The sequence below is a fragment of the Rattus rattus genome, chromosome 4, assembly GCF_011064425.1.
Source record: "Rattus rattus isolate New Zealand chromosome 4, Rrattus_CSIRO_v1, whole genome shotgun sequence".
Lineage (NCBI taxonomy): Eukaryota > Metazoa > Chordata > Mammalia > Rodentia > Muridae > Rattus > Rattus rattus.
Window position 1 is genome coordinate 55,077,260 of NC_046157.1, and position 72,089 is coordinate 55,149,348.

The window sequence follows — 72,089 nt, forward strand, 5'->3', positions numbered from 1 at the left end:
AATTAATTAATAATGAAATAAAAGCAAACAAAATCAAATATAGAATGTCAGCATCTTCAACAAGCAGTGCTTGGAATCTTGATTTCAACATTCAGAAAATTAAAATAGACTCTGTATCTCACCCCTGTGCAAAATTCAACTCTAAATGGGTCACAAAATTCAACGTAAGGCCTTTTACTGTGAAACTGCTGGAGGATAAAGTAGAGAGTGTGTTTTAATTTACATGCAGAAGTCTGGACTTTCAGAATAACCTCCCATTGTACTGGAAATCAGTTCAACAATCAACACACAGAACCTCATTGCATTTAAAAATTATGTACAGCAAAGAACATCATCAACTGAGGGGAGAGGTAGCTTACAAAATGGAGGGAGCATATTTGGCCACTGTACGTCTGATAGAAATTTAACATCTAGAATGTATTAGGAACTTAAAAAGAACTATACATCAAGAAAACAGCCAACCAATTCAAAATAGGCTATAGAAAACAATAATTCCCGAAGAAGAAAATGGACGCCTAGTTTAACCCTAAAAAAATTCTCAGTGTACTCAACAATCCTTGGGGACACAGATTAAAATCCTTTAAAATCACCCCTACCAGAATTGGTGAGATCAAAACTACAAATGTTTCAATGAATGCTTGCCCCATGGGTGTGTTGAAGGAAACAGTTATATAATTTCTCACAACTGATACTGATACAGCCCATAGAATGGGTATGGAGTTTTTCAAAACTGAAACAGAAGAATGTAGCACCTATTATGCCATCTGTGAGCATTTTAGGTAAATTCAAAATATAATAACCTACTAGAGTTGCTCCCGTCTACCCATTCCTCTTGACTCCACTCACAATTGGGAGGAATAACGAGTCACTAGACATTAAATAAAAAATTAGTTGAGAATATGGTGCCTAGACATTAAGGCCTTGCCCAGCTGTAGATGGAATAGAATCATCAAGTAAGTGGAGGAACTGGGGAAGAAATCACAATGGGAGAGGTCACTCTGCCACAGAAGTGCTATCACCATGCTTGTCTCTGACAGACACTTTGGCTTTTGAAACAGTTTCCTTTTTTTTTCTATATTTAGCTGAGAGCACATGTGGAAGCTGAGATCCTAGAACAGTGCCACTCAGGATGAGTACCTGCAGTTGGAGTGGTTAACATAGGTAGAGCAAGGGTAGAAAGTTCAAAAATAGAGCAGTGTGGGGGATGGGTAACTACGACTTCAGAATGCTTAACCAAAATGAAAGGTGTAAGAGAAAGTTATGCAAAACCCTAGGATCATCCAATCAGAGAAAATATCTCAATTTGAGGGGATAGGCAAACACATAGCCTGTGTGTTCTTCAGAAGACTAAACATAGGATAGCTCCTATAAAAGATGGCCAGGAACATTAGTAAGAAGTAAGGATATAAGGAGCAGGACTCTGGCAAACATTTACTCTTTCCAGTTATTTTTGCTCATCAATAACATGTCTTTACTTATATCCTTAGACAAAAAAAACAAAAATAAAATAAAATCACAGAATACTGAAGACTGAATCACACCAAGTATGAAATCCCAGGCCATTAGCAAAAAGAGAAATACCGACGATAAAATGCAGTCAGCTTCCTGCAAGGGTTGCCAAGTGTTTCAAAGACGTATTTATTTCTAGCAATTGATTTCACAATCTAATCCAAAGAAATCCTTATAAAGCTCTCCAACACTTTTTACTAGCATTGTCTGGTGACAATAAAAGCTACAGTCCTGATGATGTCACGATAAATAAAATTAATTGTGAATCCTGTGATCAAATGCACTTTTGTCAAGATAGCCATGCTAGACCAGGTGCTGCTGTTTCAATCAAGCTGAAATATTCTAGCAAAACGGAAAGCAGAAATGTAAAAATATGTAAAAACATACATGTCCAAATAATATTGTTAGTTTGGTTTCCCCAAGACATTTAATTATTGATTTCACCCCTGTCTATGGTATCATTACACTTAGTCGTTTTATTTAACTTACGTTATTATACTTGTTTTTATAAAGGGAAAACATTTTTCAAGAAGCCTTTGTTGATGAACTTGCACGTTTTTGGTGACACCTCTCAGTCTTTTTTCTTTCTGAAACTTGTGACATTACTGAACTCAGGGCCCTAACATGACCTTTCATTCGGGCTATTCACTCTCCTGCAGCCTTCAACTGAACAACTAAATAACTGACCAGTTAAAACTAGGATATTACTTGCAGTATTGAAGATAGGTCACAGAAGTTTGACAAATTAACTGTACTTGCTGATTTTGGTTCAGTATTGTTGGAAAAAGAACAAAAGCTAATATTGATCCACTGATGTTTAAACTGAATTATAAAATATTAATTTTGTAATTATAAAGTAATTTAAATGAATGACACTTTTCAGAATAGTGAAAGTTTTGAATCAATTAATTTCCTATTGATTTACCATATTAACATGGTTAAAAAGTATCTGTGAAGCAAAATTGTTTGGCTGCCTTTAAAAGCTTTATCCCTAAAACCCAATTTTTTAGAGTTATTTTGCAAATAGATTTTGATCATATTCTTTCCTCTCCCAAATCCTCCAAGATCATACTCACTTTCATCCTCACCCAACTTCATATTCATTCTCGTATCTCTCTCAAAAAAATCAAAACATAATAAATAGAAATTAGAACAAACAACGCCAATAAAGCCAATGAGATAGATGTAATAAATTAAAGTTATGAGAAGTGATTTCCAGAAGAGCAGAAGCACCAAAGACTTTTGGCACTAGGAACTGTGTGTGTGTGTGTGTGTGTGTGTGTGTGTGTGTGTGTGTGTGTGTGTGTGTGTGTGTGTTATTTGAGCAGGTCAAGAAGAACAAGGAACTTATGTTTGTTTTGTATTAAAATTTTACCAAAGATTTGATCTAAGACCTGGCAAACTTCAAACCCATATTGTATTTTTTCCTCCTGTCTGAAAGGGGAAAAAGAATCTTCTTTTCTAATCCTTTAATAGTTAAGTGAGAATTCATTGTCTGGTACTATCTTGATCTATGCAGCATGTAATAACAGGTTATCATATACAGAGCCACACCATGTTCTGGGGGATTTACACAGCTTCTATGATAAATATCTCACCTGCAATATTCTCAATAAATCTTTGTGACTACCTGTTTTATCTCAAATTTTACGGAACGTTTGTTGTCATTTTCTCCCTTTAATGCTTATGAGAATGAAGTTAATTATGAACTTTAATCAAAGATAGGTGAGGGAAAATGACTTTCCCTGTTCAGACACAGGAATACACCTTCAAGAGTCTTGGAACTCTCTGGAACATGGGATTCTAGTAGTTCATTATAAAAACTCAAAAATGCATCTTTTTGATTTGCTTATCTTTTTCCTCCCTTTAGTGCACCTAGTACTTGTAATCTTAAGCCTACTTTCGATATTTCAAATGTCACATAAATTGCATCAAAACGTTTAAGTTCAACTCTCATTTTGGGTTGCAGAGGAAAACTAGTGAGTAAAACCTCTAGTAGAAACCGCCTTCCCCTGTTGAGTGAAGTGGAGTCGGGTTACTGTGGAGGTAGTTTCAGCACCTCTGAAACATGATCCTAGCCTTTCTCCTTATAGATGTGAATAGGGTGCGAAAATCATTACCAACCTCAAAGAGGCAGGAAGACCCTAGCTTTTAAGCTAACAAATAAATGTCTGTCCTGAGAGGGGTGTTCAAGGTCCTCTCCTGGCTGAAAACGCACATTCAAATAATACTAGATTTAAGCTTTGCCTATCGCATTTCACCCTGTCAGTTACATCTTCTTCTGGGTGCTTGCATTTCTGGTTCCTGGCATCCTAATTGCTTTGTTTTCTGCCCTCATCAGAAATTCATAAATTTTATCCTTCAGGCAATTCTCACCTAGCTGAGAGCCCCGTTGTCTCCTAACAGATGCTGATCTCTAGAACAGACAACCAAGAAAGAAAATCAAACTAATGCAAAACTGTGTCCTTTCAGATCCGGGTTGGATAATCATCCCGAACCTATGTAAGTCTCCAAACCAGAGTATGCCCAAAAATCATTGAAAGAGAATAGTAAATGTGGAACAAGAAGGAGATATCAGATTGCACACGTTTATTAGATAGAATTTTCATTTTTCAAATGACCTTGGATAGAAAGCAAATAGACTGTGTATACATCAACAGTGCAGAGAGTAAAGCATAATTTCTGGATAAACCATTAATCTCATAATCTGCCGGGTTTTGGAGAAGAAAAAAGCCATTGATGGAAAAGACAGTGGACTATCTGTAGAGAGATTAATAAAAAAACCCATAGCTTGAGAGCATAGACTGACATGGGAGCGTTAAAAGCAACAGCTGATTCCATAGAGGCCTGACCCACAGATTGGTGCGGTAACAAGGTTGGCAGGAACGAAAGTAAAGTAGATTGATAGCAATCTGGACCCATAACTCAGGGAAGGGAAGCCATAGACTCCACAATTCAGGGATCTGAAGCCACTGCTTCCACAGCTCGCTGGGTAGCAGATTCCAGATCTGTAGCCCAGGGAACTGCAGCTTCTGGACCCAAAGCTCAGCGAGCCAGCATATGTCCCCTGGCAGGGACTGCAGGGTGTGTAGCTCCTGGGGTAGTAGCAGGGCTTCTGGCAGGGGCTGGACACCACACAGGACCTCTGGCAGCTGATGGGCTCGACGCAGGTCTCCTGGCAGCCACTGTTCAGAGAGGATCCAAGCTGACAGGTGCTGGGAGAGCAGCTGGTAGTGGTGTAGACCAGGTTGCTGGGGTAGGAAGAGGCAAGGCAGGATCCTGAGGAGGGAAGGCAGCTCCTGAGGGAGCGGGAGGAGAAGTTTCCAGAGCGGCAGCTGTAGGCCATGTTGAGAGGAGATGAGAGCTCAGCTGGATCTAAGAGGGAGATTGTGAGTTTGAATGTCACCCAGTGAAGAACTGGGTTTATATAGTCGCAGAAGCAGGTGTACCCAACAGTCTCATACTTGATGCATTTGTGTGCTTCCTGGTTTACAAATGTGTAACTCGGTAATCTCTGTAATTGTAGTTGCATTTGAATAGTTTTCTACACAGTATATTTATTGGTGGTGTCATTTTGTTATAGTTAAGACAATGACCTGCTGCTATGTCAGAGATGTCGTGACTGTTTTGCACTGGCACTTATTCCATTGTTGTCTAACAAAATCCCTAATTTTCTTCTTAACTTAGTTGTATGTGTTTTTTGCCAGGGGATCTTATATAAAAATATTTTTTATTTCTATGGTATTGCATGATAGTAATGTGCCTCTTCTTTTGTTAATGATCTGACAGAATTATTTTGAGTATCCTGTGGAACCTATTAAAGATTAACAATTGAAAATTATTCGTTTTCCAAAATTATGCCAAATGGATTACCCGTGTTCCCTGTGAGTTTCCAGGTAAATAGCAGCATGTTATCAAAGAAGCTAAGAAAAGCTGAGTCACGGGTGGACCGAGGAAGATAGAGTAAGATAAAGGAGTGTCATTATCTCACAGAGCAGAAATGTAAGAGTCAAAAGTCTAAACCCTTGTGGTAAGATATCAAGAAAAAACGCCATGAGAGGAGAAGAAAGAATAAATTTTACACTCGGTGTTTGTGATTTGAGGCCTGAGGTCATACTGGCTCCTTATCCATGTGACTGAGTGACAGGTTTGATTCTCACCTCTTTAAGCCACAGGGGGGATTTACTCACTATGGTTCTTCCTACTGTGTCCTGAAATTAGGCCAGATTTCTAATGACCCTGTTTGTCATGGTCTGTTCTCAAGTCCGGTGAAGGTCTAAGAATTTCTAGTGGCTCTTGATGGCCAACCTTGACATAGGTTCTCTAAGTCCCTTGATCAATGACCCTGATCTTGCATCAGTCAAGGGGAGGTTTTTCTCTCCCTTTGAGTCCTCATTTTTGAGAGAATATGGTGAAGAAAAACAATACAAGAAGTCTAAATACAGAACATTCTGTTTATAATGTTTTCTAAAGAACCTACTATTAGCAGTTAGTACAAAATCCAGGAGGGTACTGTCTCTTTGCCAAATGGGGCTGGCAAAACAAGTTTCTGTGCTGATTTATTAAAAATATACAGAACTGGATGTTTTGTCTCTCTATGGAAATCATGTCTACTGAGCTTGTCTCTAACCTCTTTATACTGACTAGAAATATTACAGTTCCTTCCTTTTAACTGTTTCATTGCTGGTGCCTTTAACCAATACTCAAACACACTCAATAGAATTCTCAAATATTATCGATACCTCATTCATCCTTGTATTTCTTAGATCCACTTATAACAAAGAGATACATTCTCAGTTCCATGGCCCTCATACTTGTTTCTTTCTTTTCAATCATTTGCCATGACCTTTAGTTTGGAAATATCCTTGTTTATCATAATTCAGTTCACTGTGGGAGTAGCCATCATTAGGATCCTGATGAAATACAAACCATTTAAATTAGTTACTTTTTATTTTCAAGTTTTAGTTAGACTCAATTCCATTATTTTTATTTCCCCACCAAATTTCCCAGTTGCATCTTTTGTTCCCTGCTATAATTATTTCTTAAGCATCAAATGTTCCTGTTTCGTAGAGTTAAATTCTTCGCATAGTTAGATTTCTGTGTCATGCTGAATGATGGGTGTGGGTTGGGGAGAATGCACTGCTAGCAAGTTTCATCATTTTAATGTTAGGATATATTTAAACAAACATGGCTGCTTTTTCACTATGTGACATAATCCTATAGAGTCCCCATTGTTTATGCAATGTGCTGCTGACTGAGCAATCTTATGTGACATGTGATTGCTTTTTAATGTCTCGTTCTGCCTTACATGTACCCTGACTAACATTCTAACTTCTGCCACTCTCGTGTCCTGGGCTTTGTACATTCCTTCCATGCTCTGGGGAATAAAAGACATTTCACCTGGTCAAAGGCTTCTCAGTTCTGCCCAGGTTGCTAGAATAAGGACCCTCATACCATAGATCCTTTCAACCCAACCGAGAACTGATCGATTTAAACTTGGTTTCTGTGCTCCGCTTGCATCCTAATAAGAATGTGGGAATTACACTTGTGCCCTTCCAGGTAGCAAATGAATATCCTAGTAAGATCACCAGTGGAAGGGGAAACCCTGGGTCCCTACTAAGACTGAACCCCAGTGAACGTGATTGTTGTTGGGGAGAGGGCGGCAATGGGGGGGAGGATGGGGAGGGAACACCCACAAAAAAAGGGAGGAGGGATTAAGGGGGATGTTGGCGGAAACCGGAAAGGAATAACTTTTCGAAATGTAAATAAGAAATACTCAAATTAATTAAAAAAAAAAGAGAAGAACCTAACTCATTTATCAGAATTGGCTGTCTACAGTCTCCAGGACTTTCAGAAAGTCCAGAACCAAACTCATCCCATAGTCTGGAATCTGAAAGTTTTTGTTTTTTTCGTTTTAACGAGATTAAATCAGATAACTCAGCCCAGATTGAGTTTGCCTCATTTCAAGTGGAAGGCCCGACTTGGATATTCGTTTTCTTTTGTTTTCCTGGAAGAATTAATCAATATTTAAACAGTCTTCGACTGATATCTTTATCAAATTCTTGGGTATCTATATTCAGATGGCATAGGAATGATTCTAATGGCGTGCCGTCTCAGAGTTCATTACATTAACGTGGTGATGCTGCTAAGATTGTACGTTCAGATGCTATGGCTATTATCTGACTTCTCTAACTCTGAATGCCTTTCCTATGTCACACATTTCTACTTTCCACAGAGACACAGGAGTTCTAACTTCCTATGTTCCCATATTCTGTTGTCTTGTCATTCCGTTCATCCTTCTAAACCATTTAATTTCTTCCCGTTTTCCTGGTAGCTGTAAATTTCCAGAGCATCTGGCTCACACCCACCGCATCTGTTAGCATCTTGCTAATGCCCCCGTCTCCGGTTAATACTGAGTACAAAAATGTCAATAAAATTCTTCTTCCAAACATTTTCATTCATGCTGTGTGTCGCTATAAAAGCATTTATTGGTTTGAGCCTGAGTGCTGACAGTTGCCCCCCTCCCTCTATTTCTTAGCATATTTCTCTGTTTGAGAATTGCCTCTTATTTTTTTTCTTTTTTATAGTGCACACTTTTTTTTTAAGTTTTTCAGAATTCATTTTACAGGCCTTTTAGACCGTAAGAATTCTTACATAGTTGAGTAAACAGAAATGTGAATAAGGCCAGGTTTGTTTTGCAGTGGTAGAGTTTGCTTAATCCCTGTTTATTCTTTTGCTTGCTTCTTTGTTGAAACATTACATTTCTTTTTTATGTTTTGTTTTTTGTTGTTTTTTATTGGATATTTTTATTTATATTTCAAATGCTATTCTCTTTCCCAGTTTCCCATCCATAAGCCCCCTATCCCTTCCCCTCCCCCCTTCTTCTATAATGGTATTCCCCCCAACTTCCTCCCTTCCCACCCCTGACATTCCCCCACACTGGGGGGTCCAGCCTAGGGCAGGACCAAGGGCTTCTCCTCTCACTGGTGTACCCCAACGCTCTTCACTGCTACATATGCAGCAGGAGCCATGGGTCTGTTCATGTGTAGTCTTTGGGTGGTGGTTTAGTCCCCGGGAGCTCTGGTTGGTTGGCATTGAACCATATGGGGTTGCAAGCCCCTTAAGCTCCTTCAATCCTATCTCTGATTCCTCCACTAGGGACCCTGTTCTCAGTTCAATGGTTGGCTGCAAGTATTCACCTCTGTATTTGTCAGGCTCTGGCTAAGCCTCTTAAGAGACAGCTATATCAAGTTCCTGTCAGCATGCACTGCTTGGCTTCATCCATATTGCCTAGTTTGGTGGCTGTATACATATGGGCTGGATCTGCAGGTGGGGCAGGCTCTGAATGGCCATTCCTTCAGTCTCTGCATAAGCAGTATGTATTAAACTCCATATTTTTAAAATAATTTTACTTTTATCTATCTGTGTAAGTATTTTGCCTAAATATATATATATATGCTCTGTGTATTTTCACATCATCCCTCTTTGAGTTTCATAGTCTCTATTATAGTATTTTCCCTACAACTATATAATTAAGCTTTATTGGTATTGAAAATGGCTTAAATTTTATTATAAAAATGAGAAAAAATTTTAGTAGACTGTAGCAGTAAATTCCAGTTCTACCTGAATATAATTTATATAATTGATTATATAAATTGAATATAATATATCAATTGAATATAATTGATAAGTATACCAAACACATTTTCAGGCTTAAAACTGATACTTTGCTATGAAAAAAATAACAAATCAAATGAAAGAAAGGAAAGAAGAAAAATAAAAGACAAAGTAAATGTAAAGGCAAAAAGAGGTAGAAGGTATGGAGGAAAGAATGGATGGAAGGAGAGAAAAGGAGAGGAAAAGAGTAGGAGGAAGAAGAGGAGAACAGAAAGAGAACAGGAAGAAAATGGGGGGAAGAGGAGCTTACACCACATACTCCCTAACAGAAAAGAATGCTAGGAAAGGATTAGGAAATCATACTTTTAGAAGGAGGTGGTAGGGGTACCAGGACATATCACTAACAGGAAGTCACTAGATACCCAAAACATGAGAAGGAGAAGTATGCTGTAATGGTTAGAAAACATCAAATATTATAAAATGCAGATGATGGAAAAAGATAAGAAGAAATTTTAAGCATTGTTAAATTTTAGAAAATTGATTATACAGGCATTGGAATAAGACAAGAAGAGTGGAAAAGGCTGACACCTTCAGTCTGAAATATTTAGGAAGATCAGGCAGATAATCACCACTCCAATACAGCTACAAGACATTGCAAGTTCTTGTTTTAAAATTTATAAACCCAACAACAAGGAAACAGTCATTATCCCTTCACTTATATTATAATACTTACTTTCTCCTTTCATTCAAGTGAAACTGTTTCTGTTGAGATCCTTTTCAATGACTGGGTTCAGTCTCTTGATTCTTCTCTTATTCCCTTAGCTTCATCTATTTTGAGTTGGTCTTATTAGACTTGGATACACAATGTGTAAGTGGTAGCCTATGTATAATTGTGTTCTCTTATCACCGCATGAAATTGCAATAAGGGATTTGGCAGAATGGCAATGGAGGTTGACAAGATGGATCATTCCTATGAATATTTCCCATCCAGCAACCAGATAATTAACACTATTCTTCTCAAAGTTTTAGAGAGCTCTTCACCAGGCAGAGGAAGTGTTCAATCGCCCATGCAAGCAGTATAGAGAGGGTGAAAGGGCTTCCACAACCAGGAGGGGCAGGCGTTACAAATAGGCTATAGCATTTCAGATAGATAGCTCTTTGGCCTTTTGTTACAACTTTTCATAAATATACTGTGTGAAAAAACTATTTTAAATGCAAATCTCATAATTACAGAGATTACCGGAAGTTACATTTGTAAACCAGGAAGCACACAAATGCATCAAGTATGAGACTGTTGGGTACACCTGCTTCTGGACTATATAAAACCCAGTTCTTCACTGGGTGACATTCAAACCACAATCCTCCCTCATGATCCAGCTGAGGCTCTCATCTCCTCTCAACATGGCCTGCTGGCTGCCGGCCTGGAAATTCTCCCGCCCCTCACAGAGCTGCCTTCCCCCCCAGGATCCTGCCTTGCCTCTTCCTACCCCAGCGACCTGGTCTACACCACTACCAGCTGCTCTCCCAGCACCTGTCAGCTTGGATCCTCTCTGAACAGTGGCTGCCAGGAGACCTGCGTCGAGCCCATCAGCTGCCAGAGGTCCTGTGTGGTGTCCAGCCCCTGCCAGAAGCCCTGCTACTACCCCAGGAGCTCCACACCCTGCAGTCCCTGCCAGGGGACATATGCTGGCTCGCTGAGCTTTGGTTCCAGAAGCTGCAGTTCCCTGGGTTATGGATCTAGAATCTGCTACCCAGTTGGCTGTGGATCTAGTGGGTTCGGATCCCTGAACTGTGGAGTCTATAGCTTTCCTACCAGATATTACAGATCTGCTGTCTGTACTCCACTTTCATTCCCTTGTAGGGATTTCTATCCTCGTTACCATTATTCTATACATCTGGCTTCTGTTGACTAATCTGTTGAGTCTCCCTTTGCCCCAAGATGCAGATTCTGCGTAAAATTGTCTTCCATTTTATCCTTCAGAACGCGAACTTTTTCTTTCATTATCTTTTTCCTTTCCAACACTTAATTTTGAAATTCTGTCAAACTGCAAGACTAATGAAAAATTCATTCACATTGTTCTATAAAACTGATAAATTTCACTTCTCCCAAAGTTACAGAAAATCAATTTGATTTATCTTAATAAACTTGTTTCTGTTGCAAACCATATGTTTAATGTTTTCATTTACAAACAATGGATTGTGGCTTGAATAAAAAAAAAAGGAACAACAGGGCTCTCTTTCATTTGTAAGGTCCCAAGCTGAAGGTATGATTTCGAAGTTTTGTGGAACCTTTACAGGATGGGATTGAACAGGAAGAAGGGGCGGAGAGGGAGAGAGCCTTTGCGGTTTACAGCTCATCCAGCCTGTTCTGTTTATTTGCCTGGACCATCGAGATGTGAGCATCAGCGTCACAAGCCTACTGCTGTGACAAAGCCGCCTCTGCCTCAATGCCTTCCCAACTGTGGTGAGATAGATCCTCAAATCCTGAGCCTTAATCTCTCGTGAGCGTAAATCTCTCCTCTGTTGTGTCGTTTTTTGTTTGTTTGTTTGTTTGTCAGCTATTTGGTTTATGAATACGAAAAATATGGAATGCCTTAATTAGCATTGCTCATGATAACTATGAGGCTTGACCTACAGAGGGCTGAGAGTGTCGCATTGATTTCACCAGGTTTCAAGGCATTCTTTTCTTCTTGGTGCAGCTATTCCTGAGTACTTGAGTTTGTGCATGAAGTCTCTTAGCTAAAGACACAGAGAACTGATTACTCTTTTGTTAAAATTGTGACACCACCATGCATTTCAAAGGGTAGAATGTGTCAGAAACTTGAAGAATGTAAGAAGAATATGGCTTACATTCCCATGAAGGATATTAAAACATGAAGGATTTTAACAGAGAAGAGTAATCTCTGTCTCTCTGTCTCTGTCTCTGTCTCTGTCTCTGTCTCTGTCTCTGTCTCTGTCTCTGTCTCTCTCTCTCTCTCTCTCTCTCTCTCTCTCTCTCTCTGTGTGTGTGTGTGTGTTAATTCTCAGTTGCTGAAGTTACTGTGCAGAAATGTTACTTTTTAAAAAATTCTTCAGTCCCCATAGCTCAATTAATATTTTGAGGGTGTTAAAATCATTTTCATTTGTGTAAGTAGGAAGACAGCAAACATAAGAATAGCTACATTCAGCAGGTATAAAGTTGCATCTGTATTGTTTGCCAATATGTGAATTAAATCCGAGGGATTACGTGAAATCCTTTATTGTTATCAAAACTGACTCAATGACCTCTTGAACTGAGCATGAATAATCTGGTTACATCATCTTTCTTAGAAGAAATAGTTTTAAAATCACACACACACACACACACACACACACACACACACACACACCCAAGACCTATAGGAAACAACAATAACTTGATAATATAAGGAGTCAGTGTTCATATCAAATTAATAATAGCATGTTTTATGTGAACCATTCTCTGAAATTAGGAGTGGAGTGCAGTGTATTGGACTCCTGTCAAAATGCTGATCATACACTCACACCTGTTCATGTCATCATGCTTACTTCCTCCTCCTCCAGGGCAGTAACTAAGTGTCACCTATGAAAGCAGTGGCAGGCAGAGTTCATTGTGTTGTATGCACTTTTTATGAGGAGGTAGAAACTGAAACAGAAGAATTGGGTGGGTTTTCAAAGGTTACAACTTGGTTACTGTATCCTATGCCTGCAATCACACTCTGTTACTCTGTATTCCCAACTTCCTGGGCAGATGTTTTTCCTTCACAGCTGACACTTTCCTTCCTCTGGGATCTCTGCCTTTCCTTCCTTCATCACTGATTTTGGCAAATAATTATGATGCTTATAGAGTTTTCGGGGGGGAAGTAACAATGAAGTGAGATTTGGGGTGGAAATTACCTAGCAATATCATAAATGTTGCTATGGAAAATAGTGAATTCAGTCTTTTGTATAGCATTTTTAGGTTTTCATGATCTCTGTCATCCTTATGTTTGTAACCAACACCCAAGATAAATTATCAAGTTTCCTAAATCAGAGAGCACAGGCAGTAGCTAAGTTTGGAAAGACTCTTTAGGTTCCTGACCAGCCAGAGGTTAGTGTGTTACTGTCCCAAGATTTCAGACTCATGAATGCCTTTCTGCAAAAGGATAGTACATGGGGTCCATATGTACAGTCTTTGAATTATAATTACTCTATTAGGAAGATATAAAGAGGATATATTCAGTAAAAATTCCACTTTGAATTTTAAAAATGCTATCAGAATATATTCATTGTACAAAATGAGGGTTTTTATTATGAGATAATCAAACATGCATATTGAATTTAAAATCTTGCTCTCCTCATGGGCCGATGACATATGGTACAATGCTCCCTTTGTGTTGTAGCACTGAACTTCAGCACCAAACTAGCTGGGTTATTTCAGAGGTCCACAATGTAGGTAGGGTGGGAATGCTGCATGTAGTCTCGTCCTGTGGGATTTTTGTTTGTTTGTTTGTGTTAAGTTTACATTGAGTGCATAAGACAATTACATCAGGCAGGACACAATACACTGTTCTAGTGTTTAATAACCACCACCACCACAAATTACACCAAAGTAAGTGTCACCAGCAATGTAATTAGCCTTCAATTCTGTAGAGCTAAACTTCCCAGCATACAGTTCTTAGTCTTTCTCTATTCCAGCAATTAAACACATGACAGCAAATTGTGGTCCGCTGACTTGTAAGTAAATTTTACCTTCTGTAATTAACAGGAGGCCAACCAGCAGTTTTCAGGATTACAGCTATCACCTCGACTCTTCCAGCAACTCTCCAAGCACACGGAGACACACATACTAAGCCAAGATTTTTGAACACAGAGGCTCAAACATGAGGCATTTGCAGCTCACAATTATAATCCCAAGGCTAATAAATCCATCTGTTAACCAACTGGTTTTTTCTGTGCAGGTTCCAAGAACCATGGGACTAGTTTCAGGAATTTTCTCAGGAGTCATTTCCAGGCATTGCTTCAACTGCTTTGGCTGGTCAAGGCTTAGCTCACCAGTGATTGCCAAGGCTGCTGAGTCTTCCCCCACCCTCACCCTAAGTTGCTCCATACTTGTTCTTAGGTTTTCCTTCAAGCTATTGTTGTTGTTGTTGTTGTTATTACTATACAAGTTAGCATCACTACTCTAATAATTTCACTTCTGAAAACTTTCAATGTCACCATCTTGTACTTGAAGTTGTAGTCAGTGCACAAATGACATAAAAATGTTTTATAAACATTATCTTCAGGCTGTACATAAAAGGTATTTAGGAGGAACATAATTGAATTTCAAGTTTAAGCTGGTGATTTTCTGAGGTTTTCTTATTTTGTACATGTGAGTACTCCCAAATCTGAGATGTTTTGAAGCCTTAAATCATCTAATTTCAGGAATGTTCAGGAAGGAACAATCAAGATATGCCAACAATTTCTTATCATCATGGATTATGTAGACAAACAAGCAGCAAAACATATTTTGTTATATTAGTTCATGCCTGTAGGAAAAGAATAATAGTATTGGGAAAATGTATAATCCATATCATCATCAGATACGCAACTAGAAAAGTCATATATTAAACAAATAGCTATGTATGACAAATATCCATGGGTATAAAGTTACTGATGTTAAAAGAGAGACATAAAAATTTCTAGTCTTAAAAGTTCATGTTCAGAAAAAAAATCCCACAGAAGTGACATTTAGAATTGACTTAAAATAAGTAGAGGGTATGTAGTTGGGCCAGGAGAAGAGCTTCTAAGAGCAACATCTTGAGATGTCCTGTTGCAAAGCTAAAGCCACTTCATGAGTTATTGAGAGTAAAAAAAAATCATGATGAACTTTAGTTTTAGAGTATTATGGTGGCATGCTCTGTAAAAGTCTGCAGGGATACGATTGATCATTGTCTCCTTACTCATTAAAGCAGTAAGAAACTACTTAATGATTTAGGACAGTATATGAGACTGCCTTATCACATAGCTTTCCAAATAACAGAACATTCAATTCTTATGTTTTCATAAACAAGTGAACTGGTTTTAAAGAGTAAGGTTGACAACGTTGAAAATTGTAAGCATTTGTCTAACAAGACATAGAACCTCACCTCAGTCCTTCCGTCCTTCGTTGTGCAATCACAGAGATATCTGCATACAGGTAACTAGTGTACACTGTCTCTTGGTGTGCATGGGAGGCATCTAGAAGGAATGTCCATGTGGTGTGTTCCTGGGCATAGATAGGTGCATCTGAAGGACAGAGCTCAATACTAGATGCCTTCCCTGTATCTCTCTCCACCTTATTTTTAAAACAAACTTATCTGCTGTACTTGAAGATCTCTATTTCATCTAGATAGACTGGCCAGGGAGCCAGAGGGATCCTCCTGTCTCTTCCCAGAACTTGGGTTACAGACGCCTACAACCATACTCAATTCTGTCTCTGTGTCTCTGTATCTCTCTGTCTCTCTGTCTCTCTCCGTGTGTGTGTGTGTGTGTGTGTGTGTGTGTGTGTGTGTGTGTGTGTGTGTGTGTGTGTGTTGGGCACTTAGTCCTCACAGTGAGACAGACAACAAGACACTTAGCCATGTAACCATCTATCTAGTTACAAATATAATAATTTTAATTACCACATAGTATTCTGATTGTTTTAGGTCTTCACAGTAAACCAACCATTTTTGTGTCTTCAGCTTCTTTTATTTGATGTGTTATTGAGTATTGGTTGGTATATATTTTATTTATTGTTGTGTTTATTTGCTCTCACCAACTTATCACAATATGTTTATCCTAGCATCTTTGATGGTCAATGAATAGACTGAAGATTTTTTTCAGCTTGATAAACCAACAATGGGAATTGACTCTTCTAGGGTTTTTGCAGACCAGATTTTTCAGATTACCTTGGAGGAAGAAGTTCTATTTGATAGGGTAATCTTCAGGTGGGTACTGTTTGATCATGAAAATCTGACTAGACAAGAAAAGAGATAGAGAGGAATATAAAAGAGGGCAAAGTAAAATGAATGAAGCAGAAAGAGTGTATTATGCTTAGAGAGAATCGTAATTCGGTTTATACAGAATTTTCAGACAGAACTAGTAATAAATGGTCAATGAGTTTGGAGGTCATGAAACTGTATGTCATGAATCACAGATCCATCCTTTTATTCTGGTCATAACAAAACACAGACTTGCATATCCTTGGTAGACTTTATGACCTTTATTGAATCTACTGTTTGTTTACTGTCTTTGAAGAAAAACAGTATCTCATGAGGTTAAGATTTTTTGTTTGTTTCTTTATTTTGAGATAATGTCCCACCAGCAACTCATGCTGGCTTTAAATTCATTCAGTAGAAGACAGCTTGGAACTCATAAGTTTCCTGTCTCAGCTTCTGTCTGTCACCGTGACAGGTATGTACCACCAAGGCCAATTGAAATGTTTTCTATATGCTGAGAATAGTTCATCGCAGGCTGGATATTCTAGTAAGTTAATAATTATTTGCCTAATTTCTATTAAGCCACTAAGTGGTAGGTTCAGAAAAATTGAAAGCAGGCTCATTTTAAAATATTTTAATTTTTATCATTCTAGAGTCACATGAAGGAACATATTCTCTTGGAAAATAATAAAGCATTTGCTCATAGGCATTCTCTACAGAATCATTAGATGAATGTTATTTTGAATACTGACTGGCACCGATAAGAATTTGACAACATGGTACTGAAGCATGACTAATGGAAAATATGGAAGTTCAGGGGAAGTAAAGCTGTTATCTGTAATCTCCAACGTGACAAGAATCCACAATGGAAATTGTGAAATCCCTTGAATAGAAACGACTCAAGCCTTTTCCAGGAAATCACAATCCATGCATTGTTCCGGAGAAATCACTACAGGTTGGCTGGGAACAGAAGGATTAGCCATTCCTAGAAATACTGTTGCCTGAATAGTAGCAGATAAAGATTTAAACCACTAGGTTTGAGATTCACAGAACTGATAAGTATGGCTAATGGTTGAGAAGACAGGAGAAAGGTGGACTGGGAGATATGGGACCCTATCAGAGGTGTAGTTATCTGTTTCAAGCAGGGCTGTATCTGTCCAAATCTGAGCATCCAGAGCATAAAGAGAAACATGACTTCATCCCGGTGAACTGAAAATTATGTTAATGCTTGGGGGCTGTGATGGTTTGTACATGCTTGGCTTAGGGAGTGGCACTATTAGGAGGTGTGGCCTTGTTGGAGTAGGTGTGTCACTGTGGGCGTGGGCTATAAGACCCTCACCCTAGCTGCCTAGAAGACAGTCTTCCATTAGCAGCCTTCAGATGAAAAGGTGGAACTCTCAGCTCCTCCTGCACCATGCCCGCCTGGATGTTGCCATGCTCCTGACTTGATGATTATGGACTGAACCTCTAAACCTGCAAGTCAGCCCCAAATAAATGTTTCCTTTAATAAGGCTTGCCTGGGTCATGGGGCCACTTCACATCAGTAAAACTCTAAGACAGGGACTAAAAGCTAAAGGTATGTCTCAGTAGCACAGAGGTTTCTGATGCAACACCCTGAATTCCATCCTCAGTACCACCAACTGTAGGACAAAAATATAACATATTGCATATTAAAGAGTTGGAACAAACCTAGGGTTAGCTGTTGCTCAAGAGATATTTGTGCGAAAATAGAATGTTACGTAGAATGATAAGATCAAATTCATATCTTAATTGCAACTTGTAGGAGATAGTATGGTATTTAACAGCAATGCCAATTGAGATATTACATATTTATTGTCTACAGTACTACAATCACCAGTTGTGTGTGACGGTGTCATTATCTTACTATATAATTACTACTGCATCTACTTCTCCAAAGGAATTTTGCTTTTCTGACTGGAATTTTTCCAGAGGCCTTGAAACACTCTAATATCTGTGGTAACATTAGCCAGTACTGATGACTCCAGTTTAGACAAAGTATATTCCTTAACATTAATGTCGTGTTTTCAGGATGTCTGTTAAGTTTTGACTGCAGATTATGGAACCACACACACACAGAGATAACTTAGACCTTTTTATAATCCATGCAAATTAAGAACAAAATAAATTGCAGGCTACAGGGAGGAACTTGGCGCTACTTTTTCAGTCTCTCTTGACAAAAGTTGAATAGAATGTTTGTAGATTTTTAATAAAACCCTAGAAACTGTTCCTGTGGGGTTCTTTTGGAGTGGGGATGCTGACTGGGAAGAGAGTAAGGAAGAGATCTGGGGAAAGAGCTCTGGTTGAGCCAATGACCAAAGCCTGTCAAAATGGAACTCAGGAACCAGCAGGTCTGCTCCTAGCTTTCTTCTTCCAAACAGGGGATCTTCTCCGTCTCAAGGGCCTCATGTATGCTGCAAGGTTAATTTTGTGATTTGTAAAGTCACCCATGTGTGTTATATCTAGTAAATCATTCTTGCATGTTTGCAATATGTACATCATTTTTCTTTAGTTCCTTTTTCTTTTATTTATGAAATAATTGCATTACTTCTCCATATCCTTTCTTCCCTCCAAACCTTCCCATATACCTCTTCTTGTTCCCTTTCAAATTCATATCTTATTTCATCACTTCCTGTCACACACATATATGTATATCCCTTCACATATGTGTGCCTAAATTTAATCTCAGTCTGTATAAGTTACTTATATGTATGTTTTCAGGGATCGCTGCTTCGTAGTAGATAACCAATTGGTGTTCAGGGCTTCTTTAGATCACACTGTGCTGCTGTTTGGTCTTATCTTGCCTTTTGGTGCATGGATGATGCTTGATCAATTACTGAGGATAATTAGAGACTTGTGGGTTATATATCTACAGAGGAGTGCACTTGTGATTTAGTGAACTAGGGTAAGGTTAGTCGCGGTCATATTCTCAAGGGTGATGCAGCTCAAGTTTGTTACAATTCCTATGAAACAGTCTGTATATGATTACTCTTGTTTTCAACTTTTTTGTTGAAATAAGCATTTATGGCTCTTGTGCATGCTTTCAGGTGAGTGGAAAGAGTAGAATTAACTTATCATTAACTTTCGACCACAATTCTAATTTTTAAAAAAGCATCTACTGGCTTCCTTCTTATACATTATATAAATAATTCACAGGTAAATTGTTTAATGGCATTAAGAAGTTAATTATTTTTGTCAGTCAGCATCAAACAGACTAAGTAAATAGAGCTTAAGGTGAATTATATGGTTTTTTCCTAAAAATGCACTACGATGGCATGAATTTTTATTCAGTCTTTGAAAAAGAAAGACAGAACTTTTGTTTGACTTGATTAATTATTTCTCTAGTCTGAGTTTGAAAGCCTCTGGCTCTACAGCCCAGTGAGTAGCAGCTACTAGGTCTAAGGCCAGGCAATGCCATCAACATTCACCAGAGCCCAGAGGTCGTCAAGCAATCTGGTAGAGACTACAAGGCATCAAGATCCCTGGTAAGGAGAAGGATGCCAGGCAGTGGCTACATAGCACGTAGGATGCCTGGTAGCAGGTGGATTCATGGGAAAAAAATCTCCTTCTAGCCATTGTGGGACATGAGCCCAGTTAACAGATATCAAGATATCAGCTATTAATCCTGTAGATCAGGTTTTGGAGAAGGAAGACCCACAAGCACAGGAGTCCCGGAGGATTCAGGCTTTACAGATATCCCCAGAGGACTGTAAGAATACAACCTCAGAGCAGTTGTTTAGGAACACCTTGACAGAGGGTGTGAGTATTTCTGAGCTGTACTTAGAAAACTGTCAGTTTGACTGTGGCATTTAGATCACCATGACTTTTGTTTTTATGTACTCTTTTTTTTTTTTGTTTTTGTTTTTTTTTTTTTTTTTTTTTTTTTGACCGCAGGCATTGAAATCTATAAGGTGGTCATCCCTCCATTTTAACTGTCCCATTTGAATACTAGTAAATCTACAGACATGTTTTTGTAATCTCAGTCTTTTATTACACATGGTATTTATGGGCACATAATGTTTTCATTATTATGCAAACCAATTAACTATCCTGTATGAGAAATATCATGTCTATTTGCATCAATCAACTTGTCAATCTGACCAGAAATGTCCCTCCTCTTCCTTCTGGTATGTCTGGTATGCTCCTGTTTTCTGGGTCAGGACTTTCTACGAATACATTGAAATGACATTTCTTTCTCTTTTTTTTCTCATGTTATAGGAACAATTTTTATATTGCTTAAAAGGGTTTGGAGAATTGAAGAGATGGCTCAGAAAGTTGAGAGGAGGGGTGCTTTTTTGAGAAGATAGAAGTTCAAATTCCAGCACCCACACAGTGGTTCAAGCTATCTATAACTGGCACCAGATATGGGTGTAGTACACAGCCACTCATGATCAATACACAAATAATTGTGAAGGCTTTGTAAAGGTTAACCCACTCATTCTCCTTCTTCTGTGGAAACATTTCCCAAGTATTAAAAAGTCTGTGCGTGGGGGTCTCTTTGTGATGTGGAAGTTCAGCTGACGTCATGAACTGAAAGAAACAAATAAGCACGGAGCAGGGGGAGCCTGTACTGTTGGTGCTTTTAGAAGCCATGAGTGTCATGGCCTAGGGAAAGTTACTAATAACAGAGAGCAATCTGAGTTCAAGAAGAGGCCAAACAGCATTGGCTTCTCTGGGGGGGAAGCTAAGGCAAAGAAACAGTAGGGATGAGTATATAATCGTAAGCTACTCTGGAACAGGTAAAACAAGGACTATATGACATTAAGGTTGAAAAATTTGAAAAGTAGAAATTTTATTGCTAACTTTGAAAGTTCCAAAAAGGAGCATAATAAAATTATAACCTGGCAGATACATGTACAAAGGAATAATGAAGTAAAGCCATAACGATCAAATTATAGGTGTGTCTGTAAATGCCAATATATGCAGATACATATATGTGTGTGTGAATGAATTTATGCTGTAATATTTATATCATGACACATAGAAAAGTCATGGACGTTCACAGTTTGTTTTCTGAGTTTTGCCTTGTGGTGACCACACAGCCTCTGGACATGGCCAGTGAGAAAATCATCTCAAGAAGTGGGTCTATACCTTGTCCATATACCACAATGATAATCTAAAAATAAACCTTTCATTATTGCCTACTCAGTCTGTAGCATCATGCTAGTAGAGCAAAATATAAACTGTCATTGTCATTGTGAGGGAGAGGGTTATCCTTGACATCTAGTGACCGCCATTGCAGGTAAGGGGGAGTGGCACCTCTTTTCTCTCTCTCTAATCTCCCATAACAACAAATTTTCTGACCAACTCATTTGATGTGGCAACATTGCTGCTGTGAAGAAATCTTTATGTATCTTATACTTGAGTTATAGGATAGATTTTCTTCTCCAGTACCTAATTCTTAGTATAATTTCTGTTTTTTTTTATTGTACTTATCATTTTTAAATTCCTTTAAAAAATTAGTGTTTGGAAATATGTTTTATCTCCTAAAGAATTCCAGTTTTATTCCTGAAAGTCTTAAGTATGCTAACCACAGCACTTTAACTCTGAGTGTCCATCCACAAGTCTCCACATCATAGATCCTTTCATCTGAAAAGCCTAGAGAAAAATCAATAAATTCTGTTAAAATGAGAAATCAATAAATTCTGGGTTAGGAAAAAAATATGTTAGGTAACTTAATTCTAGAATAAGCTGAAGTGTAGCTGACTGGTAGTTTAGTATGAGTCGTAAATAAATGTGTGTGTGTGTGTCTGTCTGTGTGTGTGTGTGTGTGTGTGTGTGTGTGTGTGTGTACTGTTTCTCTGTGTATGTCTCTGTATGTATGTGGGTGTTGTATGTGTGTGTATGTGTGTGTGTGTGTGTAGTGTCTCTGTGTGTCTTTTGTGTATGTGTCTATGTGTGGGTGTCTGTGTGTCTGTGTGATGTTTTAACATAAACATATATAAAACACGCAGCAAACAAGTTATGCATTGATCAAGCAAATGCTAACTACAGGTTTTGCAGGAACATAGCCATCATATTGTCTTAGGAGAAAATGATCAGAATTGTCCCTATTTACAGTTCAGAGCATCTTTGTAGGATGCAATTGATACTATAAGAAGCCAACTCTGTCTGTTGGGCTCATTTGTTTTTTAGCTCTACTAACTCTATGATGTGCTCTTGTCTTCCTTTTGGCTTTGACCATCAAAGGGATTGACTTTTGAATTGACAACTGTGTAGATCTTTGATATACTTTAAGTATTTAATTCTTTTTAAATAAGTACAGATGTGAAAAAAAATGCATACAACATGTCCCTTGCTACCCTTTAAAAATAAATAAATATGGCTGGAGAGATGGCTCAGAGGTTAAGAGCCTCGGATATCTTCTGGAGGTTTTGAGTTCAATTGCCAGAAAAACGTTATTGACTCACAACAATCTATAATGGAATTCTATGCCCTCTTCCGTGCAAGTGTACAGACAGGCAGAACTCTCTATACATAATAAATAAAGTAAATTTTTTTGATAAACAAATAAGAAATTATAAATAAAGCACCACTTTTCAGTGGTACCATGGATGTTAATATTTAATTTTTAGCCCAGCCATCTTAGTTTAATATGGCCTCTCTACCCTCCTCTGCACCCTAATAACATTACACAAAGAACTTATTAGGTGAACAAACTCTATTCTATGTTCCAGAGCTTCTGTTACTTTTACGATAAAACAGCCAAAAGCAACTTAGAATTAGATTTACTAATCTTGTTGTTGAGTGGGTTCACTTCACCGTGAACCTAAGGCAGCACTGAAGCAAGGCCAGACGGAATGCTGCTTACTGGCTTTTCCTCTCAATCAGCCTGTTTCCAACAGCATCTAAGGCCACTATTCCTAGTTAGAGGCACTATGAATAGTGTGCCCTTTTGTAACATCAATTACCTAATTCAAAGCTATATAGTCTGATCCATAGGACAATCTTAGGCCATTTTTCTCAATTGAAGTTACTTTTTTTCCATAATTCCAATGTGCCGAGTTGACTTAAATAATTCCTATAAGGATGTACTGTATCCCTAATATTTTTGTTTTCTTCTTCTACGTAGGTCCTCCAATAGGCATTGCAGATGAAATAATGAAGAATTTCATTTTGTGTGTAATCTCGGCGTGTACCTATCGCTTAACTGTCCACTTTCCCTCGATTCCCTCCGTAAATATTCCATTAGTCTCTCTTCCATTTCTGAAAAGAGCTTGTCCAGATCAATTTCCACTTCTGAGAAATAGAAGTATCATCAACTGAATCTCTCAATTTTCTGTTTTAGTTTGTAACAAAGTGTTCAATATAAAGCTCCATTGACAGAAAACTCATTTTCTGTTAAAATAGCTTCTAATAAAGCCAAATCATTCTTAAACCAAGCTGGGATGCTTTTTACAGTCTCTTTACGTTGGTTATTCATACCTTTAAGGTTTTACATAACATGATCTAAAGTAAGTAATATCATGGGGCCTGGGCTTCTGTTCTTACAATCTGATTTCTTTGTTCTGCCATGGTTTTTTTCTTATAAACGACTGGTGTAATTTATGAGAAGTGGATTGAACAAATTGATCATGAAAACAATTATAAATAAATGTGTAGCTAGTGTTCCTTGTTCAGAGTTTGGCTTATTATAAGGCCCATTAGTATCCCCAGGAACTGCCTTTCAGGATATATTTAATTTCCCTCTGCGGTTTGCAGACTTCATTCTGTATCTTCATTTTAATGTAGTATGGTTCTCCTCTGAGACTTGCCTAAATGACAGAGGATTTGACACCCATATGTACTCAATATCTTAAGGTCTTTTACTGGTATATTGGGGAGGGTGGCTTCATTTATAATTCTACATTAAAATTCTGTCCTAAATTTGCTTCCAACAAAACAGAAGTATATGTAGGGGGAAAGCATGTTTAGTTAAAAGAGCCGGGCAGTGGTAGTAAAAGGCTTTAATCCCAGCACTAGGAAGGCAGAGACAAGCAGATCTCTGAGTCTGGGGCAGCCTGGTCTACATTAGTGAGTTCAGGACAGGTGAGCTACACAGAAACTTTAATTTGAAAAAGAAGGAAGAGGAGGAGGAGGAGGAGGAGGGAGGAGGAGGAGGAGGAGGAGGAGGAGGGAGAAGAAGAAGAAGGAGAGAAGGAAAGAAAGAAAGAGAGAGAGAAAGAAAGAAAGAGAGAGAGAAAGAAAGAGAGGAAGAAGAGGAAGAAGAGGAAGAAGAGGAAGAAGAGGAAGAAGAGGAGGAAGAAGAAAAGGAGAGGAGGCAGAGGAGGAGGAGGAGAAAAAGGAGGAGAAAGGAGAAAGGAGAAGGAAGAGGAGGAGCAAAAAACATTCTGGATTTTCTAACACCTTACTTGTCATGTGTGATACAAGATTTTTATTACCTATGCAGATACATATTTTGCATTATAGTAAACTACGGGTTGACATGAACATGCATGTTTATATTAAAGAACAATAACTCTAAATATATTTTTCATGACATTTGGAGTTTTATAAAATATATGAGAATATTTACACAAATTAAAATATGTATTGAGAATGGCCAAATAGAAAAAAAAATTAAAGGAATACAAGCAGGTAAGTTCTGAGAGCTGCTGTGTACCTGAGTTCTAGCTCCAGGCTGGCTCCTTATTTGGGTCTGTGCTATGAACATTTCACATTAACTCTGTTAATTTGCTATCCACAAATATTTTTATATACCTCTAGTTTTCCAACTTTTATTTCAAAAATTTTAAATTCTTCTTATTCACTCTTTGATTGCAGTTTCTGCCCAGGGCTAGGACCTGCTGTGAACCCTGATGGCGCTTGGGTTTTCTTTACTTTTTGTGAGAAGTAAGTGCAGTTCTTAAATTTTCTTTGTCATAATTTCTGTAGAGGTCTACAAATTAATAAAGAAATTATTTGAGTTTTTTAAATTTTTAATTCATACAAAAGTAGTCATTTTTGCAACTGATTATAAGCCCAAGGAATGCACTACCAATTTCATCGGTGTATTATTTCTACATGAAATACATAGTAAAATCCTAAAACGGAAGTTTCAAGTCAACTTTGAAATAGCAAACCGGAAATATAAAGTTTGATTCAAACTACCTATCTTTCCAGCTATATTTTAGGTAAGCTTTAAATCCATGAAAGTGAAAACTTATGTTCCATGATCTTAATTCATTCTTTCAAAGGATAATTTACTTGCTCCTTACTCATATATAAAAAGAGATAATTATAGCTAAGATATTTACACTAATGAGTATTTTTTTCCCTTGTCCACTCAACACTAAATCCAAGAAAGCTTTTTACTTGTACCAAACTGTTCATAGGGCCTAATTTTTCCCATTTGTAATTTCCTAGTTTCATATTTTCCTCAAAAAGCATAAATGTTCCATATTTGAAAGGAATGTACCATATACTTTTCTTGACATGATTCCCATGAAGTCTGTTTTATAAGGTAATCAAGTGACAGAAAGCAGAAGTTTTAGAGAGGAAAGATATCATATCGGAAGTCTAGGATAAATATATCAATCTGTCAGACTTTGTAAAATTTCTCTAAGAGGCATAACAAGATTAAACATAGCTCCATAGAACAAAGTAAAATGAAGAAAAAAAAGTCTTTCTCCAAATAAAACTAAGAAGCACATTTTTGATGTCAGAACATTTGATTTTATCAGCTAAATTTATTTATTTATTTATTCATTTATTCATTAATTTATTTATTTGGCTATTTGTTGTAGGCTGATGTCATTATGCAGGTGAAGGCAGACAAGATAAAACGAGACCTGTCATTGGACGGGATGGACGGGAACAAAGCCACCACACAGGGCCTCTGGCAGCTGGTGGGTCCCTCAGGTCTCCTGACGGCCACTGTGCAGAGAGGACCCTTGCTGGCAGATGCTTGGAAATCTGAAATGAACCACCAGAGACGATTATTGACAACTACGCTTATTAAGCCAATTAAGAGTTTTAAGACCTTTGTGTTGATATCTAGACCAAGAGCAGGCTCGAGCCCCTGAAAAGTCTCCTGGTGCCAAGTTCAGGGAATACATAGTTTTCAGAGGCAAACGGACGAAGTTACATCGAAGACAGATGAGGGCCAGAGTAACCTTGAAACGTTTGTTCCTGCCAAAGCACAGTAGTTAGTTTACACATAACTCTCCAATCATTTTGTTAGTGCCTCTGGACCATTGTCTAGGACATGCAAATCGCAAATGTGTTGCCAAGGCAGCTGTAAAGGTAGGCATACGTTTTCTCCCCTTGCAACCTACTTTTAATAAGGGTTCAACCACTTCTCTAGTCCACCACCCAGCAGAGGTAGTGGAAGAGAAAAGTTATCAGCATATGGGGCAAGTGGACCTGTTCAGCAATCGTCCTTTGAGGGTGAGCTCGAACTTCCTGGGCTGCAGTTCAGTCCTGTAGCAAACACGAAACACAGCTCAGCAGCTGCACCCTGGCCCTCTAAGCAGGGGGACCCCAGGCAAGAACCAGCAGCTGTAGTTCAATCCTGAAAGAACCACAAGGCTTGCCAAAAGCCCTGAGGCCACAGAAACAGCCACCTGCCACAAGAAACTCACAGGCAGGTCGTTGGTGAGTCTCTCTCAATGGCAGTGTTATCACAAGTTAAACTCAACAATGCATTTAAGGTGAGGTGAAAGAATGAGAAATGCAGCCAAGAAGTCAGAAATTTAGAAAATTTATCTGCTAAAATGCTATCTGACTCCTAACAAGCCCTAAATACCTCAAATTCCAGACCCTGCTCTCTGCTAGTAAGTAGGTAAAAGGCCACATTTCTTGAGCCCTCTCTCTGTATGGAACTAGGTGAAAGGGCGTAAGGATAGGCCTTAAGTACATGACCCTGGCCTAGTAAGATAACAGGAAATGAGCTGACTAACTGCTTATCTAGCTTCTGTAAACTGCTTGCACCATAGAAGGAAAGCTCTTGTGACCTGTCTTAACTGCAATCTGTCACACACACACACACACACACACACACACACACACACACACACACACACACACACACACACACACACACACACACACACACACAACACCCTCCTGGAGCCCGTGCATGCAAATACGGACCTCCAAGACTATAGGAAACTGAGTGGTCCACAGAGCGCCGGCTCGGATAATTTAAATTGATTGGCCTAGAAACTATGGAGTGGTACAAATTGATTGGCGCACCACCTGATGCAATGAAATGATTGGTTTGCGATGCGCCGGCTTTGTTGTAAACCCTATAAAAGCTGTCCCGATTCTGCACTCGGGGTCCGCAGTCCTGTACCTCCAGGTGGCCTACGACTGTGGACCCCAGCACGCTTGGAATAAAAGCTGATTGCATTGAATCTGGTTTCGGTGGTCTTTGGGGACGAGCGGATCTTTGGTGGTCCAACAGAAGCAATGCATGCAGGTCGTTAGGGAAGAAGAGCTGGGCGGAGGAACCAAACCAATGCTCAGTGCTCCTTTGTGGGGTCGTAGTTACACTCCTTCATCAAGTGTCCTTTCACGTGTTTGCTATATCTAAACATCCTTTCACCCGTGTCTGCTTCAGGAAAACAGTCTTTCAAGTGTCTGCTTTAGCAAGATATCCTTTTACCTGTGTGCCCCAGCAAAACATCATTTGACATAACTGACTTTCCAAAGAAACTTCATGTGACTGTTCAGGAGAGGGAGGTAAGGACTGGGTACTGTATGAGCAAACACAAAATGGAATCAGAACAAAGCAGCAATGTCTCAGTTATTTCAGAGCAGCTGGTAGTGTTGTAGACCAGGTTGCTGGGGCAGAAAATGGTGTGGAGGAACCTGAAGAGGTCGGGCAGTATCTAAAGGAGGGGAATGAGAAGCCTCCACATTAGCAGTTGTATGAGTTGAGAGCAGGTGTGATCTCAGCTGGATATAACTAAGATTCTGCATTTAATGGCATCTTCTGGGCCAGGACTCATTTATGGTCCTAGCCACCTAGCCATAGTTGTGTGGCCTTTACATCTCTCTCTCTCTCTCTCTCTCTCTCTCTCTCTCTCTCTCTCTCTCTCTCTCTCTCTCTTTCCCCTCTCTCTCTCCCTCCCTCCCTCCCTCCCTCCCTCCCTCCCTCTCTTCCTTTCTTGAAAACAACACAATATTTAGTTAACAAAATTTATTCTAAACCAATATCCCTCTGCCTCCACATCCCAGTGCAGGGTTGGGTGTGGAGGGCTTTAGGGCCACCTCTAGGAATTTGGCAGGGATTTGACCTTGGGCAAGGACAAGAAAGTAGGCTCAGGATGAATATATATGAGGAATATCCTTTGTATCCTGATGGGTCTTAAGACCCTGAATACAATAATCATGGGACCTTTGTTTATGTTTTGTTTGTTACTTAATGACTCTGTTTACACCACAGGACTGATCATATTCTTTGTATGCGCCTAGAATGATATAAAAGCAGACTGGAGAAAAATAAACAGAGATCAGCCTTAGCACTGCCTGGAGTCATGCTATAGTGTTATCTAGTCGTCTTTTTCTTTTCAATCCTCACTCCGTCCCTCAAGACCCTGTTGACTGACTGAGCTAGCTTGGTCAGTTGGAGGTATACGTCATCACATCTGACATACATTTTTTTTCATTTCTAAATATCTCACTAAATGCATTCTCTAAAAATAGCAGGTAAATTACATTCTTGTTGTATTTTTATAGGCTAATTTAATGTACTGTTTTATCTGCTTCTATATGAGAACTGTTGTTTCTCTATACCTTTAATGCTATCCAGTCATGAAAAGGAATGTCTCTATAGTGAATTTGGTGAAGCCTTGCTGGGTATTTATTTATATAATGACCAATGATGGTTTAAGACTGCAATGATGTCATCATGTTTATTTGAGTTGAATAAAAATTATCCATTTGTCACCAATGATTTTCCATGTCTAAAATACTTTTTTTTGTTATTTCTATCTATCTGTCTGTGTGTGTGTGTGTGTGTGTGTGTGTGTGTGTGTGTGTGTGTGTGTGTGTGTGTGTGTAAAGGCAAAACGACTGAGGACGTCTGACTTGAAACAAGGCACTTGCCTACCAGTTTGAATATGAATGATAAAACTTTAAAGAGTCAGACATAGTGAAAAAAGACATCATTGGCGGATTTTTTCCATTTCATGGGTGATTAAAAACACTGGTGTAATGTTTAAATAACATTGTAATTATGTTTTACCTCTCCTTGTTTGTTGATTCTGTTTTCTGACACAAGGTCTCACTCTACCTAAAATTTTCCCGACCCTTACCATATAGCCAGGCCGATCTTGAATTCACAGCATTTTTCTTACCTCAGCTTCATAGTTTTGGGAATACAGGTACAACTTTCTTAAAACCTGGATTGTACTTTGTTGTTTTGGGTCTTGATCCAGGGTAGACATTGCTGTCATTTTACAGCGCTTCTTGCTAGTATTTTATATATAAATTATAAAACATGTCCCTAACATGCTCATACTGCTTGCATTTCTCTAGTCCCATGTGGAGGATTGAATGAGAACAACCACCCATCCCCCTAATATAGCCTCTTATGTTTGCATGCTTTGTCTCCTGCTGAACTCTTTGAATGGATGAGGAGCTATGGCCTCGTTGGAAGAGATATGCCACTGGGAGTAGGCATTGAGGTTTCCCAAAGCCCACTCTATGCCCAGTCTCCCCGTGCCCCCCCTCCTCTACCTCTACTCTCTCTCCTCTCTCTCTCTCTCTCTCTCTCTCTCTCTCTCTCTCTCTTTTTTTGTCCCTCTCCATCTCCTGTCCTCACTCTGCCTATTCCTCCCCTCTGCCTCCCTCTCCCTTTCTTCCCCCCTTATCTCCCTCTCCTTCTCCTGTCCTCCATCTCTCTCTCATCCTCCCTCTCCCTCTCCCTCTCCTTCTCCCTCTCTCCCTTTCTCCCTTCCCCTCCCTCTCCCTCTGCCTCTCCCCACCTCCCCCCCCCTCTCCCCCTGCCTCCCCTCCCTTCCTCCTCTCCTCTTCCCCTCCCTCTCTCCCTCTGCCTCTCCCCCCCTCTTTCCCCCCCTGCCTCTCTCTCCCTCTCCCTTCCCCCCTTCCTCCCTCTCCCTCTCTCCCTCTGCCCCTCCCCTCCCCTCTTTCCCCTGCCTCCCTCCTTCTCTTCCTCCCCCTTCCCTCACTCTCCCCTCTTCCCCTCCCTCTCTCCCACTGCCTGCTGCCTGTGGATCTGGATGTAAAGTCATCAGCTACTTCTCCAGCACCATGCCTGACTAGCTGAGTGACAGGCTCCCTGCCATAAGGATAATGAACTCACCCTCTGATGCTTTAAGCTAACCCCCAATTAAATACTTTCTTGCATAAGCATTGCCTTGGTCACAGTGTCTCCTCGCAGCAGTACAACAGTGACTAACACAGCTATATAGAATAAAGGAAGGACATTTATAGGAGTTTTCATGAGTCATCGACTTTATCAGGTAGAGGGCCATATATAAACCTGTCTACCTGCAAGTCTGTCTCAGAAATTTCTTGGCACAAAAATCAGACATGATTACCATGAAAAAAATTGTTTTTTACTTAAATACACATCAAATACTCACCTCTAATGATAAAAGTGGCATTATCTCCAACTTTATTTAGGTGATAATTTAAATACAGTCCAAAGAGGACATACTGTTTAATTTTACAATTTAACCATATGCTATGTATTAAATTTGGTTACCGCTCAATGCAATGAATCATCAAAAACAAAACTTCCGGTTCATCAAAGTACAGGCTGTCTTCCATTTCCTCCTGTTCTTCCTCACCTTAGAATGTGGTCAACTTCTAGTTCTCTGATTCTATATGGCTGTCCTTTTCAGATTCAGTATAGAAGTGAACACCCTCTGTCTTTCTAAGTCTGGTCTTTTTATTTAAAATCATACACTATAATTCCACTCTGTTGGCTCCAAGTAATGGAGATGACTTTCTTTGTACGCTTTTAAATCAAATTTATTTTAACTGCTACATGAAATCATAATATTACGTATGCTAGTGTTCTTTTAAATGTATGCTTTCCATAGCATTCAGATGAAAACATTTATATTCTCAAATATATATATCTCACTTCTTTCTGGTTAAAACATTCAAAGCCTTCCTTTTGGTCTTTAAACCATTGGATGTAAAATGTTACATATAGTTACATAAGAATTTAAAAAATTTTTTTTGAAAATTACATACTTGAATATCACTGGATCCATCCCCCATTCCAACTCTTCTTGTGTCCCCTCATTCCTTCCAAATTCATAACTTTTATCTTTAATTATTAATTTATAGGACATAGATTTATATTTATAAATGAGACCTGCAGAGTTCATTTAGTATTGCTTGTATGCATATGTGCATAAGTTCAGCATACCTGGGATTGGATAACCTATCAAGGTCCTTAACCCTGGAAAAAAAAATCTAATTCTTTTAGCAACCATGAATTGCCCGTAGTCATTCAACCTGATGTGGGGCCTCATAAGATATTTTTATTATCTATGATGTCATATCTACTTATGCTGTCTTTGTAAAACTTTTGTCAGGAGTTCAGATATTTGTCATATACAACAGACACAATCTCACAGTAGACATCCTGGTCTGTTGACCCTTAAACAGGTCCATCCTCTCTCCTGGGATGTTCTGCCCTTTCTTCTGCAACCTTCCAAAAGCCTCGGGCATAGACATTGTATGGTAGATGTTTCAACTGGCTCCCCACAATCAATTGAACTCTGCCTTTTGACCAGTTGTCAGTTTCTGTGACGGTTTCTGTCTGCTACAAAAAGAAACCTACTTGTTGTTTCAGAGAGAGAGAGAGAGAGAGAGAGAGAGAGAGAGAGAGAGAGAGAGAGAGAGAGAGAGAGCGCTACGTTTATTTGTTTATATAAGGATAGTCTTTAGAACGCAGTTAGGAATTATAGCGGTTTAGGGAAAGTCTCAGTAATAGGTTTTCTTCTAGGGACCATGATTTCATCATTAGCTATGACCAACTGGCTAGGAGTACAGTCCTAGGCACGAATTCCCTACTACTAAACAGAATTTAAATCCAAAAACGAATGTATAATGTATATTGTTTACATACATAAATAATTTAAATGAGGTTGTAGTAATAGTGTTCTTTCCCAGAGCCGTAGACTAACAAACTCTCCAGTGCCAACCAAGTGTAGTAGGTAAATCTCCCTTTGGTTGTTAAAGGAGTACAAGAGAACACTCCTGCAAAACAGGATGCTGTCATTACCTCTGTGTGCCCTCCTAAATTTTGTAGGGTCCCCCTAAATTTCATAGGGTGACCTAGTGTTCTGTATTGTTTTTGGAGCCCATGGTTCCTGGCTAGTTGTATGTGTAAATGCCACTCCTTCAGCTGTCTTAAAAATAAAGAAACTTGTACTTTAGACCAAGATGTTAGCCAACTTACTAGTTGAGTAATGAATGTGGCTTTTGGCATAGTAAGGAGTTGGGGTAGAAAGTACCAAGGAGTAGCTGGGACAGAATTGTAGGGCAGTTGAGATGCAGGCAGAGGGAGGAAGATCCTGGAGGCAGCAGAAGAGAGACTTGACACAGTTAGGAAGCAAGCAGTGAGAACCATGTGACAGAACGACAGATAAATCGGTTAAGTAATATGCGTGAGAGCATTCTTTTCCTGTTGCACACGTGGGTGAGATCATTCAGGATTCTGAGTCTGTCTTATATCCTGTAACGTACTGACGTCTCTTTTAATCCATATTCTCTCAAGGACACCATCTCATCCTTTTAATGGCTAATACTTGACTTGGATATGTATCACTTTCTTCTACAATCTTTTATCAGTATTCTTCTACTTCTGGTGTATTATGAACAGTAGTGTGCTCATGTCTCCTAAGCACACTGATTATGTCTTCTTCAGCTATATAACCAGCCCTGAACCTGCTAAATCTTACGGCAGTTCTTTTCCTACATTTGAGAAAACCTGTACTGTTTTCCATAAGTGATGTACTCATTCTTGTTTTCTCTGTGTTTCTTTTAGTGCTGCCCAGTCCAGAAGACTGGCAGAACAACGCATGGGAAAGATTCATAAGCACTCACCATTTCATGGGATTACAAACCCAATGCAGGGAACCAGAGCAGAGTGGCTCTACCTGTGATGCTGGAAGTATGAGATGGTGAGAATTCAGATTATGGAAGACAAGGAAATACAGACTGCAGAGTCCCCACTATTGCTGACCTATCACCATCAAGGGCATCACTTTGAGGTAGGCCTCAATAAACTTAATAAAGGCTACACAGAGATTATTGTCTGTTAAACTGGCAGTCAGGACATGAGCTCATGGGAGACGTTACAATCAAAACATTTAATGTCAGTGCACAAGGGAACCCATAGCCATAAAATCTAAATACATTTTATCTTCTGCTGTCTTATAGAACTTAGGTAGACAAGTTGGCAAAGACTTCAGAACCCACTACTAATAGAAATCAGTTTATTTTTTCCATCTGGGATTTCATTAATAAAATCTGTACTGTCAAGCAGAATCATTTTACTTTATGCTCTTAAGTAAGAAAACTTTATGGGGCACATAAGATATTTATCCAATTCACAACTTAATCGAATTTCAAAACCTGGATCCCAAAGCATGCTGTTCATTTAATGCTAATCGATTCCATGTTTCACAACCACAAAAGCAAGCGCACAGGAAACAACTCACAAAAGCAAGCGTAGGTAAATACCAAATCAGGATATTCATTAGCTTAACATTTTAGTATTTATAAATTTGGGGAGAAATTCAGCACTACAAATTTCATTTGCAAAGCAAGCTTTATTTTTGAGTTCAGAGATTAATTACAGAGTTCTCAAGAGACACACATCAGCCAGTTTCTGAGGTCAGAGAGAAAGTGAAGAATTGGCAATCAGGGAATCAATTCTTCCCGGTCAAAGGAAGACAACAAAGGCCAGGAATCCAGGAGTGGATGATGGTGGCCAGCAAGATTGGAAGTTAGAAAGAAGATCAGTAGAATCCAGATCCAGTGCCACAGCTTGGTCTGTAGCAAGGAGACTGACAGGTTCTATAGGGCACATAAGATGGGTGGCAGAATCCAGATCCATAGCCCAGCGAAGAGAAGCCTTGGGGTCTAAAGCTACTGGACCCACAGCTCACTGAGTAAGAGCTTCTAGACCCATAACCCAGGGAGTGGCAGCTGCTGGATCCAAAGCCCTGGGAGCTAGCATATGTGGTCCTGCAGGGACTGCAGAAGCTGGAACCCCTGGGGCTGTAGCAGGGCCGCTGGCAGGAGCTGTGCACCACATGAGAAGTCTGGCATCGGATGGGCTGGAAGCAGTTCTGCTGACAGCCGCTGTGGAGAGAGGAGCCCAGATGGCAGGTTCTGGGGGAGCAGAAGGTAGTGTTCTGGAGTAGGTGACTGGGGTAGGAAGAGCCACAAGAAGAGTGAGGGTAGCTCAGGTGATCTCCACAGGAGCGGGAAGAGAAGTTTCCAGAATGGCAGCCGTAGGACATGGTTGATGGCAGATGTAAGTTGAGCTGAGTGCAACAGAAGATTCTGAGTTTGAGAATCACTGCTTTCTTGAGACCTTTATATATGCTCAGCAATGGGTGTGGCTTCTTATACAATCATTGTTTCCATATTTGGGCGCCCTCATCTGCATGTCTGGACCTCAGTAATTTTCTTTATAACTGCAGTTAACTAACTCCTTTTATCTTACGTTTAAGGGAGAACTTATTTTTTTATATGTCTGAGTCAATGAAATGCATTTATGCTACAAATGCTATGACTGTTTAATTAATGCCTCTGCCATTATGGTCAGGAAATCCCCCTTATGTTCTCTGTCTATGACGTGTTAAGTGTTCTTGTTTGGTGAGGGGAATTACTCTTAGAGATGACAAGGTCTTTATCCTCAGTTGATCATTGAATAAAAGGCAAAATCTTACATTGACAAGAAACCATTTCAAGATGACTCCAATATCAAATCATTGATTCACACTCTGCAGTATAATGTTCCATTTTAATACATTATTATCAATGGTTATTAAGTCCAGTCTATAAGAGCTCCATAAATGTTAGGGAAAAGAATTGAGACATGGTACAAAAATCACTCTACTCTTGAACAAGCGTGCATAAAAAATGATTATTTAGAATAATGAAATCAAAACAATATGGGGCCATTAAGGAACCTTGAGAAGAAAAAATAGCAGAGATTACATTTAGTATACAAGGGTCAGTGGCATCAGGAGGGATGGTATTGTGGATATGTTTTCGATGTAATCTACTAGTGGATAGTCTCCTCTTAGTTAAAATTCTCCTAGAGTTTCCTTCCCAACTCACATCACAAACCGTCATGTCAACATGATGGATGGTTTCAGAGCTTATCCATATCCAGTCTACCTGTCTGTGCTTAGTTGCAGCTTTCTGACTAGAGAGAGATCCAGAGTTTGCGAATATTGAGGAATATACTTTTGTGAGTCACCATTATCAGAATAATATATCATAAATGAGAATGCATCTAAGTATGAATGTTAATTTAGAATGAAAATAATAGTAAAATCCCTAAGTTTGGAAAGTTCAAAAGACTAACACATACCACAAGATCGGGATGCAACTCCTCCTTCCTCTATGAGCCTACGGATATACCTCTAAATGGATAATCACCTCTACAGACAAGAGTGGAGTTTTTGACATGCTTTTCTGCAGAGGGTGAAAATAACATTTTTTCCTTTATAAACCAGGCAAAGAAAAATGCTGAAAGTATTTGAGATGACAGAAATAGCTTCTTTCAATATCGCTATTTATTGTTAGGAGTGTCTCAGCTTTCTCAGTTGATGCTTCAAGCCAAGGACCATGTTCTTCCCAGTTAGGTGTCCCACTCCACACTCCTACCCAGTCTGTGAGCTGTGGGTGTTATTATTTATGTGGGACTCCATGGCAAATGGCTGTGATCCTTGGAGTTTAGGGCCTGTGAAAGTTGCTGATACAAAAATAAAATGACTCTTCCCAGACAGACAAAAGCAGAAGTGTGAAAGGGTTTACACCAGCCTCTCTGGGGTCAGCACTGCTTCAAAGGCTTGGTTGAAGCCATAAGAGAGATGGTTTATTACTTCTCCTCACGCCACAGGATTTGCATGTATTAAACCCATACACATGCAGCAAATTTAGTTTCTCTCCTGTTTTGGATCCATCCTGCAACAATTTAGGAAAGACGTTTTAGAGAAAACACTTGTTCTGCGTAACACCTCTACCAATGAGCTTACACTAGTGCCTGGGTTTGAATCTAAGACAAATGAATTCTATATCAGAAGTAGCTTACATAATTTTCTCTTAGTTTTTCCTTTAAACTGTCTTCTGGCCATTACTCTACTGCTGTTCCAAGGGTCATTATTTTCTAGAAAAATCACTGTAGGATTGCTACTTATATAGGAGGATGGGACCTCCTAGCAGGTAGCACAGCCCCTTCAGGCCCCTTTAATACGTCTATTTTAATGTTCTCTGACAGTAATCAGTTGGATGCTATGGGAATGTGTTTAGTACCTGTAGTGCAAGCAGCCTTTTCTTGTCATTCTCTCTCATTAATTCCACATAAAGACACAAAACAATAAAATACTTGAATTTTTACTATAACTATGCTTCCTGGCAATTCAGAACAAATACAGTGATGTAATCCTCTAAAGGTCAAGCAGGTGATATCAGTGTTTAAAATGGACAATGTCAAGGCTTCTGCACTGAATGATAAATTCGTTTGATGAAAATATAATAGGGTTAAGTGACAGATGCTGAAATTACCAGTGCCTTTTCTGTAAAATTATGCTTAATTGTAATTTCTTTAAAAGCATTACTCCATGATTTGGATGACAAGGAAATTCTCAGGCATCCAACTTCTAACATCTATGCTTTTAAAAGTTTATCTTATGGCCTTCTAATTATTTAAATGTTACCAGGCTCCTGGTAACAGGGGTAAATGCCTCAATTTGCTACTGAGGCAGATTTTTTTTCTCAAATCATCATCTCCTATAATCTTTCTAAAAGCAGGCATTTTGTCAAACCTGGAGTAAGTTGAGGAGGCAAGCTGTGTGGGAGTCAAATTAATCAAGTAAGCACATTTTCCCACCATGGCACAACGTTGTGACTACTTTCTCAGACATGCACTGGGAACCCTTTCATCCTTACATGTCCCCTGCCCTTCCCCCTTCAATGTGATGGGACTACAAGAGCACAGTCAAATTTTGCATCAAATCCAGCTCGCACAGTCTATTCCTTTTACATGCAGCAATACTTAAAAGCTAGAAAGCAAACACATGAGATATGGTCTTCCCAGATTTTTAAAAAACATGCTAACCAGCTGCTATCCTGCATGCTTGTCTGGAGCTAAGCCCAAGCTTGAGGGTGTGCGCCTCTTTACTCCTGACCACTAAGCACTCCTCATAACTCACAGATCCCAGATCACATCCCATTCATTATTAGTCACCATGTTCATTAGCATCTCTGCTATTAGTCAGAGAATGAGCAACAGAATTAGGAACTCTGTGTTTAGAGAAGAAGAAGAGGAGGAGGAGGAGGGGGAGGGGAAGGAGGAGGAGGAGGGGGAGATCAGAAAGAAACAAATACTTCTTAATCTTCCATGCTAAAATGAGTATGTCAGTCTTGATAATTAGAATAGGAAACACCAACCTTGAAACCTATTTTCTGTCCATGTTACTTGTGTTTACAAACTTTTTCTTAGAGAATTAAGTGATTTGGAGTTAGGTACTTTGACTTTAAATTCTACATAAGCTGTAGAATCTAAGTTGGACTAAAGTTTTGGTCAATAGAGGTATTACTACTGAATATACAGTAGGATTAAAAATGTGCCACTTAGGTTATAAAATAAAGCAAATATAAGTAAGTAAGTAAGTAATAAACACAGAAGTTAAAACAAAATTGGAACTGAGGCACTAATAATTCTGATATCTCACAGTGGTTGGAAATTATCTCCCTAGGTGTCCCGGGGACCACATGGTCAGCATCTCACCCATAGCCCCAGCAAGGGAATCCTCACAATGCAGAAATAACACTCTGTGTCTGTGGTTACACCTGCTCAAGATTTGTCTGTCCTAGACAATGTAATACAAAGTCAAAATTTCAAAAGAAAAGTATCTAAGTTCTATTTGTAACATTGTGATTATGATGAAAGGGCAGTTCTCTAAATCACCATGGTGTGCTCTCTATTCAAGTGTCTGTGGGACTATAACCGTAATTAACGTTTTGTTTGGGGAATGTGGAAGATGGATGGAGTGGTATTGATATCCACCCTGAGAAGTGTAATATCTCAGAGCTTAACAGTGGCCGTGTGTCACTAACCAATGACACTGAACAGATGGCCCTTGATGACAAGTAATGACTCTTTTAGCCGTAAATGCCAGAAAGAAGAATAGCAATTTTGACACACTGTGACAACTGAAAATGGGAGGCCAAATAAAAAAGGCTTTTGGGTTCAAAGTCAGATGAATAGTATTCTGAGTCCGGGACTAGTACACAAACCAATCCTGTGGTGTACATGAGTCTTTGGGGGGATTTATGAGCACTGAACAAGAAGGGAAAACTTTAGCTCGTAGGTGTCTCAAGTTAAATAAAATATGATGGTTTTATCAGTATCAAGTATTTTGCATTTCTTCATTTTATTGGCCAGCTGAGTAAAGGATGACACAAGGAACTGTATTTGTAACTTCCCTGCTCAGAAGCAAGAAGCATCGATAGGAATTGGGTACAAGTCAGGAGATGTATTCTACTTAGTCCTAGGAGAAGCAATAAGATGCAAAATATGAATATGAAAGAAATAAGAATAAGAAATAGAATATGAAAGGTGGCTTTTCCTGTCTTGGTACTCTGGGCATCTGACCTTTCCTAACCCTGAGGTATCACCATCCGCTCTACTTTTAAGCGAATCATTGCGGGGAATTGTGGTAAGATGCATGGACACAAAGAGCAAGTACCATGTTTATTCTGTATATATTGGTCAGAGTAAGATAGGTGAGCTTAGAGAGTGGGTGGGAGAGAGGGAATGGAAAAGAGACAAAGAAGAAGAGAGGGAGGGAGGATGAAAAGGAGGAAGGGAGGGACTGGAGAGGAGCAGAGGAAAACAAGGAAAAGGTGAAGAGCAAAGAAGGAGGAGGGAGCACATCCAAATATGAATACAACCGGAAGCAATAATCACTATTCCTTAATATCTCTCAACATCAATGGCCTCAACTCTCCAATAAAAAGACATAGATTAACAAACTGTATATGCAACGAGGACCCTGCATTCTGCTGCCTACAGGAAACACACCTCAGAGACAAAGACAGACACTACCTCAGAGTGAAAGGCTGGAAAACAACTTTCCAAGCAAATGGTCAGAAGAAGCAAGCTGGAGTAGCCATTCTAATATCAGATAAAATCAATTTTCAACTAAAAGTCATCAAAAAAGATAAGGAAGGACACTTCATATTCATCAAAGGAAAAATCCACCAAGATGAACTCTCAATCCTAAATATCTATGCCCCAAATACAAGGGCACCTACATACGTAAAAGAAACCTTACTAAAGCTCAAAACACACATTGCACCTCACACAATAATAGTGGGAGATTTCAACACCCCACTCTCATCAATGGACAGATCATGGAAACAGAAATTAAACAGAGATGTAGACAGACTAAGAGAAGTCATGAGCCAAATGGACTTAACGGATATTTATAGAACATTCTATCCTAAAGTAAAAGGATATACCTTCTTCTCAGCTCCTCATGGCACTTTCTCCAAAATTGACCATATAATTGGTCAAAAAACAGGCCTCAACAGGTACAGAAAGATAGAAATAATCCCATGCGTGCTATCAGACCACCACGGCCTAAAACTGGTCTTCAATAACAATAAGGGAAGAATGCCCACATATACGTGGAAATTGAACAATGCTCTACTCAATGATAACCTGATCAAGGAAGAATTAAAGAAAGAAATTAAAAACTTTTTAGAATTTAATGAAAATGAAGGTACAACATACCCAAACTTATGGGACACAATGAAAGCTGTGCTAAGAGGAAAACTCATAGCGCTGAGTGCCTGTAGAAAGAAACAGGAAAGAGCATATGTCAGCAGCTTGACAGCACACCTAAAAGCTCTAGAACAAAAAGAAGCAAATACACCCAGGAGGAGTAGAAGGCAGGAAATAATCAAACTCAGAGCCGAAATCAACCAAGTAGAAACAAAAAGGACCATAGAAAGAATCAACAGAACCAAAAGTTGGTTCTTTGAGAAAATCAACAAGATAGATAAACCCTTAGCCAGACTAACGAGAGGACACAGAGAGTGTGTCCAAATTAACAAAATCAGAAATGAAAAGGGAGACATAACTACAGATTCAGAGGAAATTCAAAAAATCATCAGATCTTACTATAAAAGCCTATATTCAACAAAACTTGAAAATCTGCAGGAAATGGACAATTTCCTAGACAGATACCAGGTACCGAAGTTAAATCAGGAACAGATAAACCAGTTAAACAAACCCCATAACTCCTAAGGAAATAGAAGAAGTCATTAAAGGTCTCCCAACCAAAAAGAGCCCAGGTCCAGACGGGTTTAGTGCAGAATTCTATCAGACCTTCATAGAAGACCTCGTACCAATATTATCCAAACTATTCCACAAAATTGAAACAGATGGAGCACTACCGAATTCCTTCTTTGAAGCCACAATTACTCTTATATCTAAACCACACAAAGACCCAACAAAGAAAGAGAACTTCAGACCAATTTCCCTTATGAATATCGATGCAAAAATACTCAATAAAATTCTGGCAAACCGAATCCAAGAACACATCAAAACAATCATCCACCATGATCAAGTAGGCTTCATCCCAGGCATGCAGGGATGGTTTAATATACGGAAAACCATCAAGGTGATCCATTATATAAACAAACTGAAAGAGCAAAACCACATGATCATTTCATTAGATGCTGAGAAAGCATTTGACAAAATTCAACACCCCTTCATGATAAAAGTCCTGGAAAGAATAGGAATTCAAGGCCCATACCTAAACATAGTAAAAGCCATATACAGCAAACCAGTTGCTAACATTAAACTAAATGGAGAGAAACTTGAAGCAATCCCACTAAAATCAGGGACTAGACAAGGCTGCCCACTCTCTCCCTACTTATTCAATATAGTTCTTGAAGTTCTAGCCAGAGCAATCAGACAACAAAAGGAGGTCAAGGGATACAGATCGAAAAGAAGAAGTCAAAATATCACTATTTGCAGATGATATGATAGTATATTTAAGTGATCCCAAAAGTTCCACCAGAGAACTACTAAAGCTGATAAACAACTTCAGCAAAGTGGCTGGGTATAAAATTAACTCAAATAAATCAGTAGCCTTCCTACACAAAAGAGAAACAGGCCGAGAAAGAAATTAGGAAATGACACCCTTCATAATAGATCCAAATAATATAAAAGTACCTCGTGTGACTTTAACCAAGCAAGGAAAGATCTGTACAATAAGAACTTCAAGACTTGAAGAAAGAAATTGAAGAAGATCTCAGAAGATGGAAAGATCTCCCATGCTCATGGATTGGCAGGATTAATATAGTAAAAATGGCCATTCTACCAAAAAGCGATCTACAGATTCAATGCAATCCCCATCAAAATACCAATCCAATTCTTCAAAGAGTTAGACAGAACAATTTGCAAATTCATCTGAATAACAAGAAACCCAAGATAGCTAAAACTATCCTCAACAATAAAAGGACTTCAGGGGAATCACTATCCCTGAACTCAAGCAGTATTACAGAGCAATAGTGATAAAAACTGCATGGTATTGGTACAGAGACAGACAGATAGACCAATGGAACAGAATTGAAGACCCAGAAATGAACCCACACACCTATGGGCACTTGATTTTTGACAAAGGAGCCAAAACCATCCAATGGAAAAAATATGGCATTTTCAGCAAATGGTGCTGGTTCAACTGGAGGTCAACATGTAGAAGAATGCAGATCGATCCATGCTTATCACCCTGTACAAAGCTTAAGTCCAAGTGGATCAAGGACCTCCACATCAAACCAGATACACTCAAACTAATAGAAGAAAAAACTAGGGAAGCATTTGGAACACATGGGCACTGGAAAAATTTCCTGAACAAAACACCAATGGCTTATGCTCTACGATCAAGAATCGACAAATGGGATCTCATAAAACTGCAAAGCTTCTGTAAGGCAAAGGACACTGTGGTTAGGACAAAATGACAACCAACAGATTGGGAAAAGATCTTTACCAATCCTACAACAGATAGAGGGCTTATATCCAAAATTTACAAAGAACTCAAGAAGTTAGACCGCAGGGAGACAAATAACCCTATTAAAAAATGGGGTTCAGAGCTAAACAAAGAATTCACAGCTGAGGAATACTGAGTGGCCGAGAAACACCTAAAGAAGTGTTCAACATCGTTAGTCATAAGGGAAATGCAAATCAAAACAACCCTGAGATTTCACCTCACACCAATGAGAATGGCTAAGATCAAAAACTCAGGTGACAGCAAATGCTGGCGAGGATATGGAGAAAGGGGAACACTCCTCCATTGTTGGTGGGGTTGCAGACTGCTACAACCATTCTGGAAATCAGTCTGGAGGTTCCTCAGAAAATTGGACATTGAACTGCCTGAGGATCCAGCTATACCTCTCCTGGGCATATACCCAAAAGATGCCCCAACATATAAAAAAGACACGTGCTCCTCTATGTTCATCGCAGCCTTATTTATAATAGCCAGAAGCTGGAAAGAACCCAGATGCCCTTCAATAGAGGAATGGATACAGAAAATGTGGTACATCTACACAATGGAATATTACTCAGCTATCAAAAACAATGACTTTATGAAATTCGTAGGCAAATGGTTGGAACTGGAAAATATCATCCTGAGTGAGCTAACCCAATCACAGAAAGACATATATGGTATGTACTCATTGATAAGTGGCTATTAGCCCAAATGCTCGAATTACCCTAGATGCCTAGAACAAATGAAAATCCAGACGTATGATCAAAATGTGAATGCATATTGCTCCTGAGAGACACAGCCAGAATACAGCAAATACAGAGGCGTATGCCAGCAGGAAACCACTGAACTGAGAACAGGACCCCCGTTGGAGGAATCAGAGAAAGAACTGGAAGAGCTTGAAGGAGCTCGAGACCCCATATGTACAGCAATGCCAACCAAACAGAGCTTCCAGGGACTAAGCCACTAACCAAAGACTATACATGGACTGACCCTGGACTCTGACCTCATAGGTAGCAATGAATATCCTAGTAAGAGCACCAGTGGAAGGGGAAGCCCTGGGTCCTGCTAAGACTGAACCCCCAGTGAACTAGACTGTTGGGGAGAGGGAAGCAAGGGGGGAGGGTTGGGAGGGGAACACCCATAAGGAAGGGGAGCGGGGGGGGATGTTTGCCCGGAAACCGGGAAAGGGAATAACACTCGAAATGTATATAAGAAATACTCAAGTTAATAATAATACAAAAAAAAAAAAAGAAGCCAGGACATTTTAAAGTATGTAGAAGCTGATTTTCAAAGAAAAACTTGCATGAGTCACATTGCGGCCAAAGAACCAAGCATGTTTTGAAGCCAGAATTCCAATGGGGGCCTTTAATCATTAATTTCCTTAAAAGATTTGAAACCTTAAATAAACTTTCTAACGTGAGAATTACTCAAAAAAAAAAAAAAAGAAGGAGGAGGGAGAGAAGCAGGAAGGAGGAGAAGGCAAGAAGGAGAGGGAAGAAGGGGATGAGAGCAAGAGAATACACAGGTGAGGGAGCAGAGAGAATGTGGTCACAGAGGAAGAGGGGTGGGCTCTTCCTGCTTTGTCTGTGTTTTCAGAAGATTGGAATGCAAGGTCTCAGCAGGATACTTCTGGTTTGTTTCTTTTCTCCTCTACCTCGGAAGTTGAGCAAGCTCAAGTCCTAGACAGAAATGGATTTGGGGTGCACTTCTTCCTGTTGGGTTGGCAGAGCTTTTTGGCAGGTTGGGGAACAGAGGCAGAGACACCACTAGTGTGATGGGACCCCAATTTTGTAGTAGACTGTCCAATGCTCCAACAGCTAGGACGTTCCTCTTCTGTCGTTTACTTATTAATGACTTGGGTTCTTGTCATGGTTAGAATTATTTTCTTATACAAAGTATACGCAGGGAAGTGTTTCATAAAGACATTTTTATTCAGATGTATCATATATTTTAAATTCAATTGACGCATAACATCTGCTCATCTCCATGGGGGCACGGAGTGTTTTTTCCACACATGCATATAACATCTGATGATCAAGTCAGGGTCGTTAGCATAACACCCTACTTAAGCATGTATCACTTCATTTTGTTGATTACGTTTTGAATTCTTATTTAGCTCTTCCGAAATATGCTCTCAATTATTGATAAGAAAGTTATTCTCCTCTGATTTTGTGCTGTGTGTGCAGCAGATGGATCCTGTTCTCCTCTTTCCTGGTCTTCCCACTTCTTGTAACAGGGAATCTAATCCACATGTTAAAGTTTTGGCAGCATGAACTCTTGACCTCAGTAGTCAATCTAATTGACAATGGCCTTGGGGAACTTTTGGTTATAATTCTGTATTATTGGCCCCCATAAGCATGGACTAGTTTATTCTCAGGGATGCTCCAGGAACCTCAACTTCACATTTTATCTTCACTCTCCATAAAGTAAAGAACTTTGCAGTAAAGGGCAGTATCTTCACCATTTACAGGGTCTCAGTAGACGTTCAATGCACTTGTTAAAATGATGAATGTGGACATTTTCCATATTAACATCATGATTTTCCCTTGCTGATAATTGGAACTAAGTGACATTATTCTGTGAACTGTAAGGTTTTTGTTGCCTGGTTCCCAGAAAAGAACCATTAACAACCGAACATCTTGTTTCGAGAAGTGGCAGAAATGGCAGGTGGCGCTCAGAGAAGTCTCATATGGAATACTTGTTATTAGTCATGAAAACAGCCGCTGTCACACACTACACAAGAAACGAGTGGTTTGTATTTCTTCACGAAATGAATAAAATGCATTCAACCAAATAGTCACATGAGAAAATCAATTACGATTCAGTGATATGAGTAATGAAGCATCAAAGTCCTCCACACATCCCACCATGTATTGATAAACATGTATAAAGTCTTTTATGACAAAATGTACTCTGACTCATCATTAAGTTCAAGGGAAATGAAAACTGGTACACAGTAGCCAACATTCTAAAGTGTTTCTTTTCTGAAATGTAATAAAACGTTGTTACCTCTATAAAACAAATGATGTCCTTTCTAATTTTAGGTTCTTTATGGTCAACAATTGTTCCTAGTATCACAGATAAAAAAATTATTTATTTATAGAAGTGACTAAATAAAATGGTTAATAGATGGGTTGTTATGCAATATGATTGTCTATTTCTAAAAGTAAAATATCTTTACATGGAGACAGGCACACATGAAGGGAAAACTGAAGGAAAAAAGAAAGCCATATGCAAGTGCATAAAGACCTCTGTGCTGACTGCTGCCTCTAAATACTCCTCTGGATGAGGCTAATTGCCATACTATTTTACACTTCTTAAAATTTTACTTTTTCAGAATTTCATACAATATATTTGATCATATTTTCCCTCAACTCCAGTTCCTCCAAGACTCTTCGCACCCAGCCAGTTTCAATGGATTTGTGGTCACAGGTCTACTTGGCAGCAGGTCACCTTTGTAGGTCCTCATTTCTGTTTCTTTAATTTCATTCCTAAGGATACAGTAGGCCTGTTACTCCAGGAGTTGTCTATCAATTTCCAAGAAGTGACCCTTTCACAATTCACCCTCAAGCACCAGCCAAAGCTCTCTGTTTTTTCAGTAATCAGCGCCACAGCTAGAAATATATTCAATCTAAAGTTCCCTCCTCCATTTCACTTGTCTTTCTTTTCTTCCCTATCTCTCTGCTTCCCCTTTTCTGGAACAAATTCTACAGTTGTACCTTCTGCATCGCCCCCCCCCCATACCCTAAAGAAATAGAAAGCTGCTCTTTTATTTTAAAGTTATTTCAGGTAGATGTCTGCTTGTGTTATCTCAGTGCTCCTGGAGCGTTAACAGGTTTCTTTTGTCATGGAAACCACTGGTTCAAATCCCCAGGAACAACACCATTCACCTGCAAAGAACAAACCCTTCTAACCTGGTGCTCCACATTCTGAGTTAACTGCTGTCATCAGATCCTTAATTAGCTTTCCTTTCCCTCTTTTGTTTCTTTCCTCTTGGTCTTTTTCCAAACCTGGAGCCTCAAGGACTTTGTAAAGAGCTCCAACAATGATTAGTTCCTTCTCTCCACCCCTTGTAAGGTAAAGCAGAGGCTACAGGAAAGGAATGTGCTGACAAAAGATCTTTCTCCTCACTGGCTGTTCCACTGGAGACCTAAGTGTTATCTCAGAGAAGCAGAATCCAAATTCATCTGAAGAAGCACAGCCCTTCTCACCCAGAAGTAGATTTCTGCCTCCTGTAGGACTCAGCCTTTGCAAGAACCAGAGAATGAATTTTCTAATAATAACTCAGACTAAGTGACCTCATGGGCTTTATTCACTCAGTCACCTTCAAATAAATTCATCTGTCTGACATTAGTGACATCTATTCTGAATAAATAATTCATACAATTCATACTCAAAACAAGAGGCAGTAGATAAACACAGGAAAACAGTATCTGGGGGGTACTTAATAGGGCAATTACACATACAACCTGATCAAGCTCAAGACAGATTCCTAGTATGGAGAGGTTAAGCAGCATGGAGTCCCACCCTCATTAAGAAGGTGTAGATACAGGCCTGCACTCCCACCAGCAAACTTAGGAGGGTCCCCTTTGTTCCACATTTTCACCAGTGTGAAATGTCACTTGTGTTATTGATCTTGGCCATTCTGACATGTGTAAAATGGAATCTCAAAGTAGTTTTGATTTGCATTTTCACGATGGCTAAGGATTTTGGATATTTAAGTGCTTTTCAGTCTTTTGCAATTCTACTGAGAATCCTGTGTGTAGATCTGTACCCCATTTTTAATTGGATTACTGGGTTTCTTGATACCTACTTTCTTCAGTTCTTTATATATTTTGGATATTAGACTTCTATCAGATAAAGAGTTAGTAAAAAATCTTTTCCCATTCTGTGGACAGGTTTTTGTTTTTTTTCCAGCTAAGGGTAACCTTTCCTTACAGAAGCTTTTCAGTTTCATCAGTTTCCATTTATTAATCATTGATCTTAGGACCTGTGTTGTTGGTGTTCTATTCAGAAAGTTCTCTCCCATGCCAATGTGTTTAAGGCTCTTCCCCACTTTCTTTTCTATCAGGTTCAATGTATTGGCTCCTCAGAAAACTTGGAATTGATCTGCCTTAAAACCCACCTGTATACCCAATGGATGCTCCATCCTACCACAAAGACTTTTGCCCAACTATGTTCACTGCAGGTTTGTTCATAATAGCCAGAAGCTGGAAACATAGATGTCCCTTAACTGAAACATGGACCAAGAAAATGTGGTACATTTACATGATCGAGTGTTACGCAGTATTACCTAAAAACAATGACATCGTGAAACTTGTGGGCAAATGGATAAAACTATTTTAAAAAATCATCCTGTGTGAGGCAACCTAGACCCAGAAAGACAGATACAGTATGTACTCACTTATATGTTGATATTAGCAGTTAAATAAATGATAAGGAATTATAACCTAGACCCAGAAAGGTTAGATGAAGAGGATGAGTGTAAGAGAAGAAAGCATGGATGTCTCCGTGAAGAGGAAATAGAATAGATTTTGTGAAGAATGGGAGCAGGAAGGGTCAGGTTTGGGGGGGTGCAGGGAGAGACAACTGGAATTGGGGAACACTGCTTGCAGGGGGATATCTAGAAACCTAGTACAGTGGACACTTCCTGGAACTTTGAGGTTGACTCTAGTGAGGACTTCTAGCAATGGAGGATATGGTTTCTGGGCTGACCATCTTTCATAGCCAGGCAAGCTATCCACTGGTGGAACTTGGCTGTATTCTGCTGATTTGTTAGGTGAGTATGTTCCATGGGATCCTTAAACAACCCAGGGTGATGCAGAGACAGAAAATTGCTCTCTGGAGTCTGGCAATAGGGCCCCTTTACTAAGGACACTCTCCATGCAGCTCATTGAACATAGAGAGGCCAATCTGGTACCTGCATGGAGCCTTCATCCCTACATTTTATTCTCTTTGCAGTAAGAAAGTACTCTGCAGGCTACAAAAAGAAGAACTTGGACACCAACCCAGAGACAAAACCCTTGACCTACAATCTCTCCTGCCTATAAGATGTGCTGGGGTAACAGTGGTGTAGAACTTATGAAAGTCACCAATAATTGTTTTGTTTAACTTGAGGTTCACACCATGAAAGGGAGCTCGTGCCTACACTGCCTGGATGGCCAGACACCAGAGACCTAGGCTAGAACAGAATAACACTGAAAACAAACAAGCAAACCAACAAAAAACAAAACACCAACAACAAAAACAACAACAAAACAATCCTAAAATCAAAACCAAACCAACCAAACAATAAAACAAAATCAATTTTGATTTATGATAGTTTTTTCTATACACATAGATTTGTGCCTTGACCAGTTGTCATTGGAGAAGCTTTCTTAGGCAGCAGATGGGAGCAGATGCAGAGATCTGCAGTCAGACATTATTGAGAAAGAGGGTCTAAACTGGAAGTCCTTCTTGTGTCCCTCAGAAATAGAAGAACCCTCTGCAAAAGGGAAGAGGAAGTTTGTAGAAGTGCCAGTGGATGGAGGACACCAGAACAGAGTCCACTGAATCAACGAAGCAGTGATCTCATGGGGTCACCAAGACTGTAGTGGCAAACATGGGGCTTGCATGGGTATGCACCAGGTCGTCTGTATGTCGGCCTATATGTTATGGCTGTTAGCTTGTTTTTTGTGGGAGAGTGTACCTCTGACTCCTTTGCCTGCTCTTGGGACTTTCTCTTCTTGTGTTGTCTTGACCAGCCTCTACATGAGTGCTTTCACCTAGTTTGTTGTCTTGTTTTGTCATATATGGCTATTGTCTCTTACAGACCATTCTTCTCTGAAAGGAAATGGAGAAGGCATGGATCTGCAGGAGACTGGAGGTGGAGAAACTGTGGTTGAGATATATTGTCTGAGAGAAGAATCTATTTTGAATAAAAAGGAAACTATTTCTAATTGATACCTTCTGGGAAAGAAAGTGTTAATGTTGCTTCAGAGTGTGGTCTTTGAGGGAGCATAATAAGCTTCAGGAATGACCACACTACCAAGAATCTATAAATAGCACTAATGAGAACAGATAGGTCTAAAATTTGTATATTTTTTAAATAGGACAAAATGTTACGTGGATATGGATTGGACAAAATGGAGGAGGAAAATAAATATTATCACGATACAATGAAAGAAATTCTTGAAGTATTAATAAAGATATAGAAACCAGAAATTCAATACTCTTACTCCGAACCACAAGTAATGCAGAGAGAATGAATGAATGAAGAGGCATCAGGAAAGTAGTTTAGCATGGAAGTCTGAACTTGAGTGTTCATTCCATAATGCATGAGGAGAAACATAGAAACTAATAATATGGTCTGCCCCTAATTCTACAGATGAACAAATGTGACGCACAGACATACACACACACACACACACACACACACACACACACACAGGCACATACACATACACATACACATATACATGCACACATATACAGGTATACACACATATACATACACAAAAACACATACATATATACATACATACACACATATACATACACAAAAACACATACAGATACACACAGATATGCATACATACACATATACACACATACACATATATACAGACGTACACATGCATATACATGCATACATACACACATAAATACACATACGCACACACACATACACATATACACACATACGCACACACATACACATACACACACATACTCACATACACATACACATATATGCACAAACACACATCTGCACACACACACATATATACACACACATACACACATATATACACACACCTACACACACATAAATACACACATACACACACCACAGCTACCCCTATGGATATTTATATTTCTTCGGAGAATTAGATGGTATTGTACATGTTAACTTGCTGGTAGCCATTTGAAATGTGTGTTGGTTTTATTACTTTCTTTCCCAGGTCCACCTTATTTGTGTTGCCTCTTTGCCTTGATTGAGGACATTTCTCTTCACTCAGGCAGACCATTTAGATGGACGTTTCTAAGCACAGTGCTCTACCTGCTTCCTCTGCTGAGCTTGGTTTGCATTGTTAGTAGCTGAATGTTGTCCTTTTATGGTTTGATAGAGTGTCTATCTTCCTAAAGCACCAAGCTGGAAATAAAGCAGGTGATTTTCAGGGAATTGCCGGAATGTTCTTATTGACATTGAAATTTAAGTCTAGGCTGGTAACATGAAGTAAATCCAAGGTACTTGATTTTTCTGGTCTTGATTCATCAAACTTTGACAACAGAGAAATTGAAATTCATTGTCAATAATGGAAAATAAAATCCAGAAACAAGTCTGGAGACTCAGAACAAGCTATGATGGAACATAGATTCTGGTTTTTTTTTCTCCTTTTAGGAATTTGAAATGATTACATAGTTACTGAGAGGTAACTAGAACAAATTATGTGCTGAGATGCATAGCCCAATGTTTGGCCCATGTAAACTGTGTTAAATATTACCTATTGTTATTATTAATTCATTAAAAGAGAAAGTTGAGATCTTATAATCTGCTCAAAAATTAAGTATTAGATTATCAAATCTATTCCACTTAAGTTTTGGAAGACCAAAGAGAACTAAAAGATTTTTAATGAATGGTTTTGGCTTCTCAATAGCTCTTCAGCATTTTCATATTACTTGAATGAGTTGAGTATGGCGGGATCATAGTTAAGAAGTTAATAATAGCCAGAAGTTCAGGGGTGAAGACTTGGATTATATGATAAATATATCTCTCAACTCTAACTGAACAAATATTCCCTAAGAAAAGTTGGCTTCTCATTACTAAGATCTGTTGTCTCGTGCATCAAGTCAGAGTTCTCAGAACCATTACCATAAACGTTCCAGTGTTTTATGAAATCAATAATGTGCTTTTGTGAGCATAAATTCTGACAGAATCTCAACATTACAATGAAGTATAGAACATTCACAGGCATAGCTTGCATTCAATTGCACTGGTTAGTGAACACTTTGTAATGATCTTTCTTATAAATAAGACCAATGCTTTCCCCAGATGGCGTTTTTATCTTTCAAAGCACCGTGTTAATACTTAATTTAAAAAAATCTTTCATGTGTTGCTGAGACTTTTACTCTTTTATGATTTCTTACACCCGTTCCAAAGTATAGGGCATATCACAGAGGAGGGGCAGGGAGATTGTGGGCCGGCAGATGGGAAAGAGTGCTGCGAGAGGAAACTCTGGTCATCATGTAGCTACTGCAGTCGTGAACTCACAGGACCTGTGGTCACACCCACATGTCCTGCAACAAAATTGGGCCTTCTGCTCTCCATAGCAAAGGGGCCCATAAGCCTTGACACCCCTCAAAGATGGCTGGCAGTTAATAGTTGCTATGGTAGGTGTGTCCTTTTCTTCAGTGGTGGAAAGCCACTAGGATGTTATCAATACCTTCACTACTCAACCAAGTTCATGAAAGTGACTAAGATTTTAAACTGTCTAAATAATGGTTAATATGGGATGATTCAAGGATAGAGAAATATCTATATATTATTGAACTGAAATGAAAAAAAAACCAATAAGAGTATACAGTATAATGCAATAGCATTTTTCTAATAAAAATCATGAGTGAAGCTGTTTATTGTTCTGGGTACTGACACTTAGCAACTTTAACTATAGAAGTAACGTTTACTTGCCTGGTGTAATTGTCATCTTCCGCTTGCTGTTGAATAATCCCACCCTTTCTAGTTCTTTCTGAACTCTGGCTGGCTGGTTCAACTCAACTCTTCTCGCTCAATCTCCTTATCAGTATGGCTTCTGGAAGCTTCTCACGGAATTGCTGTGCTTGGCTTTATGATGCTTGCAATTTGTTCTAATCTTCTGCCTTCTCATTTTCTGGCTCATACTGTATTCACCTGTGTCTAGCTTGTTTTCTCTACAATCCATGTCTGTAAAACTATCCTTCTAAAAACTGCCTCGAAACTCCATATACTGAACTGCCAAGCACTCCACTCCACTGCCCAGCCTCAAACAAACTGACTAGAACTCAGAGATCTGCATGTGTCTGTCTCCTGAGAGCTGGGATTAAAGGTGGGTACTACCATGCCTGAACCTAAGCACTTCTCCACCTGAAAATTGTTCTATACCAGGCTGGCCTTGAACTCAGATCTGCTTGCTTCTGCCTCTGTCTCCTAGGATTAAAGGCATGTCTATATTCCAACTGGGTCACACAGACCTAGAAGGTATTGCCAGAGCAGCCATGCTGCTAGATTTAAATTCCTCTACACTTAACCATATGCAATGGCTAACTTTAACTTATAGTGCATGCAGGACTTACTCTGTCAATCGAAGTGCGGTCCATCTTTCACATGGATCACAGGGATTTGAACTCATGCCCTTTTGATTTTTACAGCAAGCACTATTATCCACTGATCCATTTTGCTTACCTCGGTTTAAAACCTTAAAAGTAAGATTTGGTTTCCTGTGGAAAAAGGGATTTTCAGTCCTAAAACATAAAAGCATGCCAAGTCGCCAGCCTTTTCCTCTGTCCCCAGCATGACAAGCTGGGCTGTTTCACAGATTTCTTATTTGGCATCTCTACAAGGGCATTGCCAAGTCCCTAAAATGAATCCCTGAACACATCAATACAATATGTGTTCAATCAATGTGTTCTCCCTCCCTCCCTCCCTCTCCCTCTCCCTCTCCCTCTCCCTCCCTCTCCCTCTCCCTCTCCCTCTCCCTCTCCCTCTCCCTCTCCCTCTCCCTCTCCCTCTTCCTCTCCCTCTCACTTCCCACCCCTCTCTCCAGTTGGTTTTCTACTTTAGCCTAAAGAAGGACGAAGTTTTGTCATTTTCAGGACATGGAGGAAACTGGAGATAATCCTATTAGATGAATCACAGTCATCTCTAAAAGACAAATGGTACTTGTTTTTACATTTGTGTATCCTAAACTGAATACAGATTTATAAGATCATAATTGTATACATGACATGAAAGTAGACGAAAGATGTCTTGGAAAGTGGAGGGGGCTTATAGGAGGGACAGAGGTGAGGAATATTAAATAAGTCTGTATGAGGAGAACATGCTCAGCACACAATAATTATATAAAAGTATCCTTGTGTAACCGTGCATGTACAATTAACATATACAATACTTTAAAAAAACAATATGAGCCATAATTAGAAGAATGTGCCGAAAAAAATCCATAGGAGATAATTTGAATCTTGCTTGTGTAAGAACTGATAGAATCCAAGGGCAAGGGCACAGCTTTAATAGAAAAATAGGCAAGAAATTTCAACAGACATAAATGACAGATATAGGGAAAAATAACACATGAAAAACCGCACAGCATTCTTAGTCTTCACACAAATGCAAATCGAAACCACAATAGTAAGCCATTGCGTGCCCATTTAAAGTAGAAGAAGCAATAATTGTATTATTATGCTAATTATATAGCCAAGCAATCCATTGAGGATTCAGAACAACAGGAGCTCTGAGACATTGTCATGGAGAATATGCAATGTTACTTCTTGTGGAAAACAGTACCTCACTGTCTTACAGTGGTAGGCAGAGGTTGCCTCATGAGTCAGCGGTCTTGTTTCTGGGTGTTTACCTGAGATAAGTGAAAGCATATGTCCAAAAAAAAATCTATGTCTAACCATTTGTAACATTTGCATCCATAAGAATTCAAATCAGGGATTGTTCAATGTTTATGTCTTAGTGTGTTTCTACATCATGTAACATATATCCAATTATATAGCAAATTGGACTCCTGAAACAAGCAAGAAGAAGATGTATATCAAAAAGATACTGCTTATAGCAAGATCTGAGCCAAATTATGTTCATGATTTATAATTCAGTGCCCTGTGAAACTATAGGGCTAGGTATTCCAATACACTGAAAGAGAGAGAGAGAGAGAGAGAGAGAGAGAGAGAGAGAGAGAGAGAGAGACATAAAGGAGCCTGAGAACAGCTGCCTGTTAAGGAATCTCTCTCTCTCTCTCTCTGTCTCTGTCTCTGTCTCATATGCCTATGGGGCTCACTGGTGCATCTTTAAAATTGCCACACAACCAAGAGGACTAATGTTTATCCACCAGAGTCTACGCAAAATGTCAGCTCTTTTGATATGTACCTGTAATCCAAATGTGAGAGAGGCGATGACAGGATGACAGGAGGCTTCTAGTCAGCCATTGTAGTGGAATTAATAAACCCCAGGTTTAGTTCTCTCTCAGAACAAGATGGAGAAGGAGTAAGAAATACAACTGACAAGGGTCAACCTCTCACATCTTCACAGCTACAGGCAAATTCACTATAGGTACACACACACACACACACACACACACACACACACACCACACACACGTATGTACACATGTGTGCACACATACATACACAGTCAATGGTGATTTCCTCTACATTGAAATTATATCTAAATAAAGTTGACTAAAATTAAGACTTATAAACTGTCTAGAAAAGTACATGTACCAAAAGACAAAGAATGCAGACAAAATCATAAAACAAAGAAGGTTCAAATAACTCTGTCCTTGCGGAAGACCCAATTCTGTTTCCAGAACCCCAAGGCTCACTTATGAAAGTCTTTGACTCTAGTTTCAGGATATCTGGCACCCTCCCCTGGCATCCAAGAGCACCAGACATATACATACTACATGTACATATATGCTGGCACACATGTGCAAAATCAAAATACATTATAAAAGGATGTGTAAGGAACTGAGTTTATGGGAAATTTGAGTATCACCAAGAGAACAGAGTCTCACTAGTGTGTGATTGGGTCAGAGTTCAAATCGGCACACCTAAGTCCACGGGCCAACATCATCTCTCAACTGATGTTTGGAATCACAAATACCCAGATGCCACCTTGGTGTACATATCTGCAGGCATCCACGCACAACTACAATCTATAACAATGGATGTTAAAAATAGCAGGTAGATAAGTGGATAGAACATGGCGCCTTATGTGGGAGAACTCTATGCAGTAGAAAGAGAAAGAAGCTGACTGCCAGTAATGCATCAGAACAGAATTTGCACAGAAGGTCAGCATATCAGTAACCGGGTTCATATTCCATCTCTGCCCCTAACTACATAAGTGGCTTTGGGAAGTCTGTCCTACCTGTTTGTGTCTTGGCTTCCTCAACCATAAAATAAACATTAAAATAGTGTGTGCTCACTGTGAGATTAGTCATGGAGAGTAAGTGGTCTATGAGTCATCATACAATGTAAGCCTTCGAGAAAGCTGAGGGAGGCTGCACCTGGGAGGGAGCCCAAGGTCAGGGCCTGTGACTCTGCATCAAGCCTTCTGCCACTCAGGAGTCCTTTGGTCCATCCATGTCACCAGAGTCAACACAAATACCCCTGGTAGAAAACATGGGGAAAGCACAGTACGGAAGCAGGTCAGTCATGAGGAAGAACTCACAGCGCCTGGGTGCAAGATGCTCCTCTAGGCCTTGAGAAGTCAATACTGAGATCATGAAAGTGAGCCTGACGGGAAACACACAGGGGTTTGAGCACAGCATTTTTTTTGCTATTGCAGCATTTTGTTTAACTTGAAAGTTTATTTTTTAATTTCCAAAATGCTGTTGGATTGAAGGCTCAGTAGCATGTATAATAATCTGAAAAACGACCATTTTGCAAGTAGGTCAAAGGGCAAGTGATGTGGACTAGCTGCGCTGTGGTGGGTGTTGTGGTTGCTGTTGTCGTTTGTTTTATCTGAATGTAGTACATTTGTATTTCTCCAAATTGAGTGACAGGTGAGGGAAAACTGGTAAATAAGGAGGAGGAGAGAAACAGAAAACATTTTAATATTGCTCTCTAGTCTTTGAGCAAATCATAATGTATACAATGTATTTTCATATATGCTCCCTTTACTCCCTCCCCACGTCCCCACATCTCTTTCTCCAGGCTCCCTCCCAACACTATTTCCACAGTTACATAGATGATAGATAGATAGATATATAGATAGATAGATAGATAGATAGATAGATAGATAGATAGAGATTGATAGAGATAGTTAACTAAGTCCAAAATTAATGCTACAAAGATGTAGCATTTTGCTCACTAACAGAGAGTGATTTTTCCCCCTTAAACGTCTTGTCTGTGTGTACAGAAAGTATAGAGTATCTTCATGTTTCCAGTTTCCGTTTGCGAGCTATTAAAGCTGCTTAGTTCTGCCCTTTCTTCTCTTCGGAAGGAAATATTTATTAGCATTTATGAGTTGCTTATTAGCATTTCAACTAACTGCTCATATAACCCTAATGAAAAATAACAACATAATTACAAACAAGTAGAGGCCGCGTTAATTAGAATTGATTTATACCCAAGTAATTCTAGTCTCTACCTTCCAATATCGGTACCTAGTCTGGAAAGCGGGAGCTTTGCAACTTTGAAATCCCCGACCCCACCTCCCCATAGAATTAATTTCTAATAATACAAAGCTACTTCTAGATCTGAAGGAGTTCAAAGCTGTCATCAGGAGTGCCACATGCTGAGAATGGCACTCAGTGCTTTAGGAAATTCAAAGGTGTCCATTCATAAAGCAGAGCTCATTCTACTTAAGTGAGTCAGAATGATGGCCTAACCATTGCACACAGTGGCTTCCTGTGATGCATGCCACCTCTGGAGTCTGCATGGGAGAGATAATCATAAAACAAAGTAAGTAAGTACTCTGAAGAGGGTGGGTGCGTGGCATAAAGCAAATTAATTCTCGGGCATTTAAGGAGCTTTCTATACAATGATAGTTGGGAATGCCGTCTCCCTTAGTTAAGCCCCATAAAATGTCAGTCTCAGAGGAAGTAGAATGGACACTAAGCAAACCCGAAGCCTGTGTCCTCATTAATCTGACGGTGAACTTTCCAGTCATTTTCCATCTGGAGCTAGAAAATCAACTGTTCTTGAAATGAATCACCGTGGTACAGATTCTTCCTGCTGAATACTATTCAGTGTAAATATTGCCAGGGTAAATAAGGGCTTATCAGATTTTACCTGTTAATATAAACAAGCTCAATAGATTACTTTTAAAGACAAATTAGAGTTGAATTTGCAGAGTTTGAAGATTGCTTAAGGAAGCCATAGTTGAGGATTAACTCTTCTGCCGTGCTGAGAAGTAAGGCAAGCGTCGTTTAGTTTAAGCTCTTTAGTTACATGGTTAGTAAGACTTTGCTTCCATATCTACTTGGCTCTAAGACCCGAAGTTAGGATTTTTAGAGAAAAAAATAGCAATCTCTAAAATTGCATTTTAAGGATACACAGATGATCACATTTAATATTTTCTTCTACCAAAACAAAATAAAATTTATTCTCTCTCTCTCTCTTTCTCTCTCTCTCTCTCTCTCTCTCTCTCTCTCTCTCTCTCTCTCTCTCTCTCTCTCTCACACACACACACACACATGTGCACACACACAGAGACAGACAGCCGGGGGGGGGGGTTGTAAACTGCAAGCCTTTCTCTTCAGAAAAATCTATGAAGACATTTCTCTTTAAAGTTCCCCTCAGAGAGTGACACTGTTTCTTAAGTCAACATGGTATAAGAAATCTCTGTCCTGAAGAAAATCATTGATAGAAACTCCACAGCTGATGTTCTTAATCATTAGCTCAACATGTTAGGCAGAGGCTTGTCTAATAATAGCTCATTTAAAAAAATCTAAATATAATATTTGAAGATTTCATGTCAGTGTGCTAGTGAAATACAAAAGAGACAATTGATTTTGCGTAATAACCACTGAGTACGTTTAGTGTCAAGGAAATAAAGGTAGAATTTATGTAATTATTGTACCGGGCAGAGTCTCAGCAAATGTATGAATCAAAAAAGACGACTCTGGAAATAGGATAAACTGTAACCGTGAACTTCAAACCTAAGCAAACTCCAGGGCAAAGAAACTATGAGTGTCTTCTTACTGTGTACCACAGTGATTAAACTGCAATTAATATATGAATGTGTGAAAAATTAAACTTAATAGCCAAGGGAAGTATTTTCATGGGAAGGGTGAGGGAGGTGAATGGAGCCACTGGAATGTGGACACACCCAGTGGCAGAGGATATATAACCTGATGTCTGTCTGGACCATGTCACTCTAACTCACATTGCCCCATTGCCACCTCCCTGATTTCATTTCTCCTCTCAACATGTCCTACAGCTGCTGTTCTGGAAGCTTCTCCTCTAGATCCTGTGGAGGTCAACTATACTACCCCTCCTCCTGTGGCTCTTCCTTCCCGCGCCAACTGACCCACAGCCCTAACTTCTGCTCTCCCAGAAACTGCCATCTGGGCTCCTCTTTCGGCCATGGCTGTCATCAGAACTGCTTCCAGCCCATCAGATGCCAGACTTCCCATGTGGTGACCAGCTCCTGCCAGCGTCCTTGCTACCGTCCAAGCGTGTCCAACTTCTGCAGGCCTTGTAGGACCACATATGCTGGCTCTCTTGGTTTTGGGTCTAGCAGCTGCCATTCCCTGGGCTATGGGTCAAGGAGCTTCTACACTTCAGGATGTGGTTCCAGCGGCTTTAGACCTGTGAGTTATGGAGTCCGTGGCTATCCTTCCTTCGGTTACAGATCTGGATTCTGTCACCCGACCTATGTGACTTCTAGAAACTTCCAGTCTTCTTGTAACCTCAGACCCACCTGTGGATCAGCCATCTGGAGATCAAGTTGCTGAACTTGCTGAATATAACTGGTCTGAGTTAGCTTAGTGCTACTGTCATAGGGTTTTCTAAAAAGGCTAACTAATCTCCCTCTGGATCCTTTCTCTGGCAAGACAAGCTCTATTCAACTACAAAATGACAGAATAACCAAAATATAAGTCTAAATGTCTTTTAAAATGAGCAATTACCTATTCATAAATTTTGGACTGTGTATGGAAGTTCAGTTATATTTGACCTAATAAAATCATTTATTCTTCCATCTAATGTGGTCTCTGATTCTTTATTGACTCTCAAGGTTTGAGACTAGGTGCTTTCAGACTACCTACCATAGTGAATCAATTTACCTAGGGTATTGTACCAGGGATGGTACATGAAGATATATTCTTTGAGCATTTCACTGGCTATAAGCTGATGGGTGAAGGCCTACAGAAAATTTCAGTAGTATCATTGAAATTATGTTCACAGAAACGTCAGCCAACTCATATTTTCTTTCTTTTTTCCTTTTTTATTGAAAATAGATTTTTTTCTCACACAATATATAGTCTTACCACAATTTCCTTTTTCCAGCCCTCTACCCCAACCCTACAATACCTTTGAATTGCTGATCCTCTCCCTATCCATCTCTTCAGAAGAGAGCAGGGCTCCAAGGGAAGACATCCAAACAGGACAAAACAAGATATAATAAAACGAGGCAAAAATCTTCCTCCCTGTGGAAGAGAGGGTGGAAAATTGTAGGAATCAGAGGGAATGGGGGACACCAGAAGAAATGGCCATATTTTCAATGACAGAATATTATGCTGATGATCAAAGTTGGCTTTGGTTTACATGTTCTACACAACATTGAGTTAGAGCTCTGCAAGACGCTATGAACTATGATGATGAAACCTAAAATGAATGAATGAATAAATAAAATAATAATGTGTTGACATGGAATTTACGGCAGTATAAATAATCATGTTTATCTTAAATGTGTGAGAAAAATGAGTTTGTCAGAGTGGGAGAGACAGTTAGACAAAGACAAGATGACAGAGTGTTGAAGCTGACTAGAGAAGAATCTGAGGGAGGTATATGCTGTCTTCGAGCAGGGAAGTCAACGCCTCTGTCCCTCAGTATCTATGGAAGAAGAATTTCAGGAAGCTCCATAGGTATAAAAATACTTGGATGATGATATTTCTTGAATAAAATTGCACTTTCATTCAAAGATACATATATGCATATTCTCATTACATTTGAAACATGTATATGCTATTTGTAATACCCAATGAAATAATATTAGTATATGTTTAGGAATTTAGTCCAGAAAAGAATCTATATATGCTTAAGCAGTGTTATATTATTTTTACATATTTTAAACCCATGATTGTATCCATGCCAAATCCATGCTTTGGCAGCTAAGCATGATGGGAAAGGTTCCCATGCCATCCTTAGTAATGGCACTTGAAGGCACCATATAATCTGTTATTGATTTTTCTTCCCTAATAGCAGTTCATTATCCTCTTCTACATGGATCCTAGAAAAGGGAAATTTTTTTCTAATCGTTAGACAATAACAGGATAGGAAGAGAGAAGAAGAGAGAAGAGTTGGCAGGACCCACTACTTCCCCTGGTTCCTTAACTCATTGTTTATGTTTTTGGGTTTTATGGGCCAACAAACCCTCTGCTTCTTTTAAAATAACAAAAAGGAAATAAGAATTTGCCAGCCGCAAACTGTTATGTTTAATAAAACATGCCACCAGCTGCAGGTACTCATTTTTTGAAAATGTGCATTTCTGATTTATCCAACTAAAATAACAGCAAGAAGAAAGGTCTACAGAGCCTGGGCGCGCTCATTGGCTCTGGGCTGCGGCCGGCTCGGCGATGCTCCTCCGGCAGCTCTCTGCATGGTCGTCTGGTGCCCCCGCCGCCTGCATTGCCGCTGCTGCCCCGTGATGCCCACCGCCGCCTGACCTGCTGCCACCGCCTTCGCCGACTCAGGATCAGCTGTATGATTAGACTACAATCTTCAATGAGTAGACATATTCCTTTCCGTGGTCTTCTCCGTCACACATTTATGGAGTTTCTGAAGGGCAGTGGAGACTACTGCCAGGCACAGCACAACCTCTATGCAGACAAGTGAACTGTAGAAATTCATTACTACTCCACCAAGAAGCCCCCATGAGAGTGGATAACCTGGACACAGTCGTGTTGAATTGAAATCTGCAGAGCATTTCACAAGAGCTCAGACCTGGATGGGGTGAACCTCAGCGCACTTCCTTTGTATCGCCTCAGTATTACTGGGTTGCCCGTTTCTCCCAATTCATACTCAAAGCACTGAGAATTTCAAGCAGAGTATATTGAATATTGAAGTAGACTTCAGGTTGTTTGTTGGTTTTTTGTTTGTTTGTTTGTTTTGTTTTGTTTTTCGGTTTTTGTTTTTGTTTGGAATCATTTCTGTATTCAATTTTTTAATTCTTTCATAACCCTATTGGGTGTTTTTTTAAACTAAATTAACATGACTCGAATGAACTGCCCTGCTCCTGTGGAAGTCACATGAGATTTCTTATTACACACAATGCAACCAATGCGACCTTAAACAAATTTATAGAGGAACTTAAGAAGTATGGAGTTACCACAGTAGTAAGAGTATGAGAAGCAGCTTACGACACTACTCTTGTGGAGAAAGAAGGCATTCATATTCTTGACTGGCCTTTTGATGATGGTGTACCACCATCCAACCAGATTGTTGATGACTGGTTAAGTCTTGTGAAGATTAAGTTTCATGAAGAACCTGGTTGCCGCATTGCTGTCCATTGTGTTGCAGGCCTTGGCAGAGCTCCGGGGCTTGTTGCCCTAGCATTAATTGAAGGTGGAATGAACTATGAAGATGCAGTACAATTCATAAGACAAAAGCGGCATGGAGCTTTTAGCAGCAAGCAACTTTTGTACCTGGAGAAGTACTGTCCTAAAATGCGGCTCTGCTTCAAGGATTCCAACGGTCATAGAAACAACTGTCGTATTCAGTAAAACTGATTTGCTATTTACCCCATGTGTCCACTTACCTGTGGAAGCTCCACAGGAATATTGAAAAAGTTTTACCAGGCTACAAGCTTGACAGAATTGCAACCTCTATATTTGGGCTATGATCAACGTGTTTGGACACTTAGCAAAAGATTTTTGCTGGTTGGCATTTAAAATGTGCTTCTTATTTGTACCAATTGACCTTTCCTAAAATAAGGTATTGAGTAATGTCATTAAATGTACTCCCGTGCTAGAATATTATTAGTCTGTAAGGAATTTAGAAGGATCAGGTGCTAAAACACCCAGCACAATACTTGTATATTTTTAGCATCATACAGAACGAATACTCCAAGAACTAAGAACTCTGTAGACCTTCCATGGTGTATTCCTTCAGTCATCTCAAACACCATGGGCTTCTCTTGTTATCTACCTGCTCACTCTCCCACACTCACACCAGAAGACATCAGGTTTGCTTAGCCGTCATTCTTTTTTTTTTTTTTTTAAACTAAGTCTTAAAATGATTATTTAATGTCTCTGTCTTATTTTGTGCTGTTTTGGGAAACCTCCATTTGAAAATCAACGTGGTTACAGAAGCACATGTCTTCAATAATGTCTCCATACAAAAAGCCTTATAGTTAATTTAATGTTTGCAACCTGACAGGGAGGGCCTGAACAAGAAAGGAGAGGAGGCTATTAAATATTTTTAGTAATATGTTGCCTTTGTCTTGTGCAGAACATGTACAGTATGCTCTTTAATTTAGTAAATATTTTTAAGACGTAGAGATACATTGTTGTAGCTAACCACTTCATCAAAATTTCTGAAATTCTTGTGTTTTCCAGACCTATCTGAGGTTTTCTAACTTGTTTGAATTATGGTTTTCCCCTTCTCTTCCCAATCTCTTGCAAAAAAAAAAAGTAAGAGTGGGATCTGCTAGTGAACTGAGCAGAAATATTTTATATGCCTTTTGAGCTATGTAACTTAATAATTGGATACTTGATCATTTGTTTTATTATGTAATAGGTAAAATCGTGATGTGTATTAATGTTAGTTCGACCATATAGTTATACTGTCTGGTAATGTGTGGTTATAGTTCTGTGGGAGAAATAGTTTGTCAGTGTTCATCAGCTTGTAAAAACTTAGTGCGAGAGCTTCAACATCTAAATAAATGATGAAACACATTCGCCACTGAGGTCACTTTGCTTAAAATTAACTTAATTTGTAGAAAATGGTGGGTTCAGTTACTATCATTTCAGTTTATGGACAAATTTGTTAGGGTTACCAAGTGCGTTTAAAAATTGCTCTTTAAAGGTCTAGATAATTGTGAATCAATTGAATGTTGGGTACCAAGGGAAAACAGCTTGTAATAGTTGATGACCTTGACTTTTAACTCAATTCCACCAGTCACTTGTAGCTTTGTGCAGTTTCCAATCCACTTTTCTCATTTTTAAGTTTATTACATGCCTGTATATATTTTGAAATTAATTTGAACCTGAGTATTTGGCACGTGATGGCTTAATAAATTTTAACTTTCAATAAAAAAAAAAAAGAAAAGTCTACAGAGGGCAAATGATCACCATCGGCGGTGAATATAACCCAAGGCTCCCTCTTTAAATAAGGTACAATGAGGGAAACACAGACCAAAGCGCCATCTTGGAAAATAGACTCAAATGGGTCCTGTTAGATCATCAGTGAGAAAGTCCTAGAAAGGTATCAAAGCTAAATCTGGGGACTATCACAAACATTGCTCAAAATAACCTCAAGAAAGAAGAAAGAGAGGAGGATTGAATGGGGAGTTAATGAATCTAGGGATGGATGGGAGCTCCCACAACAAATATCAGAGGAGACTGGAGAGTGACAAATTCATTCTTTAAACATCTATATTCTGCTAAACTGAAAAACCTAAATTATTAAATATAACTCACCCACCAAAGTTAAACACAGGTGTAATTAATAATTTTAATGAGCTATAACCAGATAATTTTTTTGTTTGTTTTTAATTCACCTACTTTAAAAGCACAGATTTGGACAGAATCACAACAAAAGTCTACCAGACCTTTAAAAAAGAACTAAAACCAAACTTTTAAAAGTAATCAAATGATTGTAGAAAAGAACATCTCTAAAATTTTTCTGTGAAGCTAATTTTATTCTCTGAATCCAACCAGATTAAGATGCGACAGCAAAAGAAAACTATATACCATTTTGCAAATGCAAAAATCCTCAAAAAATTCTGGCAAATGGAATGGTTCAACATCTATAAATTTAAAAAGAGGAATACAATGTAAAAATAGACTCAAAGGTACAAATTATGTGATCATTTCAACTGGTATAGAAAAGGTCTCTGACAATATCCAACATTACTCTATAATAAAAGTTCTAGGATGAATAGGGGTTGAAATAGCATAGCTCAATATAATAAATGATTTATATGACAAATCTATAGTCAACATCATCTTAAGTGGAGAAAATTTCAACCAATTTCCCATTAATTTGTGGATTGATGTCATTATGCAGGTGAAGTTAGGTACAGGATAGAATGAGGCCTGTGATTGGACGAGAAGGAAAGACGGGTGGGAGAAAAGTTTTAGAGCCGCAAAGGAGATCAGAGAGAGGGGAAGGAGTAGCCAAGAGAACACGGCTGCAGATGTTAAGATTTCTCTCTGCACATTTACAGGTTGTTATGACTATTCTTCAGGGATGGATGTGTACAGGGTTTTGTGTGTCTAGATGAGCAAATTATATCTCATCTAGGTGGGTGGTTTATATATCCTTATAAATTGTTTGTAAGTTAATTGTGTGGATGTATTCTACATTGAACATTTAACGTATAAATCTGGTTGTTGGGTTACAGTTTGCTGAGTCATGATTTCACTGGGTTGTTGGGAGTGTGAGCAGAGTCCATGACAGGAAGCCGTGTTAGACTATAGAATGCTTGGGGCTAGCATGGCGTGGGGCCAAGCTAGCGCAGCCTTTGGAATGCACTGGGTGTGTCAGGCATGGCAACAACCTACCAAGGGGACAGTGTGTGAAAGTAGCTGACAGAGAAACAGCTAGAGCGTGTGGATAACCACAGAGTGGGAACTCGTGGGAACCATTTCTGCCAACTTTTTAAATTATATCGCAACGTTAATTAAATCTAGGATGAAGACAGGGGTGTGTATTGTGAGGACTTATGCAGTATATTGCCTAAAATTTCAGATATACAGTAAGATAATAGAAGGAAATAAAAGGGTTACAACTCCTACGGATAACCTAATGGCTTAATGAGTTCCTTCATGGTAGCATAATGTTGTCGTAAAAGAATAAACTGAAATAAAACAGAGTAGAGAAAGAATGCTTGCACTAGAATACAGCATTCAAGCCTTTTCAGGCAGGGTTTCTCTATATGGCTCAATTACACTTGAAAATTGCCTAAGATTACAGGGAGTGTTTATACAGTGTCACAGGTTGTTCTGGGGGTTGAGCTCAGCGCCTTGTACATGCTACGTACATGTGCATCTGATTACCTAAAGCTCATTGTGAAGAGTTGGATGTTGGGGTTGGTCTGGTGCTGCTGTGTACTCAAATGCTAAATTCTGTAGCCCTGGATCTGGTTGGCCTAAGAGTTAATTCCGATAAACAGTTTTTGTTGTGCAAACCTTGCTCAAACCTTGGTCAATAAAAGGCTATAAAGCCTGTGAGTGGGCAGTAGAGAGAGACATGTAGGACTTCCTGGAAGGAAGAGGGGAACTCTGGGAGGAAAGAAGAATGCCTTTCCACAGGAGACATGGCAGGAGAGCAAGTTATGACTGTGGGCCTGAAAGATATAGCCATGTGACTGGATGGAACTAGATAGTCCGGTTAACTTAGATGAACTGGTTGATGAGCTAAGGCCTTAGCTTTAAAATAGTTAAAGGTTTTGGTGTGGTTATTTGGGGAACTAGCTGCTTAAGAAATAATTAATGTTTGCATATTAATTTAAATAATTTTACATTTGGATTTCAGGACTCCAGACAAAAGAGTGACACTTTGTATCCACCAATCACTGCCTACTGACTCTTTAGATTCATTTGCCCTCTACTGTGCAATGTTTTCCCTGATTTGTTTTTCTTTCAGTGCTACTTTTTGTAAATCAACCCCCACCTCCCTCTCTTATCTCCTCTCATTCCTCTTATTTTTCATATCCTTGTCCTTGCTGTCTGCTCTAGACTACTATTAGTTCTGTAGCCAGTTGGATGTTGGTGGCAGGAATCTAACAGACATCACCCAGGAAAAGATGTTTTCAAACCCATTGAAGTCATCGACTCTGACTCTGACACTCTCAAGCCTTGTGAGAGCTCTTTGTTCGGGGACTCAGCTCTCTGCATATGTTTTGACTTTTAACCTTGCCTCAGGTTCTTTTGTGAAAGATGCTGGATCTTTAGCCAAACAATTAGTTCTGTCTCTAAAGAATTATTTCATGTCTAGAGAGAAGAACACATTCCCTCCTAGTATGAAAAGAAAAGAGCCGAGGTAAGTACCTTCTGGGCGATGAACACAATGACTTAGGAAGGGATTGTGTGGGTTTCACGGGCAGGATGTTGGATGTTCTTTTTTTGTTAAACTGTAAAATCTGGACAGCCAGATGCAACAAGGTGTGATTTCCCAACCCAACAGACAGATCTGTGAAATGCCTGACAGGCTCTGATTTCTACTTTCCCTGTCAAAAGCACACCAGCTGCACCGGCACAACAGCGGCAGAGAGAGTGGAAGGGGGAGGGCGGGGCTGGATTGCCAACATGTTCTCTGGGGTCACAGCCCCAGGGGCGCTACAGTGACTGCTGTGGCTCTGGGATTGTTCTCACTTTCCCTTTTTTGCCTGGGACTGTGAATTCTGGAGAGAAGCCAATTAAGATTTTTATCTTTTAAATTTTTCTCTTTAGATTTACAGCACCCACCACATCTGGTGGCCTTCAGATAATATCAGCACACAACTGTTAGTTCTTACTAACTAACCCAAAGACTATTTTTTTTCCTGTGAGGTTTCACTTTTTAAAACATCAGAAAGTTTTTGTTTGTTTGTTTGTTTGTTTTGATTACAGAAATGCCTTGAGGACATCCAAGCCATTTGAGTGGATCCCACTAGAAGAAGAAAGCAGATGTGAGTCCTGGATGTTAAAGAGCCTACTCAGAGTCTCTTTCATGGCCACAGTCTCATACCCACTGCCTTTGCCTCACTCCCAAAGCCCAGGGTAAAGACAGTGGCCGACCCATTTTCTCAAGAAGGAAGCTCATAGTTAAATTCAGACAGCTCCCTCCCTGTAATCAGCTCACTTCCTGATTATTGGCTTTTGTGTGGTGAACAGCCAGGAGCAGGCACATAACACTACTTTTCTTCATGCGAGCTGCAGTCCTCATAAGTCCTGCCAGCCTCCCAAAGCCTCAGAGGAGAGCAATGAAGCCCTTGACATACCTCTTTGTGGGGGACACTTTCAATCCATAAAGGTTGTAATTTTCCCTGTATTGATTCTGCTTTTACTACCTAGCCTGCTTTCTTCTGAAAATTATTTGGAGGCTTGCCAGCCATCCTGCTTATATTTTGATAACATGCCAAATTGCCTCACAGATTATTAGATTTCAGAACAAAAGCAAAATGGCCACAAAGGTAAGTGTTCCCTAGACAGTCGGCCATTGAGAGATACAGATATTTCTTTCCCCTTCATCAAACGAACTTCTTGAAGATATTACATATGGCAGTATAAACAAGTACCTGTTTAGAAATAAAAGACACCCATATCTGTTTGTCCCTTCATGTCCTAATAAACTAAAATTTGTCTTAAATTTTAATAACTTTTTATTTGAAGGTAAGTTCTTTCCAGGATTATATTTAGTAGATTACGCTATGCAAGCAGAAAAGGATGTAATAGGCTATTTGGGAGGAGTTTAACCCAGCTTTCTGAAGCATAATAGTTACAATTATATAGTTAGATGTAACAGTTAAAGAATACAATGTCATATATTCAGAGTATATTGAGAAAACATGTCTACTTTGGGTGTCCCCCAAGTTTCATTTTCATTATTTTTTTTCAACTATGGACTGGAAATGCATGAAAAAATTGCTTATATACTGAAAATGTACAGGATATTCTCACCACCATTGATCTAAATAATACAGTATTAAAAGTAATTCTGTTGCAGAGAGAACTTTCCGTGGTGTGGGTAAGGAATAGTCTCACTGATTATCCAGTAGCAAATGGCCAGCTGGGTAAACCAATGTATGAATAACATCATAAAGACCAAGTTTAAATATAGGAATCTATGTGCATATAGATATACTTATACCTATATACATATACATACACAGGTATGCATGTAGTAACAGTTAACGTATGTAGGAATTTGAAAGAGTGACCATGGAGCAGGGAAAAGTTTGGAGGGACGAAAGGGCAAGGAGAAACGATATAGCTATGTTATGAACTCAAAAGAAGTATCAGCAAGTTTATTTTGCTGCCCTGGCATAGTTTTCAGTATTTTAATAACTGCAAGATGATTGAAAGCATAAACGCTGTTGGGTCAGGGATACATGCAAATGCTGTGATATTTATACGATGTTTTACATGGATGTGGTTTAATGTCAGTGTCCCTGAATCATTCCCTACGGATGCAGAAGCACACACTGTGTGAAATAATCATCAGAGTCAAAGTAAGAACCCCATCATCTCACAGTTTCCACTAAAAACATATTTACTTGTGTATTGCCATGAAGACACATCAGTACTTCTGTTGCAGAATAGTGTTCCCTACTGCTCTGTGCTTTAAGTCATCAAATGCACCTTCCCTGAAATTGCCAGCCACCTGACTCCTCCAAGCACTGGCATTTACTAAAAACTACTTCACGTTTATGAGTTCTGTGTGGTTCAGATTCTGTGTAAGACCGTGGTACACGTCTTTGTGTCCATGACTGACTTTCCTTACTATAGTGTTCCCTAAGAATCATTCAGAATTCATGATCTTTTGTTGTTACAGCTTCGGCTTGTGACTTAAGGGGAAAGTGACATTATTATACACAGATACAACATTTGTTTTGATCCTTATATTATCAAAGGCCATGTGGTGGGGGTATTAAGTTTCTGGTAAATGCTTTTGCGGTATTTTTTTTTTTGAGAATTCCATACAGCATGTTTTAATCTTATTAATCCCTGTCCCAATTCCTTCCAAAATCCACTCGTCCACTCTTATTCCCAATCCACCTAATTATGCATTTCCTTCCTTTTCCTATTCCTTCCTTCCTTCCTTCCTTCCTTTCTTCCTTCCTTCCTTCTTTCCTTCCGTGGAGTCCTCCTCTCATAATGAATCTGAGGGCATGCATTTATAATAACTGTAGTCCCCCCCCCTTTTTGAGTGAATATTTACAGAAAAAATCATCAGATATAAAGAATGCACACAGAGGGACCCATGGCTTCAGCCATATATGTGACAGAGGAAGGCATTTTCTGGTATCAGTAGGAAGAGAGGCCCTTGGTCCTGTGAAGGCTTGATGCCTCAGCGTAGGGGAATGCTAGGGTGTTGAGGTAGAAGTGGGTGGGTGGGAGTGGGAGCACCCTCATACAAGCAGGGGGAGGGGGAAAGGGGATGGGTGAGGGGGGAAGAGGGAATAACATTTGAAATGTAAATACATAAAATATCCAATAAAAATAAATAAATAAATTTTTAAAAAAATTCCTACTCAGAGGGAATGGCAAGTTTCTTCAAGAGAAAACTGACACCTTTAGTATTCTAGAATGCACTGAGAACGTGAATGTTTAGAGGAGTTCAACGGTATTTTGTCTTTCATGTGTTACTGTTGTGAGTGTGGTGTTCAAGATTGAACACAGGACCTCATGCACAGCAGGTAAGCACTGTATTATGGAACGACCTCCCAGCCCCTCTCTCAAAGTTCTTAACTGGCAAAGCTGAATATTTGACAATAGTGAACATGAAAAGTATATAGCTTAGTATTTTGATCCATCACTAGTACAGAATGAAGATTTGTTTACCTCAAAGATTCTTTGATTTCAATCCCCAGTGTAATGATATTTGGCAGTAGGGCCTTTGCAAGAAATTAAGGCTGGTCAGATGAGAGAGATGGTTAAAGTTGAACCCACAGAATGGGATTAGGGCTCTTGGGAGAAGGGGAGGGGATAAGAACTCTTTTTCTGTCCTGTGAAGTGACAGTATGAAGATACACACTGGCAAATCAGGCAGGGGTCCCTCACAGAAGCCAAATTAACCCCGACCTTGGTATTGACAATCTTGTCTTCAAATATTTGAGACATAATTGCCTGGTATTTGAGTCACTCAAAATGACTTGGATAGTTCTGTCTTTAAAATTTTCTACTGACAAGGTGACTGGGAATGGAACAGTTCTCTAGGCAGACCATGACAGTGACTACACTAATCTACACATGGAATAAATGGCATGCACTCATGTATGTGTGAACACACACAAAGGCAAGCATATTGAGACGTGAAAAACACACTGAGTTCTGAATTTCAGGTGATATTGTTGTACCAATGTCATGTCTCTAATTTGATATTGTGGAGGTTAGAAAATATGTTAACAATGGTGAGAACCAGGTGCAGAGTTGAGATAAACTCCATATGCTAATTTTGCAACTTCCTGTTGCAAAGACTGTCCTGAGACTGTATAATGTAATAATTCCAAAATAAAATATCAAGAAAAGGTAACCACAGGTTGAGAATAAAAGTTGATATATTATAATGTGTGTAGGGGACATTTCTGGAAAAATTCTGTTGGTTATGATGAGAAGACATAGTTCTACAGACTTACAGTGTTGGGAGCGATGCCCTTAAAACCCTCCATTATCGATGTTAATAGTATAGTTAGAGTTAAGTATGACTGGGTTCATGGAAAATCCCCAGCCAGCTGCAGAAGACTAGTACAAATCTGGTGGTCAGGTTGACTAATGATATGACAAAATTGTGACCTTGCTGAGAAATACATCTGATGTCAGGATATCCAATGATATGACCTGTAACCTTTCTGAGAAACCAACATCCTGCTGACTAATGATATGACAAACCTGTAACCTTTCTGAAAAACTAACATCCTGTTGACATCAGCTGACCACACAAATACTGTGCCCTTGGCCTGTACAAATGTTTCTTATTTCCCCCTTCCCTCTGTTACCCCTATTATGGTATAAATTCAGCCTTGGGAAAAAAATAAAATTGTCGCCTTGATCAGACTCTTGTCTTGGCGTCCTTCTTCACGTCTCTTGTCCCCCATTCTCTTCCAGGTACCCTCTGCACCCTCGTTGACTGTCTTGCAAGATGAGACATTACAGCATCTCAAATTTCCAAGGTTAGATTTAGAGGAAATGAGTCAAAACTACAAGACACTGACCTCATTATTTTCTTCCATGTTTACCACATGTTACAGACTATGTAGCCTCTCCGTTAAGACTTGCTTTATGATGGAATCTGTAAAACTGCTCCAGTCCCACACAACTAACCCTACTTTCTAGCATTAATTACTGAGATATTTTATACAGTATTAGTATTAGATGTAAATTTTAACTTAAAATTTTAATAATTGGTTATCCAAGTTCATCAGGTTTAGTTTTCTGCTCTCTAAAGAACTTTTTAAAAGTATGGACCAATCTTTTGTGAAATTCCTAGAGAAAAAACAGAAAAGAGAATGTTTTATGTTTTTCTCTTCTTTTCAGACAGTGAAGTTGAAACACTTAATACCAATTTTCCCAGTGTCTTAGAGCCAGATAATATTGTAATTATTAGTTAAAATCAATTTTTAATCAGAATCCATATTTAAAATAACGAATTATTCTCATTTCAGGGAAATTCAGCAAAGGGAGGAAAATCTCAATTTGTCTCTACACACATTCTCTTTTTGGTACTTTATCAGCAAAATAGTTCTAGTCATGTAATTGACTGGGAAGCTGTTATCACACTGGCAATCATAAAAGGAAGTGACTAATAGCTGACTCTGTGCTTTTAACAGCTCACTCCTCCTGCTGGGCAAATGACCACGGGGTTAATGTCTTGACTATAAAACTGATTCCAGCAACTTCGCTTTCATGCCCTATAGATATTGCCAGGTGAAGAGGTGTTCTTGGTTGCTCATAGTGTCCAACATATAAGCCAAATTTGAAAAATGCTTTAGCTTCACCAATTTTAGGGTGATACTTTATGATGTACTAGAAGGAGGAGGAACAGA

The 72,089-nt window shown here is 39.2% G+C and overlaps 3 protein-coding genes and 2 pseudogenes across 3 annotated transcripts; 3 read left to right on the forward strand and 2 right to left on the reverse strand.

Moving 5' to 3' along the window:
* Positions 1 to 4,327: 4,327 nt before the first annotated feature.
* Positions 4,328 to 4,904, reverse strand: LOC116898353 (keratin-associated protein 13-1-like). Its single transcript, XM_032899671.1, is given in 3 exon segments — positions 4,328 to 4,372; positions 4,374 to 4,399; positions 4,402 to 4,904. Coding segments are annotated over 3 exon segments (525 nt in total). The 5' UTR covers positions 4,856 to 4,904.
* A 5,086-nt stretch (positions 4,905 to 9,990) lies between these two features.
* On the forward strand, positions 9,991 to 11,035 carry LOC116898354 (annotated as a pseudogene).
* Positions 11,036 to 33,923: 22,888 nt separating this feature from the next.
* Positions 33,924 to 34,522, reverse strand: LOC116899020 (keratin-associated protein 13-1-like). The gene has a single exon (XM_032900468.1). The coding sequence runs from the start codon at positions 34,502 to 34,504 to the stop codon at positions 33,998 to 34,000; it is 507 nt and encodes a 168-aa protein (XP_032756359.1). The 5' UTR covers positions 34,505 to 34,522; the 3' UTR covers positions 33,924 to 33,997.
* Positions 34,523 to 58,348: 23,826 nt separating this feature from the next.
* LOC116899018 (keratin-associated protein 13-1-like) lies at positions 58,349 to 59,159 on the forward strand. The gene has a single exon (XM_032900467.1). The coding sequence runs from the start codon at positions 58,387 to 58,389 to the stop codon at positions 58,912 to 58,914; it is 528 nt and encodes a 175-aa protein (XP_032756358.1). The 5' UTR covers positions 58,349 to 58,386; the 3' UTR covers positions 58,915 to 59,159.
* Positions 59,160 to 61,322: 2,163 nt separating this feature from the next.
* Positions 61,323 to 61,902, forward strand: LOC116899019 (annotated as a pseudogene).
* Positions 61,903 to 72,089: the final 10,187 nt, after the last annotated feature.

Coding starts and splice junctions, on each gene's coding strand:
- LOC116899018 (XM_032900467.1), top strand. CDS start 58,387: ATGTCCTACAGCTGCTGTTCTGGAAGCTTCTCCTCTAGATCCTGTGGA.
- LOC116899020 (XM_032900468.1), bottom strand. CDS start 34,504: ATGTCCTACGGCTGCCATTCTGGAAACTTCTCTTCCCGCTCCTGTGGA.